Source organism: Anser cygnoides, chromosome 2, assembly GCF_040182565.1.
Source record: "Anser cygnoides isolate HZ-2024a breed goose chromosome 2, Taihu_goose_T2T_genome, whole genome shotgun sequence".
Taxonomy (NCBI): Eukaryota; Metazoa; Chordata; class Aves; order Anseriformes; family Anatidae; genus Anser; species Anser cygnoides.
Genome location: NC_089874.1, coordinates 17,636,463 through 17,697,410, shown reverse-complemented (window position 1 = coordinate 17,697,410; position 60,948 = coordinate 17,636,463). Strand labels below are relative to the sequence as shown.

The window sequence follows — 60,948 nt, the reverse complement described above, 5'->3', positions numbered from 1 at the left end:
ATGAACATACTGTGCCTCATCACCTCCAGTTATGATGGGGATGATTTAAACCCGTATTATCTTATTCAAGCAACTGTGAATGCAAAAGATACATAAGATCAAAGGATAAAATACGTGCTAGAAGATCTGCAAAAGTGCTTCCAAAGCTCAGCATGCTTCTAGGACCTGGGGTGGAAAACTCAAATGACAAATGGAAACCAAAGGCTTTAAAGTCCTTAGCAAACACTAAATATCAATTTGTAATTGAAACACTTGTGGGAAAAACCACTTTGACACAATGGATGGTGCATGATGGAACAAAAGATCTTAAAGGTAGAATACAAGGCCTTGGGGACTCCAATAGTATACCCAAAGACTAAATGACAGATCTGAAAACTGTAACTTCATTCAGGCTACCGGATGCAGCACAAACAGAAAGTTGAGCAGACGAAACCAGAGAATCAAGGGGAAGTATTACAGTGATGCAGGAAACCCAGTGGAAAAGTAATATTTTCAAACCCAAGGGAACAAAAAACTATGTGTAACTATATATATTGTATAACAGAGGAGGATTAGGTGAAAGACAAGGAATAATCCTCTCATGCCAGGAAAATTCAGTCATCTAATTCAAACTCCTGATCCAGAAGAAAATATTTTGGTTTGTTTGCAAGAGTTTTGGCTTACATGTTGTCATGAGGAGATGACAGAAGATTATACTTAATGTTGCTATCCAGGACATTAAGTCTGAGCACTGTTTGGAGACAGATGTCACCAAGAAAAACTCAATCTGTTGTAGGGAAAATTCTTGCCTGCAGAAATAGGGCTGGTTTTATCTTTCAACCATTTCAGAAGTTTTGTGATTTTGCAGAAACGAATACCGTTGGACCCTGTTCTAATGCAGGTCTCCAGGCATTAGTTCAGTGGAAATACAGAAATAATTGGAAATCAGTACCTCAGCTTGGTATTAAAGTGGCTTGCTCATTTACTGGCACTGTTTCATATCAATTGAGAGGTAAGGAAAAAGATTATGAACGCTAGCCGTAGATTCCTGTTGCAATTTTTGCAAGGGTATAAGGGTAGTTTTAGCATTGTTACATTTTGACTGTGTCCATCTATATTTTGGCTTCAGAGATTGTATTTTGCCTTTGCTTTCTCTTCTAAATTGTTGTTTGAGGTTGATGTGTTACATGATTTCTGGCTGGCTTCTACCTCAGAGCTGCACTTCAGCAGTTAAAGAGCCTCCTCTGAAGTTTATAGATAACTTTCAGAAGAAAGGGATTATACAAATACATTATAAAATCATTATAATTGTTTATGATGGACTTGCTAGGAAGAAATACTGACTACCTGCATCTCTTAAAAAGAAGTTGCAACATATCGTCAGTGTGCCTCAGCAGGAAGTTTTGTAATAATAATACATTCCAAACACTAGAGAAATGTGATGAAAGTGCAAAAGAGTTACTCAACCATGCTACTGCAAATGCTTCCAAAACCCTGATGCAGTGCAGTTTTTATAAGGGACGATCTAATGATGCACAGTGTTTGTTATTATGCTGCCATGGCCACCTAGTGAGGAAAGTGCTTAAAAGAAAGTGAATATAGACGGCACAGTTACACCAGCCTTGGCATCGGTCCTCTGTTGGACAGGGAAACAAGGGTCCTTTGCCGAGTATGTTGGTGGATAAAATAAGCTATGCTCCTGAAGGAGCGGAGGACGTCACATTCCTTGAGCTGTATTTATTTTGTAATCTCATGCATTCAGTGATGCCCAAACTTTGGAGACACTTCAGTCAGGTACTCCATCTGCTGGAGGTTCCACCACAGGCAAACAGCCCATCCTGTGCCAAATGCCCATTTCCACTGCCTCCCTTTGTCACAGTCATGCTACAATAAAGTAGCTGCTACATGGCTTCTCTCATAGGTTTGCTATGTTCCTGTCTTATCAGCTGGCTTTTGTGTTTGGTCAACCCTTGATCCACATGGTTATTACCACTATTAGTACTGTGGCTTTTTTTGATTGGAAAATGATTACTTAACATGCAAACAACAAAGACGTAGGACTGGGAGCATGTAATTGACTGCCTGACCAAAGAGATCACAGGAACACTGACATGACGAGCCTCTGAGTCATGGCGAGTCTCTTGGAGAGGCTGAGGGGAAAGGAAACTCACGTATGTAACGAAAACTTCAGACACCTCCAAGCAGGTTACATAAAATATTATGTCCGGACACGGTGCTAGGAATGAAGGTTTGGATGTCATAAATAACTTCTCCATTAAACAGGTAGCTCGTCACAAGAGGAAGAACAATTCTTCATTTTGTCCTGAATGTCAGGAATGGTCTAGTTCAAAAGGAAATTACAAAACAGCCTTACTGCAACAATCACGTTCAATAACAGTGTAGAAATGATGAACAGTAAAAAACAAACAAACAACAACAAAAAAAAACAGAACAAAATCAGTAAAAAATAATAAGGAGAGGACTTAAAAAAAGAACTTAAAAGAAGACAAAAAGGTAAACTAAAAGGGTAAAATGCAGGTAAAATGCAGACTATTTGAAGACACGCTACTTGAGGATCAGTAGTATAACTGTAAACCACCTGTCAGTAGCAGTTATAGAAAGACACAAAAGACCAATATGGATGAACAGAAAGTTATAGGACATTTAGAATTAAGAAGGCATTCCCTGGGGCGAAGAGGGCTATAAGCTTCCTGGCTTGTATTGGGAAAAGCACTGCCAGCAGGTGGAGGGAGGTGATCCTTCCCCTCCGCTCAGCACTGGTGAGGCCACACCTGGAGAGCTGTGACCAGTTCTGGGCTCTCCAGTACCAGAATGATACCGACTTAGTGGAGTGACTTTGGTGATGGGCCATGAAGATGGATAGGGGACTGCAGCATCTTTCATATGAGGTGAGCCCAGGAGAGCTAGGACTGTTCAGCTTGGAGAAGAGAGGCTCAGGGGGAGCTTATCAACGTCTGTAAATGCCACATGGAAGGGAATGAAGAAGATAAAATCAGATTCTTCTCATTGGTGCACATTGACAGGACAGGAGAAAACAGGAACAAATTAAAACACATGAAATTCAATTTGAACACAAGAAAACACTTTTTTTTTTTTTTTTTTTTTTTACTGTGAATGTGGTCAAACGCTGGAACAGGTTGCCTAGAGTGGTTGTGGAATCTCCACCTGCGGAGATATTCTAAACCTGACTGGATGTGGTCCTGAGCAACCTGCTGTAGCTGATCCTGCTCAAATGTGGTGTTGGACCAGTCAATCTCCAAAGGTCTACTTCAACTTCAGTAATTCTGTAATACTACAGAAACGTGGAGCTTCACTGAAATGAGGAAAATACAAATGAATACAAACTACAGCAAGCATATATAAAAGCAGAATCATACAAAACTTTAAAAAATGTAAGGAACAACTAACAAAACACACAAAACCTGATAATAAATTCCTTATCAAACATGTCAGAAGAAATCTACCAAGTCTACCAAATAAAATTGTGATCAGTCAAGTTATAAAAAGGACCTCAGGGAAGAGGTAGTATTACATTCAGACTAAACAAACAAACAAACAGAGGTTTTTTTTTTCTGTGATTTTGTTTTAAAATACTAAAAGTACATCCATAGTGAAGAGCTCTGCTGTGGTTGTTACCACTCCAGAATGAAAATGGAAGTAAGTAGAAAAAATTATAATACATAATTCTATGAAAATATCAGTACAGGCCTAAGTGGTGGCCAATAAAACAACAGACCACTAGAAAATACTAGAAAATACCCACAGAGTAAAACAGAAAATATGCCATTCCTTGGGGACACTCCTATTTTGTGTACTTTGCATAGTTCTAGTCTTCTCATCTGAAAAAGGATCCAGGAGGACAGTCACTGTACAGCAAGTGAAAACAGGATAGTTAAAATTATAATGACATCCATGAGGAATGAGATTAAATGAATGATTAAATAATGAATGATTAAATGAATGATTAAATAGTTCGGGATTCCTCTGGCTGAAAAAAAAACAAAACCATGAGAGGACATGATGGCAATCTACAGGATCAGGTGTGGCATAGAGTAAATTAATAGACAGTTGCTCACTGTCTCTTCTAATATGAGAAGGGAAATCAAATGAAAGTAGCAGGTAGTACACATAAAACTAAAAGAAGGATGTATACGTAGCTAAGCTGTGCAACTCTTTGCTGCAGGAGGCTCTAGATGGTGTATGTTATTATGGGTTCAAAATACCTGGAGGAGAAATTATCTTTGATGAAGAAAAATGCAGCTACTGTAGAAGAGAATTGCAGCTACTGTGTATGATGACACCATCACCACGGGCTCCAAAAGCCCTGGGTCACAAACTGCTGAAGGCTGCAGTAACATCCTGGGGAAGTACCATTACTTGCTCTTGCATACGCCACTACTGCCTGTCACCGGAGACAGACAGACTTTGATCGGCCCTGACAAAACTGTTTGCCATGGTAGGCCTTGGTCTGACCCGATTTGAATTCCAATTTCTGCATGCATTTCTTCTAGTGATTGTTAGAGATTTAATAAAGATTGCTGTTTGGCTTACTTGGCAGTCACTGCCTTGATATTGTGTCTCTGTCCTTTGCCCACCAGATCCTCTGGTTTGTCACGATTGCTTCATGCAGTGTTGCGCAAAAGGTGAGATACTGACGAGTGGGGTTACTTAATCCAGCTGGTGCCATTCTAACAGCTAATCCTGCAGGCACATGCAACCACAGGCTAGATGAGGTATGTTAAACGTTCAGAAGGGATTATCGATAAGATGATCCCAAAGCAGAGATGGGGTTATCCCTTCCCTTCCCCCCTTAATGTTATCCATTACTAAAAGCAATTGGAGAAGGCTAGATGAATACATTATTTCTTAAATGGAAAGTAACTCCATTCCCGATTTTCCTCCCTTAAAATGATCATTTAAAGTCGTGTGGTGCTTAGCTGCTGGCCAGGTTAAACCACAAAAAAGTACATCCTCTTGAAAAACAAGAACATTCATTTCAGAACAACTATTTTCTGAAAAGGAATGCCAGTTGCCTTCGTTGTGGGAAATACAGATTTTTACAGAAAGGTACTTACTGCACACAGATGCGTGCCTACTTTGCCTCCTCTAGTAAGTTTATGGTATTCATAAAAAGCATCTCTAGCTCTCCCGCCAACATATGAAGTCCAAAGCAAATCCTAAAGTGACTTTTGAAAAATTCATGAAGCAATGTGGAAATAGTAAGCTTTGGAAAAGTACTACTACTTTTTATTTCATTAAGACCCAGAGGAAATACTTCATGTGAACCTGGTCTGCCAAATATTCTCTTTTTGTGTGTCTCTTCTGATCTTTGTGGTAAATACATTATACATTGTGCTGCTCTGGATACAAATACATTTGCCATGAACAAAGAACAATTCAGAACACAAACTGCTCAATATGTTCATGAAGTGCACATGAAGTTCAGCTGCAGGAAAACTCTAATATCCAAACTTTGTTGTTCTTTCTGTGTTCTTTGTAAAACATTGTCTCACTCTTTTCATTGTTGATGTACAGTAGATGGTAGATGTACTTCAAATATGAAAGCTGTTTTCTTCTTATTTAAAATGTAGTTAATGTTTTATAAGGAATCTGACAATCATAATCAGGAATCCACTTCCATATCATTATTATTTATGTTTTTCAACAATTGCTTTAGAGATATCTTAAACAGAATATTTAGGTCATCCAGTCTTAAGAGCTGCCCTTGGTTTAAAAGTTCATGACATGATGCTGGAAGATAAACTGTAATTTTTAAGACTACTGCTTGCATTAGTTGGGATTAAATGATTAAGCAATTTATCTGAATAAATTCAAAGGAACTACAAGATAGCTAGCCTTTTTCACCATTTTCCAGCAGGGAAATAAGAGGTGTTGTGTCTTGAATATTACATTAAGTATTGAGTAAAATAACAGCATTTCAAAGCACGCAACTAAGTTTTTCTATTATCTTCAGCAAGCAGATTATTCCAGCACAGAATCTGTAATCTACTCATGATCATTATGCAAGATTCACTTAATGATCTTCAAAATACATGTTGGTTTTCTCTGAAAAATGCTGTTATTATCACTCTCGTATACAGCCTTAGCATTTTGAGTGGCTGAAACGCTATTTTTGTTGTTGTTCTTCCCCAAACTGCTGCCTCCTGTCTGTTGCGACCCCAATGCTGTGTGTAATCCACTTTTTAAAGCTGTGTTGACTATAAGCAGTGTATTTTAATTGCCCAGAGCTAATGTGCTTATAGTCTTAAACCCACCTTACTGCCCACAGAAACTGAGCAGGCACTGAAGGAATCAACAGATGGGAGAGCCCAGCTCCAGCTGCTGTTGGAGGGGGAGGCAAGGAGAGACGTGCAGCTGCTTCACAAAAATAGGCTGTATTCTTTAGAAAAGGAGAGGCCAGCCACAGCGAGGTCATGTACATTTCAGTGTAGTCTTGAAAAGCCCTGACTGGAGTTCTGGGACTTCTGCTGCACTTTCACTCCTTGCTGTTACTTGCTGAATGTGAAATCATACAGATGTGCTTGCTTTGTTTAAGGATGTCAGACGGAAAAGGAACTTCCCTGAATCTGACGCATGTAATGATAGTCACTCTTACAAACTTTGCACGTTACCGTGTGAAGAAGAGCAAAAGAATGAGCATGTGTATGTGCATTGTTTCTGCTAGGAGTGACTGATGAGCTTAGCGCTCAGGCTTGTTTCACCATGAATCATAACTCCTGACCCATTGCCAGGATAATACAAATTGTGGGTCAGGCACACGATCTGGAAATGGGATAGCAGGATCTGTCTTTACAACGGGAGACTAGGTTGCTGTCAACATCTTTCTGAAGTGGCTGAGCTTGTTGGCTTCAGCTGGACATTGTGCAGAGTTGGCACAACTGATAATATCCTTGCAGCTATCAATGAATTAAGGACTTAGCACCCAGAGATGTGCATCCTCCTGAAACTCTTGTGTACCTAAACAGCATAAACAGAACCTATAATTTTCAAGGCCTGATTTTACTGGTAACGGCATTAGTGATGCAAGAGACAGGAGGAAAGCCATGCAGTTATGTAGCCACTCTCTCATCATGAAATTCACAGCTCAAGCTAAACTAGGCAGCGCTTACGTGGAAAACACAAACCATTGTCTCCCCCGTCAAATCAGTCCTTGCTATTTCTGTTGTCTTCTGTAGCAAATAAAATTACTCCCATATTTAAGCCATAGAAGCTAAAGCAGATGGTTCAAGTCAAGTGACCAAAGGCTCCCAGGCACAGAATTCAGACGCAGGATGAGACCGAGTTGTTTATTCCAGGTTGTCTCTCATGTTACTGACTCATTTCTGACACACTCATCTTTGTTGCTAAGGTTACACCGCAGCTAGCTCAGCAGGGAGGAGCTGGATGGAGGTCTTTCTAGCCCTTACTTGCCCACGGTGGCAGCCTAAGGGCCCCGTGCTCTGCAGCTGCTCCGTGGTCCTCTAAGGACACACAAAGTTCAGTGACCCTTTCACTGTAGATCCCAGCCCTAATGGAGGGACTGAAAGTGACTGCTCACCTTTTGAGAAAGGCTGTCACAGTTACTCACTCTTATGGCCTCTTCTCATGGTCAAGGATATGGCTGAAAACAAAAGGCCTACAACCTTTCTCTTCCTTAAATTGAGAATTAATTAAGCTGAAACCAAGGCGCTTTGGCTTCTTTAGTGAGTTGCACTTTTATACAGGGGAACTTGATACTAAGAATATCATCACAAGAACTATTTTTGTTAGGGTGTTTCCCCTTCTTTCCCTTCACACCCCCGAAGTAATTAAAACCTCGGGAACACTGGTATCATATACTTGCTGTAGCTGAGATGGAGATGACATTTTTCTACTTTTCTGAGTCCTGGATCTGGGCAGGAACTAGGGAGTCTCCATAAAAGACTGTAAAAGTATGAGGAAAAACTCTGAAGTGCAAATTTCATCTCTCTCTCACTATACATCTCCACATGCGGGAGGAGCTGACTTGGAACCAGTTTTGTTAGTTTTCTACCATCAGCCTGTTTCCCTTAGCAGTGTATGATGAATGAGGAAAGTTATGTATAATTATTTATAAGTATTATATGCAGACAAGTTAATCTGCTTGGTGCTATTCTGATAGAAATTCAAAGGGATCACTGGAAGAAATCAAGAGTAAGCAGAGTAAGAAATGAAAATGCAGTCAAAAGATCTCCAGTGTTCTCCTAGGAAGAGTAATAATCAGGTAAGCCTAACGATGCTGTTATAGTTTGGCCCTCCCACATCTGAGGTCAGGATCAAAAGGGATAGTAAATGATAAACAGAAGAAAACTTTCAGTGTTATTAAAGAAAAGGATTGGGTTAGTCATCATAACCGAAGACTCCTAATAAGTCCTGAAAAGCAGGCAAGAAAACAGGCAGACACCCATGAATTACAGCAGGCTACGTCTCTTCCAAATCAGAGAGCTTCCCTGAAAAGACCCTACAGATGTCTGATGGAAAATAAATTAACATTTTGCCCTGATAGTTGTTCAGTGAATAACACTTCATTTGAAGGAGCTATATCTGAAATGCACTAATCATCCAGTACCGTTGGCTCCTGGAATAGGGCTGGTACATGCACAACATGGCCTGGCTTTCCAGAGGTGAAGTAGATGACACAGACAGCAAACAGAATCATCTGCTGCAGACAGAGTTGATCTCAGAGTTGGAGGACTACATTGCTTGGTCTGGAGGAGGACAACTCAAAGAAACACCTTTCTCAAAGGGCATGTTCAGGAAGGTCTAAAGCACCACATCCATAAACATGAGCTATGGAACTGTTCATTTAGGGCAAGTTTGGCTGCTTTCTTTTGTCTGCTCATCTTTAAGGTCAAGGATCTGAATGCCATACTGGCCAACCCTTCATTCCAAGTGAGATACAGAATTATAATCTGATTCTATGGCTACAATGGAAAAAAAATCCATCTAAAAAACAAATGCTCTTTGACTTCAAAGGATTCAATATCTTTACTAGAATACTTTGCTCTTTGGGTCCGCCTTCCAAATTCAAATTCTCATCCTGCTACATGCTAAGATCCCACAGCTCCTATACACTGCAATACAAACTGCAGAGTATAGACACACTCTCTTCTTGTGTCACTCCAAAGCATAATCCACACCAAGAAAACTAAATCACACCCTCAAGAAATCTCAGGTTATTACTAATAAACAGTCACAGTTCACACACAGCCAGATATTTGCACACGCTTAATTATAGAATATGCCTCGATAATTTAATAGGATAATTATTATTATTGTACTCATCCTGGGAGTTTATTTTCTGAGGCAAAGGAGGCAGGACAGCAGATCCTGAAGGCGGAAGGAATAAGGCACCAGAGCTGTTTACTTTTCAAAAGCAAAAGCATGGTTACTGTCTGGACCCTGAAACTCAGTTGAATACAATTGCCCAGCAAAATCACTATTCTGCTAAAGAACTATGCCCTCCATAGCCAGCACGCTGACAAAAACAACCACAGTGTCTCACAAGTACACCTGCCTTGTGCAAAATGCTGACGTGGCTTGATGTCTGTCATTTGGAGTGACTGCAGAAGAGCCTCAGGCCTTTCACTTAGGCTGCAGAGTCAGTGTTTGGAGACAAGAAGAGGCTGTCTTGCTGGCCCAAGAGCGACAGCAAAGACGAAGGACAATTTCAGCCCCACATCAGACATGCGTTTGATTAATATTAAAGGCAATTCACTTGCTTACACACGGTCAGAGGCAGGTTTTGAGCTGTAATAGCAGGGTAGCCAAATTAGTTATAAAGAGGTTTTCTCATTGCAATCAGGTTTAGAAGAACATTTAGGTGTTTTTAATAGAGGACTCTGCCGGGTATGTTTTTCTGCAAATTATCTACAGTCTTTTTATCTTTCTCAAACCTTCCTCAGCAGCAGCAACCTGAGAGGCACCACCCAGCTTTCGTCCCCCAACGATTTTGAGAAACGCAAACATACGCTGCGTGTTTGTCTGAGAAAGTGCCTTTCAGGTTCCACACCTTTCCACTCTCAATTTCATCATTTTCATAATGAAGCGTGTCCACTGAAAGGATTCACCTTTACCTGGAAACAAAGTACTACCCCTAAGCATGCTGGATGCGTGAGGTGGGAAATAAAAGGTTCAGCTGAGATCACTGGCCAGAGTGTTATTGATATGCTTAGAGGTGGCAGAAAGGATGCAGTGTCATGCCACTTGGCCTGCACTGCTGGACATAAGAGGCTGGTGATAGTGGAGCCCCTTTGCTGACTGTTTAGTGCTGCAAGTAGCTGGCTGCCAGCCCCCTCAGCCCTGACACCCCCTCAGATTCCCCACTCCCCCCCCCAAGCAGCCCCCTCAGCCCTGACCCCCTCCCACACACCGCGCATGCGCGCCCCTCCCGCCCTTCGCCCCGCCCGCTGTAAACAAGCGGTTGCCCCCTCCCTCCCCTCTGCGCATGCTCCACGAGCGGGGCGGGGGCGCCGTTCTCCCTCCTCCCACGCCTTCACCACCCCACCGCTCCCGGCGCGCATGCGCGGTGCTGTTGTGGCGGCTGTGGCGGCGGCGGGGGGGGGGTGAGGCGCATGCGCAGGCGGTGCCGCCGCGGCCGGGTCAGGGAGCGGCGGGCGGGCGGCGGGGCCGGGCAGGGCCGCGCCGTGCGGGGCGGGCGGGATGGACGAGGACGTGCTGACCACGCTGAAGATCCTCATCATCGGCGAGAGCGGCGTCGGCAAGTCCAGGTGAGGGGCTGCCAACGTTTCCCGGCGGGGCAGAGGCCCGGGGGCGACGCGCTGGACGCCCGGCCTCTGGGCGCGGCCTGCCCTCAGCAGGGCCCGGCCCGCCCCGGCCTCCCTCGGCCCTGGCCCAGCGGGGGGGGCTGAGGCGCTGGGAGCCCTGTCAGGGGCACCCGGGACTCCCTCTGCGGCTTAGTGCGTGAAATGGGCGTGTTTCAGGGGCTGGGGGTCGTGTGTGGCACCCTTTTGGTGGCTTTTGTCCAAGCTGCCTCTTTTTGTCTTAGTATTTTTTCCTTATTCTTCGACAGTTCCATGGTTTTAGCAAAGGAAATGAGACAAAAATGCAGACGCAATCTGGGAATGTCCCGCGCTACTCATGCTTCATTTCTCGTTTTTATGGCAGTAATCTTAGTCTCCTTTCGTGGCCCTAAATAACATATAAATCGTTAATTAGAAGAAAAACAACAAACCCCGCTAATTAAAAACCTGTCAGTCACTGCTTTGAGCTAGCTACTGAATCAATAATCTGGTGACAGGCATAATTTCTTTTAATTGACGTGATTCTTTTATGTGTGGGCATGTGACACAGCATGCCCAAATTTTTATATGCCTGTGTGTATGCTTATTTTTCTGCAATTCAGAAATGTCGTTACGAGAGACTGCTTATAGGTAAAGAGAATAAAATTGCTGTGAAACAATAACATCTTGGATTGTCATTGCTTACCTGCTCCTCGAGTAGGAATCGTCAGCTGTTAAACTCATTAGCCTGACGTGGGATTGGTTGGAGTCCTGACATCCCGTCCAAATGCTGTATCTGACACCTGGTCCCTATGATTTGCACTGTATTTGTGGGAGATACCTGCGTGTGAAATAATGGTGGGGAAAGGAGAGGTCGGCTGAGTTTAGCTCTCAGGTCGTGTAAACTGATGTTCTTATTCTAGTGGCAGTATGAAGGTTCTCTGTTTCACTTAAATATGGCAAAATTAGTGCTGGTTGTACTAAAAATAGCTGCTCTCAAATAGCATCTAGCAAAAAGTAAACAGGGCCTTGCTTTGTTTCTCTGGCCTGGAAATGGACAGAAGCTGTCAGTCATAGCCAACAGCTGTCTGCCACATGGCAATATGCACTTGCCACAGATGAATAAGGTTACTAATTTAAACAAACAAAACCGAACCAACAGTATACTAAGAAACTCTGTGTCTTGCTGGAGTATTTATATTTGGTACAAGCACTGTGGCTTTATGGGTACTTCTAGGAAGGACCCTCCTACTGTAATGTGATGTGCTGGCAAATCCTGGTTGTGGCTCTTCTATTGGTAGCAAACATCCATGGATAGGGGGAAATGCTGCATGTGAAAGCCATTAGATATACAGAAAGGATACAAAACTGTAAAATGGTGTGGAGCTCTTTCCATTGTTACACTTCTGTGTGTTTATTTGTGATGGGTGTAGTCCTTATTGTTCTGCTGCATGCCCAGTACAAGGAGTTATTTCTGGGATAAAACGCTGGCTTGGAATTTTCTTCTTAAGCTTGCAGAAGTACTGTGTGAGGCAATACAAAATGAAAACAATCTTACATTTGTACCGAATTCTGGGAGAATAAAAATAGAATAAGATAGAAGCAAAACACTTTGAGAAGCAGGCCATGGCTCTGTTCAGACAACTGACCTGACAACCTGAAGGGTAATTTTTTCAGAGAGGCACACTGTAACGGGCTCTCCTTTCAGAGTACGGCTACTAGATTTTTTTCCCCTTTCTTTGTTTTTTATAGGATGGAAGGGATGGAAAATGAGGCGTGCTTTTCTTTAGCTGTGCGATCTTGCTGATACTTTCAGACTTGTAATTTACAGGCTTCTGGTTCCTGTGGCTATACTGCAGTAACCAACACTAACTCTTCTTTTTCCTTCATCCCTATCAGCCTTCTGCTGCGATTCACAGATGATACATTTGACCCGGAACTTGCAGCAACAATTGGTAAGTATGTGCTGATGCTACCTGAAAAAAATGTGTACCAGCTGCAGTACAAAACAGTAGTTAGTTCAGACTTGCCAAACCGGTAGCAAAGTTCAGTCATGTCTGTTCTTCTGTGAGGAAGGAGTGATGTGGACGCAGCTTTAACGTGTAGCACTAATTGGCGCAGAGTGTTGTCTGTGCTGGGCTGCAGTTGTCCCCTTTATGGTGAAATATCGTCTTGGCTAAGGAAACAGATGTAAATGTTACTGTTCATGAAGGTGGAAGCCCTAAGTTATGGGTAGAGGACAGGCCTAGTACAGCAATCTGCAGTTCGGAGTTTGCCAGCAATTCTTGTTAAAATGGAAATGTAGCAGCAACTGTTATGTCTCCTACTGATTTATCACTTTTATTTACGCTTGAATAGTACTACTGCTGTCCAGAACTTGTTCTATGTAACAAGATACTTGGGTAGCATAAGTGCTAAGAGTACTTAGGACTCTCTTTATTAGAGGATGTCAGCTTTTGCAACTTCCAACAATACTAGAGTGCACTAGACAACGTGTGGCTTCTGCTTTTCTTCTAGAGGGAAGAAATTACAATGTTTTTTTTTTTTCTCTTCTAGTTAGTAAGCAGTTCCTTGGCAGCTAATACTCTTGAAAATGAAAAAATAAAGTATAGAGAGAGCCAAGAATCTAGAGCTGCTGGGGAAAAAAGGAGTGACGTGTCATGCTGTGTTGGTGTGATGCCTTCCAGCAGCGAAATCAATTGTGCTAGAGGAGAGTAATGCAGAGTGTGGGATACACTGTGAGATAGCTGCATCATGTTCTTAGAAGTTTCATTTTGCATCCTTTGATGACAGTCTGTCCCAAATGAGCAACTGCTGTATTGGAAAATAAAGGTGACTTTTCTATACAATTTATTGCAGCAAAAAAAAGACTTTTTTACTTCCTCTGTAGGAAGAGTTCTGTCTGAGGGCTTGGATGAAAAAAAAAATCCCTAAGTTCAGCTGCTGGTGCTCAAAGTCAGTTCTGCCTAATTGGTTCAGAAGTAAACAAATTGATCTGTTTTTCACTAATGTAGATAAGGTACAGGAGTGCTGTTTCATGTGGGGCATTGAGAAACGCAGTGATAAGGAATTGACAAGATGTGTATTAACGCTGTTTGTTCAGCCTTTTCTTGCTTTGCTTCTCCTTTGCACCTGGGGATCCCCGCTATAAGCATGTTAAGGCTGGAGAATGACCGTGTGCAAAGGCAGTGAACAGGCATATGCTACGAAGCACTGCTAAGGCTTTCCTGGTAAGGTTGTGTAGTTTCCTGAGCAGATGTCAAAGGTGTGTTTTTCCAACTGATGTTACTGACGCAGTACTGCCTGCTGGCTCACTTAAAATCAGAGTGACATCGTACACTGCTGACCTCTCAAGAAACCTAAGGATCATGGCTTTCTGAAGGCTTTTTAACTTCAGGAAAGACTGAAATCCACTCACGGATGGAGTTGTTTTTATAGCATCTCTAATCTAACTTTATATATCTGCCTAACAGGGCAATGGCAAAATTTCAGAGTTGGCATTGAACTTGTAAATGCTAGTTTTCTTGTGCCATCAAGCCTGAATACAGTGCTTCATCAGCAAAAGAACTATTTTAATTTGTTCCAGAAAGGACAAAACACTCATTTAAGCGGCTGCTGTTTCCCTTTGACCAGTGTAGGCCATGAGGAAGTAATTGCCAGTTTGTGCATTGAAGATGCAAATTAATTTGGCTGTTTTAAAAAATAAAGTCTTCAGGTAGCCCTGTGTCACTGCGCTCATCTTCAATTGGATGATGTACAAGATTGGTATTCTCTCTAGTCGGTATTGACCTAAATCTACTGAAGTTAGGCTTTGTGGTTTGTGACAGGTAATAGCAGTTTTAATAACAATTTTGCTAGAAAGTATGACAAAGTTTCATGAGGTCACGATGCAAGTTTGAGCTAAAAGGAAAAAACGGAGGAATGTATGGAGTATTTCAGTAGCTGTAACATCTGCTGTTTGTATGTAAGACTTTTTACCAGTGTCAAAACTTGACGTCAGTGAACTTATTTAAGAAACTAAGTATCTATTTCCTGAAGTAATTCCTTCTCTTTGGGATTTATCATACTGCACAGCAGCATGCTTGTTGGCGAACTGTTGGCTGTTCAGTAGCTGTAACTCAAGGTTACTCTACATCCTCAGGGTAGGGTGCTGCTTCTGGTGTAGGAAAGTAGAATGAACTCATGCTCATATAAAACTTAAACTCTACAGAATACTCAAACGAGCGGAGCTTCTGCAACCCCAACTGTGAATGTAGCATGGTGTGTGGAGCACTCGTGGGATAGCACATTCCTTTTGTCCTTTTTTCATATTAAGTGGGAAAGAAACAGATTTTTTTTTTTTTTTTTTTTTTTTTTTAGTGCTAGGCTATGGCATTTCCATTTTTCTGGTGACTTATTACTGAGAGGCAACATCTCAGCTCTCAGTTCAGGACAGGATTTGTTGTTCATATGGATAAAGTATTTGTGAGTGAGTTCTTACTGCTACATAAGGACAGATTCCAGCTGCAAAATTCTGGGATTTGCAAGATGGTGAGATGCCAAAATGTTTTGTGAATCTGGGCTTGGATCTCTCTTTGTGCTGATTAAACACTATTTCACTTTGAGTTCGGGGACAGAAGGGTTTTTAATTTTAAGGTCTGTATGTTGAGATTGCAGAGTACAGTGCTTTTCCAAAATGAGTGTGTTGACTACAAATAATGTCATCTCCATACTCACTGCTGAACTAGAGTTCTTATTTAGAGAAAAAAGTGAGGAGAATGTGTTATGTCTGTCTTTTTTTAGAAAATAAATATGAAAACACAAGACTGGGTTAAGGCTTGACTGCAGCATGACTGGTCCCTTGCCTGCTGAGATGCAATATTTGTGTGTCTTGCACAAACCTACAGCTCCTGGGTGCAATTTAAATTAAACCCTAAACTGATGATTTGTATAGTGTTTTATTCCAGATTTTCTAAAAATCCTGTTTCCCTCGGGAGGATGAGCTGACTTTGACAAATATTTTGACTTCAGTAGCTTCTGCTGGATTAACCATGTCTTATTCATCCTACCAGATCGCTGTCATCCTTGCATTCTTCTGAGGCTAACTAGTTCGCAGGGCTTCATCTAATGGATCACTATACGCTGATATTTTCTGTTGTCCTTACTGCTCATGCTTGTCTTTACTCATTCCTTGTGTGAACGATTCTAGATAAATGCTAAATGCAAGCCTTGTTTCATAAGTGAAGCAATGTATTGCATACAAGCGTCTCTTAACTTTTTGGCCTTCCATGCACTTGGAGCCCTGCGACTCCCAGATGTCCAAGTTGTCAGTTACCTTTTACACCAATAATAAGCTCCAGCTGATCTTGCCCTGGGTGTAAATACAGCACTCCTAAAAGGAAGGGCAGCGTGAAAGTGACAGAGCTACTTGCAGACCGTAAGTCCGTAGCGTGCTGGCGTGTAGCACCGAGTCCATTTGGGAGGGCAGTAGGTGCCAGCACGCAGGAGTGCAGTGGAGCACGGTGTCTTCTTTCTGGCTGCCTTCCAGGGCATGGTGGAAAGCACCGCCAGCTTTCTGTTGTCAGGGCTAGAAACGTCCCTTGTCTTGCAAGCTTAGAGCTGACACTTGTCACACAAACATGTCTGCGTTTCACTGAAGTCTTTAGAGAACACACATACCCGGCTCGTTCAGTTTAACCTGATTTTCTTGAGCTCTGCAGTTTTCTGTGTCCTCCTATAGACAATGGATTATCAAAAACCTACATAGTTAAAAAGATTTCTTCTCCTTTCGTGGCTTTTGTGTATGTTGAATTCCTCTGTTTGCTAGAATTTTTGCGATGTCTTTATCATCTGAAAGGGTATATTTTACTGTGCTCTTTGTTAATTTTCATACTTCTTTCAAGAGTCTGTAATACGTGGGATTTATTCGCTAAGTTTCTTAATTTACTCATATTGCTCATGCAAAATTTAAAGCATTCTCTCTTAACCTTGCTGCTAGCTTAAAGTTAACTTAAAGGTGCGCAGGCATTAAATGAAAATTGCAGAACTGCGCAGGCACAAGATGCTAGGGCTATTTATCTAATGGGAGCAGGGTACCCTGGCTTCAAAAGGCAGTTAATGTTTGCTCTAAGGAAGAGAAAATTCCTTCTCAAAACTACTATGAAATGCTTTTGATTTATGGTATGGATCTGATAGACTTGTAATACCTACAGTTACAGATTCCGATGTCAGATTTATGGGTAAGTGGGCAGTTGGATGTCCTAGCTGAGCAATGGTGATATTTATAGTTCAGGGAAAGAAATATGCCATTGCTGTGGAAGAAGAGATGGTGTTAGTCTGGAGGTTACTGCTAAATGCCACAAAATTGGCACGACAGGATGTTCTTTAGGATCATGTTGAGGAAACTTGCTAGCATAGCAATGTTCTGAGAACTATGTAAAGTTCTAAGAACTGGGGTTTAAAAGAAAAAAGTTAATAGTGGCAGGTTTTTTGAACGTAACTCTAAAATAAAGCACCATCCTTGTGCGTGGAGTAATGCGTTATGTTACTGCTTAGTCAGAGATTAAGAGTCTTAGCCTCTGAAAAATGGAGAGTTCTGTTCAGTTACTGCAAATGTTAAAGTGCATTGCCAAAATTGTACTTGAAATAAGAGTAGGGGCGCTTCCCAGTGCAGAATGCAGTCACAGTTGACTAGCTTTTATCTGTCCTTGAAACTTCAAGGAAAACTAGTAAGCTGAAGCTGCGCAATGGTGTAATACAAATTGTGTATTTTTTAATGAAGCTCTTTTAAACATCAGCAATAGTGTAAATCTGCTTACAATGTACTGTTTCTTAAGCATCCCATGTCCACTCTGTGGTTTTATAAATTGAGTGCTTTTGGCAGCCACTTAGACTTGTTTGTAATCTGCATGGCCTTGGGAATGGAAGTGCAGCACACTTACCTTGAAACACGACTTAAATGTTCTGTTAGAATAGCTAAAACAGAAATTCTTACAGCAAATACAATGACGGCCGTTTTAATTCAAAATGCAAAGACTTTAATGTGAACAACTTTCAAGTTTAACAGAAAAGCTGTTAAATTTCCACACAACTATTCTACCTAATTTCAGGGCTACTGTCTGTTGGAGAGTAAAATGGAACGTGACCGTACCTAGCCTCTTGAACTTGCTTGTATTACCTGTCCTTTAACTTTGTGCAGTCAATATTTTGTCCTCTGTGGCTTGAGTTTTCTACCGCCTGTCCTTGGGCAAGTGATAGGCTGTTAGCTCCTACACATTTAAAAATAAATGAAAAATATCCTCAGATGGTGAGGTATGTTATCAACAGAAAAACCGTTGTTGTCTGTTCATTTCGTGGGCGCCGTGTGTGATAGCAGTGAGTCCCTGGTGTTGCTGGAATCCTGATAAGAGGCATACTGCACGTTCAAGTCGTCTGGAGCTTATTTGGCATGCCTGTTAGAGGAATTGCTGTCATCTAACATTACTTCTCCCAGGACGGTAGTCACCTATTAGATGGATGTCTAATTCTCTGTCTGTGCCAGTTTACCTCTGGCTGACCACCTTGATGGGACTTGATTGGATGGTTTGAGATAGTGAGGGATTTGCCCTGTTCCCCTGCTTGAATAGTTTGCTCCTATATTAAGTATTTTGTTCAAGACCAATAACATGCTCAAGAACACATGTATGAGTAATGAATAGAAAGTTAGCCCATTTGATTCAGAACTTGAATATTTGTTCTGAAATATGTATTTTAATATTGGAAATGATTTTTTTTGCCTTGCCTCCGTAAAATATTTGAGTCAATGGCCTAAACTGTCCTTGGGCTTTTACAAAAGCCTTTCGTCTGTACAACCTCATGAGCTTTAAGTTTAATCAGTTACTTCAATACCTTGCTCTCACTCTTATTACTTCTGCCAAACCACAACTTTTTTTTTTTTCCCCTCTTCCAAAAATATGGAGTATATTTGAAGAACTAAAAGGGTTTTTTTTTTTTCTTCCATAGGTGTAGACTTCAAGGTGAAAACTATTTCAGTTGATGGAAACAAAGCTAAACTAGCGATATGGGTAAGTCTTGCCTGTGTTCCTAATGCGTTGCTTTGTTTCAGGAATAGTGATGGCTTGTATAATGTCTAAGATGTATAGAATCCTTTTTAATATGGAGGTAACTTGGAGGAGTGGGAGGTTAATCCTGGAACACTCAGGAGGTGGAATGACCTGTGGACTGTTGACTAATGGGGCAGTTCTGTTGTCTATCAGCTTCTTGTGCGATACTGATTCTGGGTCTGCTGGGATAGGAGTGGAGAGGAGAAGGAGTAGGATGGTACTGAACCACTCAGACTTCAAAAGTGTAAATGTGGTCATTCCTAGATTTTTTTTTTGAAGTAATACATTCTTTTAACTTCTAAAGGGTATGCTTACCTGCTTAATGTTACGTCTTTATAGAACACTTGAAAATGCAGGTATTGCCCTTCCTGATCTGAGACTTACCTGCATGCATAGTTCTTCTCTGTACTTGACAGCTTTTAAAAGGATGCAATTCTTAACCTAAATGTTTTAGGTGAAATTTATAGTATACTAATTGAGAATTACTGTGTTATATGCTCAAATTATGCTCAGAAATGTTACCTCTCAAAGTAGTGTAGCCTAAAAATGTTAGCTGTCACACAGACTTACAGGCTTGAGTCATTGTTATTTGTAGCAGATGCAGCTGAAAAAGGGAGAGGCAGAGTTTGTTGTCTTAGCCTTAGTGTTCACATTTGCTTTAGTTAAAAGTAAAGCTTCCAAATTCATGGCAAGTGAAGGAAGAAAAAGTACTTTCAAATTTTTCCCTACATACTCAATTCTGCAAAGCAGCACCATGCTTGTGTGAGTTGAACCTTTTGAGTATTCAAGCTCAAACGTCTTGTAGCAGGAAACAACAAAACCTTGATTCTCAGCTTCCTTGGAAAGTAGCGGAACATGAAATATCCATTACAATTATGTTGCTTTGAAAGGGCATCATATCTCAGTTAAGAAGCGGGACTTGCTCTCTTAATGTGACAAATAGTAATCTTCACTAGAACATAGGCTTGACAAGGAAAAAAACCTGCAACGACTTGCCAGTTGGCAACTATGAAGAAATAAGTCTGAGGTAAACTGGAAATGCGTGGAAAGCTGTATCATGACACAGAAACAGCTTGAGATGTGTGGGATTCAGTGAGTGACTTGTAGAAACTTGGAAAGCCAAGGAGAGTTATTCAGGTTCTTTGGCTGGGAACCATTTTGAACCCTCGCTGTTTCATGTGTTGAGAAGGTTGTGGGGTGGTTTGTTCTCTTGATGCATTTCATTTTTTTATGAAGGTGACTTCAGTTGACAAAAAGTTTAAGCTTCTAACTTGGGATAACGTGGATGAAGTTAATTTAAATCTTTGATGCATAAAGTCTGCAGGATATATAATGCTGAGATAGTGTGTAATATAACTTAATCTCTGACAAGAAATTAGCATTCGAATACTTGCTTTTTTGCAAAGCTGTTGACACTTCAAATTTGAGGTTGTAAATTCGACTTTGTTTAATAACAAACAGAAAAGACTTATTTCTGCTTCAGCTCTGTCATAGCACGTTAAATGCATTTACTGTGGCTGTGTGGATGGAGGTGTTAGAAGTGAGGGAACTGCTTTTGTGGCCACAGGTTTTGACGCTTGTTATAAAATCTTAGAGTGCTGCTTTCTGGCTGGCTGCTGCCCTGCTAGCTGCACAACAAATGCTTCAGCAGAAATAACTATGTTATTGTTGTATAGCCCAGTTATTCACTACACTTAACAGTTTAAATGTGTTTCCCAGAACAGACTACACAGAATCTCAAAGTTAATGTGCAGTAAAATGACGGGCAGCCACAAATACAGTTATTCATCTAGTTGTGTGTGCTAAACGACTCCGAATCTTATTTTGTGTGTTCACTAGAAGTAGGATACCTGAGAGCTAAAGTAGGTTCTGCTCAGATTCTGAATAATGGAACTTTCTGAATGGCTTTTCAGGATACTGCGGGTCAGGAGCGGTTCAGAACACTAACACCCAGTTACTACAGAGGTGCACAAGGTGTTATCCTAGGTAGGTATACCTTTGCCTGCTATTTTGAGTAAGTTGGTGTTTTTCTTGTGCATTGGGGCTACACAAATTCATGTTACCTTTATATAATGGCAAATCAGTATTAAAAGTTGTTATATGTGTGTCAAACAGCTCATATACTAAATGGTCTGGAGTTTGATGTCTAACCACTTTCTTGAGTAGTCTTTCTCACCAATTTGAGAACCACTGATTTTTGCAGGAGTTTAAAAGCTGCTGCTTTTCAAAGGGATAGCTTGGAGCTCTCCTTGTACTGCCAGGAATTTGCTCACTGATTGCTAATTCTGTATTATGCCCATGCTTAGTAAGCCAAGAGTCAAAAAAAAGACTCTTTTTTTTCTAATGAAATTACTGTAGACATGGTGGAATTTGGCTGGGACTCTTTCTTTTTGCTGTTTGAGTCTCCGTACTGCTGTGATCTTACGCTGTCAGAATCAGAGCATACAATGCATCAGTCTGCACAAAACCCGTAATTGCAACTATGTAGTGAAGTATCTCTTGTTTTTGTTGTGGGTATGAAGCCTGTTAGGCACTGTCCTATGAAGCTCTGCTGCTCCCCTGTTAGAATTAAAGAGCTAATTAAAGAGATTAAGGGCAGGGAATGGTGGGTTTTTTTTGTTGTTTTGTTTTATCTGATTTTAGAGATTCTTGACTGAACCTTTTTCAATTATTGTGTCCAGTCCAGCCGTTTAATTTAAAATGACCTGGGCCATGATTTCTTGGTAGGTTTGGTTTTGTACATACTGTTTCTCAAGTTTGAGTTCCATTATCTTCCTGATATAGGAAGACACTGTGAAGGCACGTCTAGTCAAGTTACTTGGTCACTGTCACTGAACTTGCCACTTAGTGTTGAAAGCTTTAAAAGTAAGCAAGTGCTATTTAGGAGCTAGAGAGCTTGGCTGTTGAGATTAGCCCTCTAACTTTTTTAAAAAATAATCTCCTACTATTTCTTTACCAAACAGCTCCCTAGAAGTAAGTCTGTTCTTGCAAGCCAAAACATAGGTTTGATTGAAACCAACTGTTTGTGTCCATCTGCACATGGGAAATGAGAGTGAAGGAAAAAACATTTTCATAGCTTGAAATGGCCGTTATTAGATAGTCACTGCCTAGAGAAATTTAGATCTAACAAGGTCTGCTTTCTGTCTGCCCTTTCTGCTCCTGGTGCCTCTTGTAACTTATATCCCATACACAAGCTAAGTAGCTTGAAACACTAAAATGCTGAGGATTCAGTATTTTATTAGTATTTGTGAGGATTTGAGGTCACTTCACTTTGTTGGCTAAACGAGGAGTGACTGAAGGAACTGGGGTTGTTTTAGTCTGGAGAAGAGGAGACTGAGGAAAGACCTCATTGCTCTCTAGAACTGCCTGAAAAGAGGTTGCAGCAAGGAGGGTGTTTGTCCCTCTTTTCAGGTGACAAGTGACAGTACACAAGGAAATGGGTCTCAAGTTGTGGCAGGGGAGGCTTAGGTTGGATATTGAGAACAATTTCTTCATGGAGAGGGTCATCAAGCATTGGAATGGGCTGCCCAGGGAAGTGGTGGAGTCCACAGCCTTGGTGGTGTTAAGAGATGTCTGGACATGGCACTGAGGGACACGGTTTAGTGATGGAACTTGGTAGACCATGTTGGTGGTTGAACTTGATGCCCTTAAGGTCTTTCCCAACCTAGATGACTATGATTCTAACAGTAGCATAGCGGCAGCATTGTATAAATAACGTTCTTAGTAATCGAAAGTGAGATGTAGTCAGTACAGAAGGTCATGACATCTTCTTGGCATATCTTAGGTATACTGGTGTTAACAAGTATCCTCTATCAGGGGTTTGCAGGTGTAGGATTCTTTGGAGAATGATAGACTCTGTCATCTAAACTAAGATGTCTAAACATAAATGAATCTGAGAACAGTAGATATTAATGCAGAGCAACTCTAAGATTGTTATCATCAATGATTGGAGCTGGTGAATGAAGTGTAAACTGGAATTCTTGGGGCTTCTTTGGTTTTCTAATTCAAAAAACATAATTTTTGCACCTTTTCAAATGTAAGCTGTATTTCTTTATATTGTAGAAAAATATTGTGACATAATATTGCTGATATCTTTCAGTTTACGATGTCACGAGAAGAGATACTTTTGCCAAGCTGGATAACTGGTTAAATGAACTGGAAACGTACTGCACAAGGAATGACATAGTGAAAATGCTCGTTGGAAACAAGATTGATAAGGTAAACTGAATTCAATTGCAGTAAGCATTCTGTTGATATATTTTGTTAACAATACATATTAATACTGTGTCTTATAGGAAAACCGTGAAGTTGACAGAAATGAAGGTCTCAAATTTGCAAGAAAACATTCCATGTTGTTCATAGGTACGTTATAGGCATTTGTGGAGATTTTACTTAATTTTTTTTATTACATAATGAAAGTACTATTTTTGTAGGATTCATAGTTTTTATACATGCAGTTCAGTTAGTGGCATTTCTCAGCTGCAGTAGGTACAAAGATGATAAATATACCTGTCTTCTTTAAAACTGTCTGTAAATATGCCCAGAAGTCTAGTCTAGCTGTGGGTGAATATACTGGAGTGGTCAGTAAGGATTATGGGTGGAATGCAGTATCTACTGTAGTCTGACAAAACCTGGTTTTGCTTTGTTTGTTTATTTATTTTTTGGTCCGGGCCTAGTTGTTGAGTTAATAACAGAAGCAAAATGAAAGAGGGAGAACTAGTACTAATGGCCAGCTTTCAGTATGCAGTGTTCAGTACTTTATTTCAGTATTTCAGCTCTTCAGCAAAGAGCTGGTACGTGACAAATCTGTGTTAGAACTTGGATGTAAAAATAGGTGGGAATATAATTAACTTGTAAATGGTGGGTAGGATGGAATAGTGACATAGTCATGAGTGAAGGAAAGATGCTGGTCTCATCTTTCTGCGAATGAGATGGGTTTTGTAGGCAAAGCCTTGTAATGATAAATTAAAGTGGGTGGTGAAGTGATTCTTTATGCACAAGTTTATTACCTGTTTCATTTAAGGATCAGCAAGGATTACTTTATAGGATGACTCCAGTACCAAAGCAGTTCACTGACGTGTCCTGTACTTCAGCTTGTGTTCCTCATCTTTGACTAAGGACATTTCTTTGCCTAGAATCCTGCAGTGTTTCTTTCTGGCTTCATTGTCAGATGTGAAAATGGAAAAAGCTCAAAGTTGAGGCGTAAGCTGTTAAGTGTATGGAAGATAAAAAGAAACATGAAACTGAAAATAGATATATGTGTGCGTGTGAGCTAAGTGTCTGCATAGCTGTATAGAAGAACAAGGCAAGCCTTAGTGGAATTGAACAGTTACAGATGGTATCTGTTTGCTCACATAATGTACCCTGTAAGCAATGTTTCTTGGGTTTAATGAAAGAAAGACTCCTGGATGAGATTACCAAGAATTATGCTAACTGCAGAAGAAATGAGATCACTTATTGCTTATTATCAGAATAGTTCTATGGAGGCTGACCTAGAATCCTACAATAGGGAGTCCTTTGCTTCTTATGGTGTAGTAGTACTGCAGTTCTTAGAGCAACCAGGTTTTTCAGACTTTTTTCCCTTTATTGAACTGCTTTTCACAGAAAAAAATAACCCGTCTCCATATACTCTAGTGACATTCAGTTTGAAAGCTCTTTTAATAAAGCAGCAGCTCAAAAGACTTTGTGGCAACAAAAATCTGCATACTTGCTAATTCTGGCACTGCTACATGTTATAGTATGTGTTGTAGAAGTTGTAAGTCTAGGTGGTAGGCTAAGACTTGACTTGAAAAAATACTAAACAAGTTATTGGAAGCTATGCTAACGTTTGACTTCTTGCAAATTCCCCTTTTCCAGAGGCAAGCGCAAAAACATGTGATGGTGTACAGTGTGCCTTTGAAGAACTTGTTGAAAAAATCATTCAGACTCCAGGACTGTGGGAGAGTGAGAGCCAAAACAGAGGTGTAAAATTAACAAACAAGGAAGAAGGATATGCAGGAGGCGCGTGCGGTGGATATTGTTCTATGTTATAAACTTTGGGAAGCTTATTCTTTGCATATTTAAACAGATAGTGACATCTTTCTGTAAATAAACTCATTAAATGCTATTTTTAGGGACCTTGCAGTTTGCACATATTTGTTTTGTATCATGGCAGTGAACACTAGTAGGAAAATTGTTCTGCAGCTTTCCCAGTTTGAAAATGTTATGGTAAGCATGCCCAATTTGCGATCTTCAGGTTTTTATAAGTAGCATAAATAACGTGCAAGAACAAATGCACTAAAAGTTTTGACTGCATACATCCATCATGTAACTATTCTAAACAAGTCCATCTAACACATCACTACATTGTCTGCTTTTTCTCTTGTTTTTAAATACTGTTTAAATTACAGAACTATATAGTGTGCACAGATCTTAAAAACAATGTCAGCTATGTTACATTTCATCTCTTCTAGTAGATGCTTTTTATGATATTAAAAAAGCACGATTATACAGCTTTTAGACAAATGCTGAATTTTTCTTTCAGCAAAGCTGTCTAAAATACAAATTGGCACAGGCCACAGTTGATATCAGCACCTTCTGGAAGAGATGCTTTGAAAGCTTCTTTTGCAAAGCTGGGAGATGCCCATTTTTCTTTTTAATCATCACTTCAGTTGATGGCTTAACTGGAGTTTTAATCCTGTGATATTTATATACTCAATTTGTGGTACTCTTGCACTCTAGGTTTTTATTATGCAGTCTACTCTACACCTGCTGTAGAAAGTCTTCATTTTGGCAAGGGATCTAAATGACATCTTTGTTCTTTCATTGTGAATCAGTTTGCCACACTTCAGTACAGATGCCTAATTTTCTTAAATGTTTGTAATATAACTATCAAACTGTAGCTCACTATGGCTGTGAAGATCACTATTACATGTCTGCTTTGTGTGGCTATCTGTTCAGAAATATAACTTCCTGTCACAGACACTAAGTGGGAAGCTCTAGGGCTTCTGTATGGAAAATACTATTGCAATGAGTATTCACTTGAATTTACTGTATCAAAGCCAATGGTTTGTTTCAGAAGACTTGTATAGGCTAATAAATTTTTTTCCACAGTATTCAACTTTTCTAACCTCTTTCTATTGTAAAGTTGTATATTTTCCAGCACGTGCAATTTAAACAAGGTCACTTCTTACACAGGAATCGTTTCTGAGTTTTGAAGGACGAGATGAGGATGCTGTGTTGATTTTAAATTTTTTTTAATAATCACTATAGTGCAATCAGTAACCGAACTATTGGGCAATTTCTTGTAAATACAGTGAATGACTACCTTTTATTACTGCAAGGTTTTGTGTACATGTTAGCATACATGATCTGTATTTTGCAGCAGGTCTTGGCTGCTTCTCTTAAAATACACTTTTCACATGGAAATTTGGTTTTCTATTGTTTGACACTTGCTAGAAAACAATACCAAATTTGAAGACTTAACCGTGCTAGTTGTTTTTACCAAATATTGTATCTATAGTATTGTTAATGTAGTAGGATAATTTAAATATGTAAATGTAATTGATATTAAATACACATACATATTGTATTAAAATGTTAGCTTTGTATTACTGTTTCATGATGCAGAATATGTGGACTGAGCAAATCTTATTTGTTAGTATTGAGGCCACTGGTTACCAGTTTTGTGTATGTTAGCAGTAGAGGAAACTTGTGGAAACATAATATAAACTTACTCAGTTTTAATTTCAGTAATATTGGGCAAGTATCGTAATACAGGAAGAGGCCTGCAATTTATTTACATACCTGTTTTTCCCTCTAGTCTGGATACATCCCTATATAAGGAAGAGACTTAATTTTTAGTTTATCTCAGAAAGGTCCTTTTATCACAGGACCAGGATTCATCTTTTATTCTGACTTGGCCAGATCTGACAGCTTGCCTTCCCAAAGGGAGGAACTGCAGGGTACTGTGAATAGTAGGGATTGTTCTGTGAAGAATAAACTCATTTGCTCCTTCTTTCCCTGCAAATTCTTTTGGGGGGTTGGGTGGGGGGGGGGGGTGGGGTGGGGAGAGAGGAGTATTCTGAAACAGCCTGCTTAGTAATCTACTTAGTAAGACTCAGAACACTTAGCGGTCTTGTATTTAAAAGAAAAAAAAAAAGGCATTTTCTAATTGAAACAAGCTCTTGACTTGCAACAAGCTTTTCTATCTTTCCCCTTTTAAGCCTGTTTAGCTATGTCTGTGGGGAATGGCTTTTCCTAGAGTTTCACTTCCCTCCTTCCTCAAGAAGCTGTGTACTGGAGGGTGGTAGGTTCCTGTGCTTCCCGTACCTTAGAGCAAATTTAGCATCAATTACTTTGGCTCTGCTACATTCTTTGTTTCGAACCCTTTCTTTTGTTTTTGGTTGCCATCTTTCAAATGAGACTGTTACCATACTTCCGATGTTTTCTATGTGCAGGTCAGAATTGTATCAGTATTTTTTCCAAGTGCAGTTTCACTGTTTTGGCTGTCATGCAACTATGTCTAAAACTACTGCAGGCTGCATCACAATTTCTGCTTAATACCGGTTTAAGGCCTATTTGCTGTTAGAAGTATACCTAACAGATCGTTCAGTCTACCTCAGTAAGTAGCTGAGGGATAAAGGGGGATAGCTATTGTTTTTCATTAGGTAATGAGAATGTGTCCATTTCCATGGCAGATGGTTTTTATATGAAAGTACTGAACTGGAGTGAGATAACTGAGAAGTCTTACGTGATCATGAAACAGAATTAAACCTTAGGTTGTTTCCAGTTCATTTACTCTGTTTTCAATATTAAAAACGTTGACTAGCAGTTAGGTGCTTGTGGCTGGCAGAGGTTGTTCATAGCCTTTACACCAGCCTGGAATAATATGGCAGAGCAGTTGGATCATCTTGAATTTACACTTGTGAATATTACCCAGTGTTGTTATGGTTTTGTCTTGGATTATCTCTTCCATGGTTTTTAAGAAGGGAGATGGGACAGGCTTTTGGTGGAGGCTTCAAGATGCTCTTTTTATCACTCTAATATTTCTGCTAGCAGGGCTTTTATCCAAAGGACAGCATCACTTTTCCTGTTCTCCGACTGCAATAATGAGATCAGCAGCTGGCTCAAAGTAAGCCTTAACAAAATGAAAATGTCGATTCAGTAAGTCCCTGAACAATACCATCAACTGTCTCGTCAACCTTGGCAGAACTTCAGGAAGCAGTGGTGTTCTTGCCACCATTACATACTGCAGTGGCAACTGGTCTATATGCTTCATTTTGTTTTCCTTGTCTGCCAGCTACCTGAAGGATACATAGTGAATTGCAATAATTCTTCTTATCCTGTCCTATGGTTTTGAGTAATGTAATAATTTCATGTTTTGAGGCTGAACTGGATGTGTTTTTTTTATTAAACACTTGCAAAACTTGGCCAGCCTATGCTGTGAACAGCACGAGTTACTGCTATTTAGCTACTGGAGGGCCGATATAAATGCTCAAGGCACTGCATCCAGCCCGCCTGTGCTGTCTTGTTCAAAACTCCTGTAGTAACTTTTGGTGTCTTGCTGTCCTTTATGAAGGTGTCAAGTAGCTGCAGTAGTATGAGCAGGGCTTCTATGTGTTGCCAGGTAAATGATTGCATGGTTTGTAGATGTAGTTGAGCCTTCAAGGGCAAAACATAAGGTGTTTTTCCTGGTCTTTTTCCAGCAGTGTTAGATTTCGGGGGACGGGAGAAGCACTCCATTAAAACTGTCTCATTTTGTAAGGTTTCTACATACCTTGCTCATGAGTACCTGTGGCACCTTAATTAAAAATTGAAGGGTTATACAGGCAAAGAACTGTGAAGCTGTGTTTCCAAACTGCTGTGTGCTTGCTTTGTGTGGCTGCTTTTAATGCAAGAGTAAGAAATTTTGTCCCTGTGCTTGTGCCAGAGTAACATCTGGTCCTTTCTGTTTAAATTGAAATGCTCACGGTGGTTAACTACCAAAGATTTCTTCTCATAATACTAGTTTCTCTAGCATCTATGCACATCTTACATGAAGTGATAGCAAAATTCCTGTTGGAGTTCCAGGACTCTGGGGCTCTGCTTCTGTTATCTTACAAGCTTCAAAAAAACCACAGAAGCCTTAAAAACAACAACAACAACAAAAAAGCGTTTGATTAGAATCTTTTCTAGTGTTTTCTGTGGGATGATCGGCTCGGGATTTATTTGGCTCTGTAAGTGTCTTCTGGGTTGGATCCTTTCAACAAGAGTGTTGATGACAGCATGAAACTTGAACGTAACTTAAGCTCGAGCCACTTATTGCTTTTTAGGAATAGGAGCACAATTTTAAACTGGGGTTCAGGGATGAAAGGTAGCAATAGTCCAAACTGTGAAGGCAGTAAAAATATTTTAATGATGTTATCCATAGCTAAATATATTTGAACCTCAACTTTAAATGTAATGAATTACTGCAATTCATGGTAGATAATGACAACAACGATACAAAGCCTGCAGCTAGGTCGCATCCACAAGAACAGAAGCAAGATTGACTGTACTGGAGACAAGAGTTGGGCTTTATAAACTGATGATGCCTCAGCTTGGTATGAAATCAAAGGTGAAGTTCCTTATTCATGAGGTAATCAGGGTGTTGGAAGATGGAGACAACAGAGACAACATCTGCCTAAATGTGACTTGACTAAGATTTCTCAGTCTTGAACACAGCGTGGTCAAGTTTGGAAGGGTCCTCTGGACTTCATCTTGTCCAACTCCCTACTCAAGCAGGGCCACCTAGAGTTGGTTGCCCAGCACTGCATCGGGACAGCTTTCGAGTATCTTTAAGAGGAGGACTCTGCAAACTCTCTGGGCAAGCTCTGCCAATGCTCGGTCACACAGTAAAAAAAAGTGTTGCCAGATGTTCATAGGGAACCTCCTGTGTTCCCATTTGTGCCAATTGTGTCTTTTCCTGTTGCTGGGCATCTCTGGAAAGAGCTTGGCTGCATCCTATTTGCTCCCTACCTCCAGGTATTTGTATAATTTTTTGAGATCCCCATCTCTTAAGGCTTAACAGTCCCAGCTCCCACGGCCTTTTGTCACAGAAGAAATGCTTCAGTTCCTTAATCCTCTCTGTGGCGCGCCACTGTACTCTCTACAGTATGTCCATGTCTCTCTCGTACTGGGGAGCCCAGACCAAGCCAGAGTACTCCAGGTGTGGCCTCCCCAGTGCTGAGTAGAGAAGGATCACCTTCCTCCACCTGCTGGCAACACTCCTAAAGCAGGTAGAGTCACCATTGGCCGCCTTTGTGGCAAGGGCATGTCGCTGGCTCATGTCCACCAGAACCTCCCCCAGCTCCTTTTTTTTCAAAGCTCCTTTCCAGTTGTGTGGCACCTGCACTATATCTCCTGGTGCTTGGGGTTGTTCCTCCCAAGGTGCAGCGCTTCCACTTTTCTCTTGTTGAGCTTCGTGAGGTTCCCAGTGGCCCTTAAAATGGGGGCATCGTCCCCGGGTGGGCTCGAACCACCAACCTTTCGGTTAACAGCCGAATGCGCTAGCCTATTGCGCCACAGGGACTCACGTTCTGCTATTTTTCAAAGAGCTAAATTCCTGATTGTGTTTGATAACTGCTGAAGGTGGTGGCTGTGCGTGTCAGTGACGTGCACAGAATGAGAGACATCCATGATGGCGACCCCAGGCTTCTCACTGCACTGGGGAACTGGAGGTTGGAGATGAGATGGTTGTTGGCCAGGGCTAAAGGTGAAGTGCAAATTTTGTGGTCAAACTTAAATCTTCATTTTTCAAAGCTTCATAGTTGTACTACCTCGAAGAAACTACCGATAAAATACAGTTTCTAGTTTCTCTTTTGTTGTTTATTTGATAAAGAAAACACAGTAAAATGTTGGCTTGAAAATGGTAGAATTGCTTTAAAAGTTTAGCAATCTCTGCAAGATTGCACTTCGGAGTGCTGCTGACAACACTGCTGGCAAAATCCTCCTGCAGCTCAGCTGCATGAGCACAAGATGATGTGTGGGTAATCATTTTAGAATGAGCCTGTGTAGCTTTTTTGGAAGGGTAGGAAATACTAGGTAGGAGAAAAATGCACCTTTAGTAGTAAGAGCACATAGCCTTCTCCTGATATGGAGTCTGACAGATAGCAACTTCCTATCTCTTCCCACAGTGTTTTAATCTGTCCTTAGAGGCAGTCTGTGCTGTGTGCCTCAAAACAGTGGAGCTGGGGTCTTGCTCTGCTGGCTGCTCACCCTGAGAATCCAACGGGAATGGCACTCGGTTCCTGCGTGCCGTGGTGTCCTGGTACAAGGCAAGGGTACGGAGCAGTTTTCATCCTGAGCTGGAGCCGGAGGGTGGCTGAGGTCAGTGAGCCTGGGAGCTAAAATGTCCTCCTGGGTGGTGGAGTGTAAATGTAAGGAGTGAAAAAAAGTTGTAGAGCAAACCTCGCTCAGTACAGGACCTTCTGTTTTGTAGTCAAGTATTAATAATGGTCTTTCAAACGGTTTCCATGATAATCTGTTGGAGCACTAACAGCATTCAAACTTTGGCAGTAGTGTTTGAACTAAAAAATTATTGGTTTTCAAGACTCTGCAGGCATTACTCATGCTCATTTTCTGTGACCTAGCGTTTGAGTCAAAGCTTGGAGGAGAGAGAAGACATTAAATTAGCAGGTCGAGTTGGAAGAGACGCGTGCTTAGGCACGGAGGTCCTTTTTCAGGTCTGTGGGCTGGCTGTGATGAAGCTGTTGTCACAGCACGTTGCTCTGCTTCTAGGTGGGAACCAGCAGATGTGATGGGGCTCTTTTCTGTCGGCTCTGAATGCCTGGGCCTCACTACAAATGGAGCAAGCTGGGTGCAAGGATGGTAAATGAATAAGGATGCAAAAATCATCGACAGCACAGGTGTGGGAGTGGGTTCAGATGCTGAGTGCAGGTGGCTGGAGCAGTGCAGGACTCAGAGCTGCTGGCATAGCTGGCAAAGGGAAGGAGGGAAACTTTTGTTATTTCACAAGCAAATGTGTAATGAAATATGATGGGCTGAGCCAAAAGGTGAGTTTAACCATAGAATATGCAGCTTGCTACTCTTCTTCCTTTGAAGAGGAAGAAAAAGTCATCTTTCGGTCTTCTAATCCCCATTTGCCTGGAGAGGAGGGACAAACTACATGAAGCCAGAGCAATCAGAAAGAAGTGCAATGGGGTTTCTCCTGTAACTTTTAGGCAGAGAGTAGCAATACCTGAAGGCTTTCAGTGATATGCTTCCGTTCTCTCATCCTTTAAAATATGAGTAGCAGTCTTGTGAAGCTGGAAAAGACTTTAAGATACCATAGTAGTCTTTCTACCCCAAGAAAGGATCAAGTAAACTCAAACCATTCATGCATTTAAAATATTATTAAGCAAAACCCAAAAGTGATGATTTTATTGCTGCCACAGACGACCTCTACCACTGGTTTTGGAACCTCAACAGGGGATGCTTTTGCTTTTGTTTGACCTTTATTTCCTTTGCTGTAAGGAGAGCACACTCCTTTCCCTGGGGCTCCTGCTGAAAGTGGTGTTTGCCAGGTGATGCTTACATGCTGACTGGAACCAAGCTGAAGATTGTTTCATTTATGAGAAGCAGCAGTTAAATTTCTCACTGGACAGGAAAGCTGCTCTTTGCAAAGTGATGCCTTTTCAACGTTTTTCCACTTTTTGTGTAATCCAGTACAGAACCAGTAATGTAATCTCTCTCTGAGACTGCACCTTTCTTTCATGCCTCAGTCTCTGTGGATACGAATAGTATCAAAAAGCTTAAACCTAGTAATAGACTTAATTCTCGGTGCGACTCTAAGGAAAGCAGCTTAACTGCTTTGTACCTCGGTGGCCCTATTTTCTATACAGGGAAACATCTTTAGGGCTTCTTTGTTGTTGTTTATCAGAAGCTGAGTTTTTAGCTCAATCACCCTATGGTAGTCTGAATATTTCAGAATGTCTATGGTGGAGTTTTGCATCCTAGCTGAGTCCTAAAAGGCTCTGCCATTGCTGCTGGGGACTCCTGGGGGGAGGCAGGTCCTTGGGGATCATCACTGCCAGCAGTGCCCTGCCGAAGGAATTGAGTCGGTAGACTTGGAAATGCATCAAAACACATTAAGGGAAAACAAATGATGAAGACTCCCTAATTTCTCTGGCAGATGTTGTCTGAGCATTTTTTCAGCCTAAGTAAACCATACAATTGAAAATAGTTTCACTTCAGCTATTTAACTTCATGTTTTCTCATTTGTTCTATGCTCACACTTCTGTCCTGACCCAGGCCCGTGTGCCAGTGCTCGATGACCCTGCGTGCCTCCCCACAGCCTTTAGCCCCACCAGCACCGCGCTTTAAATCTTTTTAGAGTGGCTGCTATCAGTGTGGTAACAACCATGTGTAAGTGATGGCCATTAGTATGGTTTCCCTATGCTCAGTGGAAAGTTCTAGGTCTATAGTAAATTTAGGAATAAAAGAATGCTTTAGGGATGTCCAATCTTCTAGGCATGGCTGAAATTGTGAAGGGGAGAAATGACATGGTGCTGAGACAGCAGTGTAATTTAATGGCTGCTTGTCCTAGGAATACTGTCATATTTTGCAATTACTTGCAAACACCCGATTGCAGCATTGGAAGAAGGATTACTTTGATGTCTCTGTAGGAGAACTGTTTAAAGCAAACTGTTGCTATCTATTACGCAAGTGGTTATGTACCTTCTAATGTTCTGCTGCCCCAATCATGCTCTAGAAATGTGCACCATGTTGAAAGAGTGCTGCCTCCTCCTGCCACACTCCAAAATCCACCCTGCACCTTCAAAACCATCAATGATAGGAGAAGGGCTGGCAGAGAAGCACTCTGCTGCTTGACCTACATCTGTGGTGTGGACAAAGTCCACCTTGTAAGTAGCCTGCCTTTTTTTCCCCAGGATCCCCAGAAATTTGTATGGCATAACTGATGTGGGAGCAAATTAGGAAGAAAAAAAAAAAAAAGTCCTGTGAGTGTTAAAGACAGAATTCACTCCATTCTGCCTTCTCCAGCCCCAATCTGATTGCAAAAAGAGTTGACATAAAAGTCCATTTTCAGGATTGTGCCATTGCTCAAGTGCATATGTGCATCATATGAAAAATATCTAATCACGTGTAAAATACCTTTAAGCTGTGAACTTGTGTGTGTTCTCATGTGCTGTAACCTCTGCCTCCCTTGCAGACTTTCCTGTAGGCTTTGCAGGGGTTAGAGGAGTTTGCCACCAAGCAGAACTCTTTCCTCCAGAGCCTTTATCGTTAAAATGACCTATTGAAAAATTCCCCTTTGCCTGTGCACAACTGATTTTTATGAAGTCTTGTCAAATCTCCTAATCCAGTTTTGGTCTTTTGGTGCAATTCACTTTTATCCTAAAGCCCAGCTCTCCAAATTTGCCAAGGAAAACACTGGGCACTGTAGAAAGAACATTTTAAATGGAGCTGCTTTGAGGAACCTGTTAGGAAAGTTAAAAAAAATAAAAAGACAAAAGTCAATGTGTTTTTCATATCTTAAATATATATATATTAAAACTTTTTTTTTTTCAATGAACTGATTAGAGGCTAAGTGGGCCCCTGAAACCATAGTCTCTTTCCTCGCTGAAATTTTATATTTCTCAGTTAATATGGGGCAATTAAAGTGCTGGGATTTTTATTTAAAGACCAACATGAACATTGTAATAAGATAGCCGCAGGCATAACTAAGAAATGCTGCAAAATGAGACTGTGCAAACTGATATAAGAGAAGGACAATAGCCTGTCTTGGGCATCCGCAGCTATCCCTAACTGCAGTATGAGCTCTCCACAATTGTTAGCCCTCTGCAGTGCTTTGGGACTTGCTAAGTCACTGCAAGACTGCTAGAAGCATTTAAGTGGCAGAATTGCTTCAGAGGATTTGGGTACAAATTTGTGTGAAATCCCCCAGGGAGACAAAGAATCCTGCAGCTTTAACTAACATGCCTGAGGTCTCACAGGGCAAAGCCAACCAGTTCTGTTCTTCTAGTATGGTGTTGGTAGATTCTCAGAAGTTCAGTGATGAGATATATAAACTTCACTTAGGGGCACTTGGAGTATGGGGAAATAGGGATTATGGCTTGACCCAGGAGCCATTAGTTTTTGTAGCCAAGGGTGGTTGTGTACTGTTGTTATAGCACTATGGTTTTGGGTAAGAGAGAGGATGTTATGCTTCCTCTAGATTAAAGCAGATCCCAGTTACAATTTTGCTCTTGGAAAGAAAGGTGTATAGACAATGTGCTGGATGTACAGCTCGATGTATGCTCGTTCAGTGGGCTCATCTTACCAAATGATCCTAACGTTGCTATAGGGTTTCCTTGCCCCTCTCCTCAGTCTGTCTGTCTATCTATCTATCTATCTATCTATCTATCTATCTATCTATCTATCTATCTATATATTCTTGGTGGCTGTAATGAGCAGTGACTTAAAATTTTTACAAACTCTTGATAAAAATGAAGTGTCTGCAGTGTTGTGGCTGCACTGCTGTCTGAGGTTCCTGGTTGACATTTACCTTGTAAGTAATGTCAGTTTGATCTACAGAATGTAGTGTTTACTGACATCATGTAATTCTGGATTTTTCTTTAGCCTATCTGATGATGATGTGTCAAACTCTTTGAAAACCTGCATCATTTCCCTTACTGAGTTTTTTGCCCCAAAGAAGGAAATCAGATTTTCCTCTTTCCAATAAACAGTGTTTAAAAATATTCAATTCTGTCAGCTACCTTCTGGCCAACCTCAGTTAAGGACAGGCTTCTGACTACTCATGTGTAGCCATTTGTCCCTTATTCGACCTATTTTGTACAGTTACATGACATTCTGAAGGATATGAAATCGTTAGCAGGCCTTTCAGTCCCAGTTCTGCTCTCTGGTTCGTGCCTCTTAGCTGCACATTGATTAAAATATGCTTTCATTCTTTCTCAATGGAATACTGTAGCATCTTTCTACTGCACTGACTTGAACTTACGTGTGTATAGCTGGCCTCCAGATCTTCCTACTTGCCTTTCTGGATACTGATACAGCACTGTAACTTCTCGACTTCATGGAATTTTGAAAAAAAAAAGTGTGTGTGAATGCAGGACTCCCACAGCTTCACAATTCTTGTCATGGCGTAAAACTCAATAGCCATCTTGAACATTTAAATCAAAAGCAATGTCTTAGCCTTGCTGACCACTGTCCTCTCACAGGTGTCTGAAATCTTGCTTTTCTATCATGCAGTAACGCAAAAGCTTGTAGGTTTTCCCTTTCATAAGCCAGACAAAATACCTCAGCAAAGCTCCCTGAAGTCCTGCACATGTAGCTGTAGCTTATAGATGGAGAAATTAAATTCTTGTATACTTGTCGGCTTCAGGCTTATGCAAGCATATTTTCATTTATCTTAGTAAGCATGTTAAAAATTACACCTTTAGTTAATCTGGTTTAAGCAGATCATGTAGAGAAGGCCAGGGATGGAGCACAAAGAACGACTTCCTTAAGACTGAACAAAAATGATGACTTTATCCTGTAGTGGCTGAATGGCTCCAGCTGGCTTTTGTTGTGCAGTACAAGAAACCTCTGTGTGAAGCGGTGTCAGAACTAAGAGGCTGGCTGGTGTGTTCCCTTTCTCAGTGCACTGCTCCGTGTGACTTCCTGGATGCTCTGAAAATTACAGTAAAATCATAGCTGAGAAAGTGACTTCCACAAAGAATAACTTGCTACAATAGGCAGATCGTTACAAAGCAAGGGAATTCTGGAGGGGGAAAAAAAAGTCATTATTAATTACAGAGTAAACTGAATGCCATGAAAAAAGCAGCAAGGAAGAGAGAGCAGGACTGTTTTTAGACCAAATGCTTTTCGAAGTCTCTTCCATAAGATGGCAGCAGCTTATTTTGTGAACTTGGCTGGGAGGCTGATGTGAAAGGGGAGCTGCAGGAAGCCCTAGCAACAGGCATTCATTCTTCTTCATCTCTATTTGTTTGGTACATGTCCACTATGGCTGTCTTCAGAGATTAGTCAGGAACCTTGCTTCATGTGATAAAATATTTTCTGATATTTGATGCAGAGGTGATTTTATATACCTATATTTATATACTTTTTAATACAGGCAGAGATGCTAAAAGACAAACTGCAAGAGACTTGTTAGTATCAAATTACTCTTCAGCATGCACAGCAATGAAGTGTGCAGAGTGCAAGGGAAAGTTACTCTTTTGCCCTATTTTGGATTGTTTTTGAAGTGTTCCACTTCACGTGGTTATTTTGTTAATAACTGCGCAAAGCAGCTTGAGCTTTGTGAGCAGGAGAGGTAGAAGAACAGCTGGGATTTTCTCCCTCAAAACCTGGAGATCTGTTTAATGCCATAGTCAAGCCAAACACGTTTTCTTTTGAAGAAGGGGATTGTGGAGAGGTGGATTATTATTAATTTGCATAACAGAAGGCAGTTGAAGGAAAAATATTTAAGAGGAATGATTTTCTGAAATATTTTTACATAAAGAATTTTATATTTCAGGTATTTTCATTTTCCTGTCTAAATGTTTTCCATGTTTTCAGTGACACCCCCAATCGCATGTGCAATACATTTTTATGCAGGTTGGCTCTCTCCTGTTCTTCTGATGTATTTTTACCTCTGCACTTGGGTATCAAACACTCCTCACATTAGTACCAAATATTTAATAGTCATACACTGCTCCAATACCCTCTAACAGAAGGTTCTATTTAAGTGCAAAGTATGACTTTTTTTTTCTCAGTGTTTTTTCTTGTTCTGAATTGCTGGATAACATGGGAGGAGCTAAAAGCAACCTATTTTTGGCTTTCCCTGGTGCTTACATTTACTGGCTAATGTTAGTCATCTGTTTGTGTTTCCTGTGTCCCATTAGAATCCAATCCATCAAGGGCACAGGCATTGCAGTAACAAAGTTGTAAGCTTGAAAAGTGGGAGGAATAAAACTCTGTGGTATTTGCCTTTCACTCATTTGTAAATAGAACTGCCTGACTGCTGTGATTCTGATTTCTGCGTTGGTGGAATAAGACGTTAGAGCAGAGTCTGGAGGGGTCCATCACAAGCCAGGTCCCACATTGATCCTTCCCCCTCTCTTTCAATTCACCTCTAGCTTGCTGAGCACCCCAGGACTGGATCTCGTCTGGAAGTAAATGGGCCAAACACAGCAAGTGGGAGTGGTTTCCCCAGGCATCCTGGGAAAGAGATGCACCCAAATTACGGAGGATGGGAGTATGATGATCTAATCCTGGAGGAGAATCTAGGGGTTTAGAGGCTGAGAGTATCTCTTTCTTAAATCTCAGACCTGCTTTTCTACTGAAAATAGCAGCCGAGATGGGTTGCTTTATTCCTTTTTCCTTTCCCTGTGCCTCAACTTCAACCATGCCTCAACTTCAACTAGGAAAAGACGGACTTTCAGCTCTCAAATTTTGGCCAGTGGTAAAGTTTAAAGTGCCTGAAGAAGTTATGCTTGGCAAGAAATGTAATACTTTAAGGGGTCATTTCATTGTTACTGGTCTGCAGTGTGTGCTGCCTGATTTATACCAAGGAGACTCCTGGAATGTGTCCTGGTGACTTCTTTCTTTCTTTCCAATTAACTTTAAGGAAATAAAAAGAGAGATGAAAGCAAGTTATTTGAATAACATTTAAGATGTTTTATTTATTCTAGAAAGGTTCAAATTCTTTCCAAAAGTCCACTTCCATTCTCAGAACGCAGCCTTTTTCACCTCTAATTGTTTGTATTGTGATAGCATCCAGAGGCTCTGGTCAGGGTGGCTCCAGAGGGCTTGGGGAAACAAATTGGGTGAAATGAAATGGAAAAGTAAATGAGAGCAGTTCAGAGTGTACAGAGAACACTGGGCGTACGAGGCTGGCTTGCGGCACTGAGCACAGGAGCAGATCAACGTGGAGCTGGAGGCTGAAAGAGGAGGACTGATTTCAAAGCTAAGTCTCTGGTTTATCCAGGTTAGATGGAGTGGAGGAGGCTGAGAAGCGTGGCCCAACATCTAGCTATGTGTTAGCCTAAGGATGCGGCTTTTCATGGCTGCCTGAAGCACTTTGTCTTTCCTTTGTGCAAAGTTGTGTTACAGAACAAGTTAATGATAATGATTTTGGTTAGCAACTAATTCCTTAGGGCAAATGGCTTTAAGTCAGTTGTGTATCAGATGTTGCCACATAGTACTTTGATATGGTGTTTAGCCACAAATAACTCATGACAATATTTTTGTATTATAATACACCATAATTTACTCCTAGCAAGCATGTAATTCCTAAGAGACAGAGTGGCATTTGGCCTATATGTTCTTTGGTCTGCTTTATACTGAATCCAACACAATGGGTGCAGCTGAATGATTTAATGTCATCCTGAAAGAATTTACACAGGCTGCTGAAAAAGAAAACAGGCCATGGAAATAATTTGTAACTAAATGTGTTCATAAATATGGGGCCACAATGTACACAGAGTTCGTATAATGCTGTCCCCTGCTGAACTTTTCAATGGTCTTGAATACTTACCCCCCTGTGCAATAAGGAAGAAAGCATCCTGTAGGGTGAATTCCGTTACATAGTAAATTCTGTGAAATGCTCTCCTCATGTCAGGCAGGTGGAAGCTCAGCATTCCAGGACAGCTCAGGAGAAAGAAGAAATTCACGCTAAGCATGAAGGTATTCTGTTTATTGATATGCTGGTTTGAAGCACAAGCGAGACATCCAAGAAATCTGCTAAAATCTCCCTCCTAGGTGGAGGTTTCAAGACTCCTGCCTATCAAAACAAGCAGTTTTCTTATTCACTGAGTGTTCTCAGGGGGAAAATGCAGTCACGGAGCTATCGATAGCTTTTCTGCCCGCTGGCCTGCAGTGGTGCGTGTTGGGACTTGGTACAAATATGAGTATTCCTGTGACAAGATCCTGACGTGACACTAGTGCTAGGGACTGACTTCATTGCAGCAAAATCAATACAAAGCCAGGGTTTTCATTGATAAGCCCAGTTATATGCTGGACCACATAAAAGGGTGATGCTTGCTTTATTAGGGTAGAGAAATAGCTTGCTTGGTCACCCGGACTTGCATCACTTCTAGCAAACTGACTCAGTTTTGATTTTGAAGGGATTATACTTTAAAGTTGTCAGTTTTCAACTCCAAAAGTTTATTAACTTTTTATTTACTGAAGAAGCCATGTGGTTCCTTGCATTAGGATGCTCATTAATTCTGCTGTATTTTAGCTGTCAGAAACCTACTGAAAAAGGTTCAGAAAATTTCCTTGCCAGCTATTTCAGTGTACTTTAGACAATTTATTTTATTCTGCTTCTAGCTTATTTTATTTAAACTTATACTTGAATGATTTCCTGAACATGGGCCTAAATAAATCATTTTTATTTCAAAAACAATGCAAGCAACTTCAACCAATACTCAGAAAGATATTGCTAAGCAAGTGTAATGCTTCCTGTATGGCTTCTCTCTTGAAATTGTCCCTACACTAATGCTAAATAAGATTTTTTTGGGGGGTAAAATTGTCCCTAGAGCTGTAATAGGATCTGCCAGTTAGCAATCTTGTAGCCCCTGAATCCCACTCAGTGCCAGGGAGATTGGTGTGAGCTTAAGGATGTGTATGGGGTGGATTTTGCTGCAAGGTGGAGGCTGCAGTCAAAAGTCAGGGACAAAATGGACTTAATGAAAGGTGAGATCTCTTGCAACACATCCTGCCCGGGGTCTGGTACTCACATCTGTGAGGGCTCAAGCAGCTCACTGTCTGCTGCTGTTCTAGTGTTTTAAGGTGGCTAAAGGCTGGGCCAAAGAGACAAAACACAAACAGGAGTTTTCTTCCCCTGGTTGCATCCATACAGGCGGATGCTGTTTAAAATGCCCGTCCTTTGAGAAAGTGGTACCAATAAAATACGTCCCAGTAAGAAGCCAATTTATGTACCAGAAATGACTACATGTGTTACATAATTAGAATACCTGCCCCGACTCCTGAAATCCATCACCGTTGGGCCTGCTTTTAATCTCGTGTCGTCTCTCCAGCTTATGAGATGAAATGTAGCTGGGGAGCGTTATGAGAACCAGATGGAGGGCCTGGCTGGAGGGCTGGCGGGCTTGGAGACTACCTTGGCCTGCTCAGATCACAGCATGCTGTGTACCCTTGAATGATACCTTAATCCATGATAAAGACAGACAGCTCACTTTTCCAAAATCAAAACCATATCCATCAATGGTAACCCCTTTCCAACGCGGCACAGGCTACTACTGCTTGGAAATAGGTAGTCTGGAACAGCTTGATATAGGCAGAGCTGGATGGCTACAGATGGATAAGATAAAACCATTCAGCTACCTAATAAATAAATTTGAAAGATATTCTAAGATGATACAAATTCAAGTAGTAACTTGATCTATTATCCCAGAGGGATGTTTGCTCCACCTTTCAGTCGCTGGATCCTGATTTATGGTACACATTTCTAGGCTTTATTTTTTAAGAAAGAAAACGTTTAAAATATAGCTGGTTGACCTATAGCTCTCTGCCCAGCTAGCTTCATGCTGCTTAAATTAATACAACTTGTCCAAAAATGTAGTTGAATGGATAGGTTTTTAAGTCAGCAAGGATTCAGTTTAGGTAACTAAATGTTATTCCTACATGGTAAAATACCAGTAGAAGTAAAGTCAATAAACTCTAAAGGCAAATACACTAAAGAATTCTTATGCATCATGATTTTCCTCTTGCCATCGAGGGAAAAGATTGTATTTTATACAGGAACTGAGATGTTTCCCTTTCTGTAGTCCTGTGTGGATTTAACTAAAGCAGCAACTAAGAGAAACAAGACGTTTCATAAAGAAAGCCTTGTTGATAATTATAGAGTGGTTGTAAGCCTACGTTCATAGCCTTTATTTTTCTTGTTCAGAACTTTATTATGAATCTTTAAGTTTCAAATGACTTTTGATACTTTGCATGTGTGAGACAGGTTTTAGGTAAATAAACACGACTTATTATTTTGGGATAATACTTCAAATATATATTTTAAAGGGTGTGTTCTTTGTTTGACCACATACAACTCTTATAAATCTATAAGCTAACTGTTCTAAACCAGATTATCAGATTGTAAATACGAGAGGACAGAGCAAAAGAGAGAAATAAATGCTGTTTCTAGTGATCAGTTCTAGCTCTAGCAAATCAGCCTTACGTTAAACAGGTGCAAATTATTTATTGGTTATTCAAAGTTTTCATCATGGTCAGAGTTAGAAAAATTAATCGTAACAGCATAAAAATTTTGTGTTCATTTGTCTAATTACAGGTTATATTTATGTTTGCATAAAAGTAAGAGACTTTGACAGCTCGCTTTTGAACAATCTGCTGTGTTTTTATTTTATCTTCCATGTGTTTGATTAAGAGTAGAAATCAGTTGATGAAAATGTGAAACTTAGCTTACCAAGTTCTGTCCTTACAAAGATAAAATATCTTTTTGGCTAGGATTTTGCCTGCTGCTTTTTTAATATCTCCTGAACTCCAATGGTGTCCTTGTTATAATGTAGCCCTGCAGATGTGAACAATTTGCTAGTAGTAGTAACTTTCAAATGTAAGGCATTCATTGATCTGGAAGAAAAACTTTAATCTGTGCAACGGCTTTTCTTTACAGGTAGTGTTCTCTTTGGTAAACAATTTACATTAAACAATATATTCTGCTGAACAGCAAGCATACGACTCATGCAAGCCTGTACTCTGTGTTATATATCATAGAGTTTGAAGCACTTTGTGTGCTGGGGAATTATTTTCACGAAGCATTGCTTCAGAAGGCTGCGTACCTCAGAACAGCATGTTTTGAAACTTCTGAAGGTTTAACAAAAGACCCTCAATCCACCAGAAGGGTGTGAGCTGACCATAACAGCTTGCAGCGCTGCTACTTATAGCATTTGATGGATATCCAGGTATAAGCTTCACAGATTTTTCTCTGCTGCAATCTTTTACCTTTTTTTTTTTTCCTCTCCAGAACTAGTAGCAAAATTAATCAGCCCAGCCCTAGAGTTCATATTTAAAAATTTTAAATTTCAGAGAACCAGGCCTTAAGCAGTATTCCTTCTGTTTTGCACTAGTAGTATCTCCATTTGCATATGATACCGTGTATTTTTCTGATTTACTGCTTTAGTCAAGGAAGGAGAAAAACATTCAAAGCATGTTGTAAGTTATAACAAATAACGTTACTAATTTTTGACATGAAAAAGCCAAGAACCCATAGTCTGTCTGGTTCAGATTTGCTCTGTCCCAAGGTGATATGCTGCTCCTTATTCATGCTTTATTTGGGATTCCAGACATTTAAACTATGTCATTCTGCTAGTGTATACAATGCATTTATTTTATTAGGCATAGTTGCTTTGTTATTTAATGCCACCCAGCATTTTCAAGGTGGCTTAGACTATAAGCAAAAGGGCAGTGTCAACTACTAACATCTACAACTTAAAACAGACCCGATACAGTAAAGGGAAAAACATTAATCATCAGATGCTTGAGTACCAGCAGTGAAAGTTGCCCTTGCATGGTAAGACAAATCCAACAGGCAGTCATCTCTTTGTTTCAGTCTCACTTCTTGGTAAGCCTCGAGCAGCAGGTAGCCTTCTGATAGCTTTGCACAGAGGAAAGTGGTAGCAGAGCACCTCTGGAAGGGTGGCTCATGCCCAAACCAAGTGATGTTGCCCTACCATAGAAGATCTGCCAGCAGGAGGCAGACCCCTGGAAGCAACTTATATTGTGCTGCCCAAGGAAGGGGAGCTATGAGTGGCATCAGGAGTGGAGGCTCACAGGGCCACAGCTAAAACTGGTCTCACTTTATATTTGCAGCTGCACTGTCTGTGCATTGAAGGGACATTTTGTATGGCTTAAGGCGATGCTGAAGGGAAGGCAGAGATGGTGAGGATGTGGGTGTGTTAGCAGTCTCCTCTGAGTCTGTGTTAATGTTTTCTGCCTGTCACTTGCTTCATATACAATATATTTCAACGTGAAGAGCCTAGCTAGAGTAAATTGTTCCACAAAGAAGAAAGCAAAGCTTTTCACCATCTAATCAATATTTCCTTAAGACGTGCCAATGTTTACTGAGCACAAGTATGGTCTTTCTGCTATAAATCATGTCATTTCTGACCCTAAACCTTCCCTGCCCAGATGGCCTCTCTTCTGATGAGTGACGTTTAGGACTGGAATATTTGCATTTAGGACAGGGACACTGTGTGTGCTACAAAGCACATACTTGGGTGCTGTGCAGATAGTAATTGCTGAGTTACTCATGATGATAATTCTTGGGAAATTCAGAATGCCTCAGTACATATGACAGATTCCTGGATTTTGACCAAGAGGGTATTATTTATAATAAACATCAGTATTTTTGCCATCCACTGCAGCTAACTACTATCTTGGAGGAAGATTAGTTTGTGCACTTGTGTTGCACACAGACATATACAAAGTCTAGCTTTCTCTTGAAAAAGCTTGATGTTTTGGTAACTAACTAAATGAATAAACATACAATCTTTCAGGAGCTGGCAGAACAGCATCTAGTTCTGGTTACCCTCTTTGTTTCCCTCCACCCTCTGGCTCTCACCATAATTGAAGACAACTGCTCTGGCCACTCAGCTCAGCATCTGCAAGATGAAGTTATACATCTCAGAATTAAGGTCTCCAGACATGGCACCCAGTTGCCAGCACATTTCTTACTCTCTGGTATGCTTTGGGCCTCAGCTTTGGCCTCAGAGCTGTCTACTTGTCTCTGAGACTGCTGCTGATGCTCTTCTAGCCATGGTGAATAGCTCTGGATTCCTGTGATGCTCTCTATAATATGCAGAGGAAAAAGAACGGGGAATGTTGTGAGAGACAATTATATGGAGGTAACAGTAAGCTCATTTTACTTGCAAACTCATCCAGAGCAATCCGATTATTCTCAGAGCTTACGCCCCACATTTTTCTGTGACATAGATGTGAACTGAAGAGCACTCTCTGCCATTGTGCCCTGGTTCAGAGTACCTGTTATTTCTGTAGCAACAGCAATTGATATTTTATTTTATTTTATTTTATTTTATTTTATTTTATTTTATTTTATTTTATTTTATTTTATTTTATTTTATTTTATTTTATTTTATTTTAGTGGAACAGTATTACCAGAAAATTGTTAACATTTGCATGGAGAAGGTTAACTCTTTTAAGTGGCTTCATGCCATTAAGTAGGAATGTAACCACTCCAGTATAGCAGTTTGTCCATGGAGAGGAAAAATAGCCCTTCAAAACCCTGGCACCAGTTCCACATTAGAGCTAAATTACTGTAGCAGATTGAAATGACAAGACTCACATTTTTAAATGAGCATGTAAATTAGGCATGTGCCCAGATTGGCATGGGACAGGAATCCTAATTTGCACATACGCCTTGGGATTTGCGCACACACACAAAAGCAATTAAAAAATAATCTGGCAGAGCATATATAATACAAGGCTGAAGGGCTGAGTTTAATATTCTTACACCAGGGGTGTGTGAGAAGACCTAAGCAGCCTTTAAATATTCAGTGTTTTATTTAATAGACAGCACCAGGACAGCTGAGGACAGCTGATCACAAATAACCAAGGAAGCCTGTTGCAGCATCTCCACTCTGATTACTTCATATACTCAAAACTTCGGTAATTGGCCAAGTTGAAAACTTTTTTTTTTTTTAAGGTGAAATCCATATATTTCTCAATGAAAAGGAGGGGTTTTATTAGTTCAGTAACATCAGTCTGTCTGACATCATTATATTTTATTGTTATAGCATCTGACTTCCAAATATGATTGCACAGTGAAATAATCATATGTGTGATTTAGTAGAAAGCTGTGAATGGAGGACTAGAGCTTCATCAATCTGTGTACGAGCACAGATGAAGTGACTGACCCCGATCCAGAGGCCTTCCAGTTGTGCTCTGTTGCTGCTCAAGCCCAAATTACGTATCATATTTTTGCCTTTTTTTCTTCTGTTTTGTGGAAAGCTGCACTGTGCTGTCAGTTATGCTCTCTGTGCGTGTGCAGATACTCACTTCCAACCCAATCACTGGCAGTGTTACAGTGCACCAAATAATCACTTTTTTAAAAGTTGGTTTTAAAGATGATTTTAAAAAAAAAAAAACACACACATAAAAAGAGTCATGGGGTGGCTTTTCCAATAACATCTTGAACTTGTAATTCTGCAATGCTGTCTCTGAGCCATTAATGAGATCCATATTGCAGGGATGGCCTTGAAGTAATGGAGGAAGGAAAAAGCAGCTGTATTTGCTATCCAGTGGCTCTGTGTTTTTCATTATGGTCACTCTTATTTTTGTTATGGGGTATATTTTCTGGAGCAAACAAGCTCCCTCGGGCTGTTTTGTGGCAGAACAGGTCGAGTGCCAGGTCCTGGCTCTCCAAAGGATGCAGGCCGTGGTGCTGCAACCTGCCGAGCGAAGCACCCAAGTGCCTCTGAAGGCAGCAGCACTTTCTGTGGGTGAAAGGCCTGGCACAAGCATTTCACTAAATGACTGTGAGCATATAACCAAAAAAACAACCCAACCAGCAAGATACTGCCAGAGCTAGCCTAACGATCCAAGTGTTTTACATAGCTGACAACTAGGACAGGTTTATCCTCTCTGAGTGACACATTGGAATAATATTAGCTAACTGTCTGTAGCCTGGTTGGGGCGTCTCCTTCCAGACACATAATTGTTACCGTCACCTCTCATGCTGTATGGTATGCAAAACTGATGCCTGTGAGTTTTGCCCAAGTGCTTTTTAAGAGCACTGGAGGCAGACAGCTTTGAATTCTGAACAAACAGTGATGGCTCAGTTAATAACGGGCTGAAAAGTGCAAAATTAAAGCATGTGTTAGAGCACGTGCATTAGCTGGATAGTTTTTCAACAAGCTGTCAGTCAGTATGGGTAAGAAAAGTAGAGCTACCATGGTAGACACAAAGATTGCACTTAAATAACTAAAGCTCATCTTTGATCCATTTTGCAGGGCTGGACTCACTGTGCTCTCTCCTTGCTTCATGCAACCAGGGACTGTTTGTAGCCACTGTGGTGGAGCAGGGGCTGGAGCTCAGATGGAAGAGGAGAGCCCCAAAGGAGGGTTTAATCCTAGTCAGCTCTCTGTAGTGCGCAGACAAATCCTTGCCCTAATGAAAGACTACAAAACTGGAGCAGAATTTATTAGACACTGGCTACGTTTTAAAAAAGATCAAAACAATATAGGCACATCGCTGCTTGATTTTTGGCTCTCTGGTAGCTAATTTCTCCCAACCCAAATCTGCACATTTGTAATGCAAAATGTTTTACTTCACATTAAAGTGAGAGTGTTTATTTATGCAGTTTCATTTCCAATAAAAGCTATGCTTTACAGTGCATTATACAGAATGACAGCGGTGCACTGAATTACAAGGTCACGCTATAGATCATACTCACTTTGCCAAACACCCAGTGAGGAATTTTGAAGTAAGCCGTAGTAAGGGGCTGAGCAGCAAGCAGAGCCAGAAACAATACAGGTTAGAAAAATGTTTGTTTTATTTAGTGAAAGAAGAAAGAGTTTGACTTATTAGGGAGGCTTTTCCTACCGTATTCGTTCTGGGTCCAGGTCCTGGAAAGAACGTTTGGGATGGAACTTCCTGTAGCTGACCCTAATCTGTCCTCAGAGCCTCATGCATCTTCCTCTAAACCGAGGAATATTGGGTGTGTTTGAAGATCTAACTAGCCGTTTATGCTCTGCACCGTTACGTTACCAGACTTGCCTTTTTCCATAATGTGTGCGAGGCTACACGTCTGGTGGAAGGCGAGCAAGTGTCATCATCTGCACGTAGATGAGGTGCGTGCTACCGTGCATCTGAACGCTGTGGGTCTAGATAGTAAGAGTGCCTCCTTCCAGATGTTTTCCAAGGTCGTTTGTCTTCCAGAGGAAACATTTGCCCCAGGTCAGAGAGGGTGACTGAGGTAACACTGCAAAATACAGCCACTGAGTGTGTTTATGCATTTGCTGTGCATGGAAAACAATTCAGAGACAACTTTTTAGGATGTGTAGAAAGCCAAAAGGCGCTGAAGCCAGCATGGTGAATAACTTCTGAGTGCAGTTCTCAGCCCCTGTTTCAAATGTGGGGCAGGAGAAACAGCACTAATGACAAAAGCGTAGAGCCACAAGAGCAATTATTGTCACACTGGCACAAAACCCAAGATCAAAGTAAGATTTCAGCATCAAATGGGCTGTTCTTGAGATGCGAGTGGTGAGCTGAGCCTAAAGATCTGAGGTGTCTACAGTAAACTGGACTCTCAACAGACTCAAAGCTGCTGCTTTTTTATTTCAACACTTGTGGTATTCCTCAGCCTACACAGCTGGATATTATTATGGGAATATAGCTAATTTGATGGGTCTTACTGCCTAGGGGTTGCACTTTGGAAAGCATAGAGCTGGTGGTGCCAGCTTAGAAATCTCCCTTTTGACTTGGGTTCTACCAGGTTATTCTCTACAGAATAGAAAAATTGACAACAGAATAAGGAGCATCTTTGGTGCAGTCTGATGGTTTTTTTGATGCAGAGAAAGCACAGGAAAATCAAAAATGAACAGCAGAAGACATCTCCAAGCCTCTCACTAACCAGTGACTTTGGCAGAACTGCCTGATCCTTCATACCTAGTATTTAGGGCCTTTTTAGCAGCGGTTCAATGGAGGTTCAATGTGCTGTTGCCTCTCTGTCTAAAAAGCAATTGCATCCCCCTGACTGGTTCTGACTGGTAAATGTTTTTACAACGTAAGATTGATTTGTGCAGTGCCCTGGGTCTATTGTCCCAGCGTTTCCAGCACAAATCTCTGCTCTGAATTCTGTTGCTGGATCAGCTGTGGGACTGAGTACCTGCACTTAATGCAAGTGTTCCTGATGCATTTTTCTGAATGTTGTCATCATCTTCAGATGAATTGAGGTCAATCAAGGGTGAAAACTGGAAAACTGGGGTAGGGACCACTAGAACAGAGTATTAAAGGCTTGGTAATGGAAGTCCAGGACAGTAGAGAAGTGATAGGAGTGGATTTCTCTGTGTGAGTCCAAAAAGGAGCTGAACGGCTTCTGCGGTTGACCCAGAGTAAGGCTGACTCTTCCTCACTGAACTTCAGTGAATCAAAACAAAAGCAATATCAGTGGCCTGACACAAGTTCTCCATCACCCTTTCTTGTTATTGTAGCTCTTTGCATAGGCTGCACACCATGTCTGTGCAGTTCTGAACACAGTGGGGTCTCCAGCATGTCACACCAGGTCAATCCCTCTTTCTCTAACCAATACATATCTCCACTCCTCCTGCAGCTGCAGTGGTTGCCTTCTGTCCAAAGTCCTTCAGTCTTATCATAGAGGAGGGTGGTGTTTTCCACACAGCTTCAGGGGACTTTGCAGTGCCACAGCTTTTGTGTTGAGCATCACTGCCAACATTCTGGTCCAGACTCTAATGGCAGCTCATCATTGAATCTGTCGTGCTGGTTGCTTTCCTTGTTCCAGACCGCTGGATGACTTAGGACAGCAATATCAGGTCTGATAAGTCACACCTTTACTGGTTTAGCCCAGTCAAGCCCTGGAAGAGCGTCACTGTGCCCAGCGAGATGTTTACATGTAATAGCATTTACAGCTCAACACTCTGAAAACATAATCCATGCTGTCTGGCAACACGAAAAAATCTACTAAGAAAGGGTAACTACTGTGCAGAACTGGAGTCTTGGATCCGTTCTGCTGTATTTTTCTCCAGGGCCAGATAATCAGGCTGTGACATTGCTCACAGGCAGTGCCCAGCTGTACTGAGCACCAGTGCTGAGCTGCCTATTAATACGTGAGACGTACAGATTAATAGCAGTGTTATGAGCAGCTGGATCCTAATCTGATCTCAAAAGCAGTTGAAAAGTTATTGTGAGCACCTCAGCATGCACCAAGCAGTGGCTGAAGTTACTGCTTCACTGGGGGCTGTGCTCTTGCACAACGTGTAAAGCACTGGCACTGGGGGACATCAGCCTGTGTACTGGTTGGAGATGGGTGGCTTTCGCTAGAAGCTCCTGTCATCGCATTTTGAGGAAGACTTTCTCTGGACAGATTCCTGTTTGTGTCCCAGTGGTTACTTCTGGAAATTAATTAACTCCTCAGTAAGTGAGGAAAAGGTAGATCTGACTGCAGCAGGATAGACTGCATTTATCGAGTTCTTTAATTAAAGCTCTTACTGGTTTCATGCTTTTTTGGTGTCAGAGTAGATTTTTACATTGAATGACAGGAGAAGGGGGAAAAAGAGGAAATGTTTATTTAATTCATTCTATAGAATGTAATGACAAGAGATTGTTTCCATACGTACTGTTTTTCTTGACCTTTTAACATTTGGAAATGTCAGGAAATACCATTACTGTAGGTCTATCCAGCTTTAATGCTACAATAACTTTATAGCTATTCACAAGGGAAATTATTATACATTGCCTGAAACAGTGAAGGTGTATGCAAGCATACACACAGATCTCTTTTTCTCCCTCCCTGCCAAATAGATCTCTGTGGCTGCATGCAGTCTCAGTTAAAAAGGCAACTTTTGCGTCCCTGTAATTCTGAGTTTGCTTTCAGACCTGCTGGATTTACTGAGACAGCAAAGAAAAATGTTTCTGTGAAGTTTAAAGAAACTTCAAATATTGTAAAATGTACTTCAACTTCCTTTGATATGGCAATGTCCAAAATCACATATATATAAATATATATACAACATATATAATATATATAAATATATAAATATTAAGCTTGGTGTTTTTGTTGTTGTTCTCTTTTGTTTCTGAGGGGGCCTGTTGAGATTCAGAGAGGTTCAGAAGAAGGCACTTGGACCCATGCACATCACCTACCCTTTAAAACTGAGGAATAGGTTCCAATCCTGACTTTGACGCTTGAATTGCAAAAGTCCTGGAGGGTTTTGCCATGTAAGTAATGCACTTCCCAGCCCCAGCACACATCCGTGTCTTGTCATGGAGCAGCACTCCGCGAGGCAGAGCTGGGGAGGACCTCGTTACCTTGGACAGCACCAGGCCAGCCTGGGACCTATGCGTGTGGTGACACCTCCGGCCCCACTGCCCATGGCTGAAAGCAAAGCAAAACAAAAACAGGGCAACACACACATTGCTTCAGGGATTCTGGCCTAGAAGAAGTCAGACCTTTAGTAATTTCAGAGGGATGGGGTTTTTGTCCTCGGTTTAGGAAGAAAAGAACCCAACAGGTGGTGTGAATGAATCTTTCTCCTGAGAATTTCAGCTGGGAATTTCAAATACAAAAGAAGAGAAACTGAAACCAGAGAACACACTTGAGCATATTTTTTAAAGTACTGTAAAGGATTAAAATTAATACTGAGAATAGACATAATGATTGCATGCTTTACAGAAGCCAACCACTTAAATGTTAGGAAAATATCCTTAAGGTTATCATTAATTTTACACTGTCTGCCCAGAAATATCCTGGACCTTCCATTTGCTGATGAAAGAAGCTCTTCTGGGTTCAGGAGAGTCACAGTCAGCTGTGGATATGGTCAATTTTACTTATCATGTATGCAATTAAAATGAGCAGTCCCCCAAATCTCCAACTAGAAATGCCCTCCAAAATTGTAATCCAAACTAATGATATGGTACTTTTGTTATCACTTCACAGGCTTAACTGCATTTTTATACAAAATAATTTTGAAGTACAACGCATGAGTTGTAATTGTCAGGTGAAATTTATTACTTTGAAGAAGTTTGGAAACAAGAACTGTGAAAACTGGCTACCCTAGAACATCAACAAATCTCTTCTATTGGCTGAGATCAAGCTCACAGCTGAAGTTTGTATGGGTTCTTCCAAAGAATATAAGAAGAAGATTTATACTTTGACAAAATTTAGATTTATTTGGTCTTTTAATTACATATATTATATGCATGTGTTTCTGTGAGTATAATCTCATTCACGCAGGGTAATCTGACTATACTGTCAAAGTCTTCCTTTCTTATTAATTTTTATATCAGTATTACTAAATGTTAGCTTCCAGATGTACTGAGCAAGGGTCTGTATTTAAGTGTTTCAATCCTAATTTGCTAAATATTCTTGAAAACCATGGATAGTATTCAAAACATTGAACAGTAATGGATTATCCTGATAATGACTTAAACTGCTTTATTTCTCATTCATTACATCAGTTAGGAAAAATCTAAATTAATTTTAGAAAGTGTCATCATTAAAAAATTTCAAAGGGGGTCTTCGGGTTTACACATACATAGACATGCACTTATACCTGTATATATGTTCCTATGTGTCTTTACAGACACACACAAACACACGTGATTCAGCTTTATGCTTGATCCCAGCCTAGAAGAAATTCCCAGTACTCGTGGATAGCCAGTTTTCACAGAATTATTTTCCAAAATTTTGCAAAGTTGTAAACTATACCTGACAATTTAGACTGGTATAGTCATGCTGTCTTTAGGTTTATGGAATTCGTGTACTTTATTGGTTCGGCTCCCCAATGATTTATGGACTTTAATTATAAACTCAGACACTGTTATATGTGTGAATACTAATAGACATGCTTCACTTATAGGTACAAGTTGCTCCTAAATTATTACATGTGATTTCTGGCAGTATGCATTGTCTTTCTGACACCCTTCCCATCTACATATTAAAAAGAATTTTCCATTTCTTTTTTTAATCTGCTAGATTTCTGATGAACATAATTAAACACAAAAATGGTCTTTGATGCACCTGACATTTAGTATGTCAACCTAGTGGTGAGCTACTTCAAGACAAGATTTTGCACAGGTTTTTCTGGACGGTTTTGTATCCATGAAGGATAGAAGATTTATTGGCCCAGGTTTTTACTGCTAGTGCCTGAAACAGAAACACAGCTTCAGTGCTGCAGCCTGTTCAGAGCCCCCAGCTGCAAGGACTGGAGCGATTCCTAGGGTGGGACACAGGCAGGACAAACAGACTGCTGCAAGAAGACCTATGAACTAATTGCCAGACAGATGTCTGGTATTCCTTGTAAGAGAAATTAAAAGCTGGAATAACCCTCTGGAGCTATCCAAAGTTGGGTCTTTTATAACATGAGCCAGCCAACCGGACCACTGGGCTACAGACAAGGGGAAGGGAGGCACAGAAGACAACATTGCCTTCTCCTCACTTCTGGGAGCAGGTTCATGAACCTTATCTTCCACATCTGCCTGTGCTACCCTGCAAACTGCCAGGAATTGCAGTGGATGTTTAATCACAAAAGTGACACCATGCTTGCTTTGTTCAAATCAAGGGGTTTGTTTTGCCTTTTCAGTGTGCTAAATTGAATGCCTGCTTAGACAAAAGTGTGCTCAGATCTACCAGCCCATTTGCACAACCTTGTTAATTGGTTTCTGTAAAATTGTGCCTGATTAAGAGCCTTGCAGTTACATTGATTTAATTGCATACAACTATTCCATATTAAACAGCAGGTATATGGGTCAAATTATCCAAGTGAAGTAGCAATAGCCTTGAAAAGGTCACAAAAGCTAATACCTTTGAGCAGCTGTGGCCTTGCTTTTGCGAAAACATCAACGAAGTCTCAGCCAGCTACAGTGGTGAGTACTGGAAGTCAATAATACAAACTGAGATATCACTCATGAAATGCGAGGCTTACTGCCTCCTTGCCTACATTCCCTGTGCTAGTGGAAAAGGCAAACACCGCCTCTTCGGCAGAAGATTTTGTCAAGAGCTGAACGGTCTTCAGGCAGGAGTGGTAGGTGCTAAAAGGGAAAAATGTGCATGATTTGATGCATATAGATTAGCAAAGAGCACAGTGTTGAAAATTCCTGGCTGTGGGTCAGTTCAGCGTAACATTTGGACAACGTTTCCCTGAACTGAAGTATCTTAGTCTGGAAATCCAAACTGGTGATAACAATTAGTTGTTCCCTTTGCTTCTGCCCTTAATTAGGAATCTATGGGGAGAGGCAGGGGGGAAGCAAATGAAAAACAATCAATCATCTTCAAGCCTGTCAGAGGGTGAAGGTCAACTTGGATTTAAGATGTGGCTTATACTTGATTCTTATTTGATCTGCGCCACCACACACCCCTCATACTTTAATACATCCTGGCAGTCAGAAGCTCCAGGGCTGCATTCTTCCATTCCTTGCCAGACAGCGGCCGGGTGGCTTGCTGCAGAAGGCTGTAAGGAACTGAGAAAGACAAGAGGTCATCAGTGACCACTAAAGGATCAAAGATGGGGAAGTTGGGTGGTTTCATACAACGAATCTCCTGTGGTAAATGATTTTATATTGCTCAAAGTCCAACTCTGGTGCAGTCCATTTTTACTGCTTTTCTAAATACCCTGACTTGTTCAGAAATGCAGTAAAAAGCTCTCGTCCCAGCCCATTCAACTTAAAAAATGGAAAACAAAATCCTCTTAATCCCTGCTTGGATCAGCCTGCACAACGAAGTAGCCAAACTGGTAGTCACAGTATTGCTATGGTGCTCAGGCTGCTGCGATTCCTACACCTTCTCTCTCTCAGATCACCAGTGGGATCAGTCATTCTCTATTAGGCTGGAAAAGCCCAGAAAATAAGAACAATAAAAATGTTAAATGTGCTGTGGAATTTCATTCTACTTCTATAATGAGCTTAGCAAACCCTAAAGCAGAGAATACATAATTTCAAACAGATTTTTAAATAGCTTTTGTGTCAGCAATCTTGGAAGAGGAGCAGGGCCAGCTGATGATATTTTTCAGGAGTAGAAGCGGCGGCTCTCTGTGGCTGATCCCGCAAGGTGCTGGCTGCCCTGGCTTCTCCTGCAACCACCTGGAGCCGGTGATCTGCAGATCTGCACCTTGTGGGATGGGGACCTGTCAGGGGGTGGAAATGGAGCACAAGGGTGCTCCTGCTGTCACCTACTGAGGAGTGGTGGCAACTGAAGGACCCCTGGTAATCAGGCACGGGGACAGCCAGCTGGACCTTGTGAGGAACTGACCTCTTTTTACTGGAGAAAGATGCTGCTGTAATTATAGTTTCAATATATCCTCCAACGTGTTAAGCTTCATTCAGTGCCCTCCTTAACAGATCTCTGCTTTGAAGCAGAAGAGGAGAAAAAAAAAAGCTTCTCTATCATGGGACTTTTTTGGGCACCTTAAACAATAGTTATAAGGTAGAGCAGGAGGATTGCAACCCAACACCATCACATCTCTCCAAAGTCTTTCTCTCTGTTCTTAATCTCATTTCGCTGTTAACTGCTCAACAGAGCAATAAGAAAAGGATTTGAAGCATCCCATCAAGCCAGCACAGATTTTTAGCACAGGCCAGTCCAATTAGACTATTATGGGTGGCCAAAATAAGATCACCATGCTCTTGATAAGTCAAATAAATAAAGTCCGAGATGGTCATGTTGTAGTGAGCTATTTGAAGCTGAAAGCAAGAAATTTTCAAGTCTCAGTTTCTGTCTAGAAAAACAGACAACACTGAAAGGCTCTGCTGGTCTTGATTTAAAAAAAGTAGAGCTGGAAACGAAACAGATGAAACCATTAGTTTATTTCACTTGAAAGCTTCTGCTTTGAGGAGAGCTATGCCATATTGTTCTGTACAAGGACACCAGATTAATCGCCTTTTCTCTCCTTCACCTTTTATAGTGATGCTGCACAAATGGTATCAAGCTGACGGAGAAAATTATAAATATACTGTGGCTGCAATTTAGCAGCATTAATCACACAAATTTAGTAGTTTTAGATGGTAGTAGGTCATCCATTAGCTGAGAAGTTGACAGTTGTAGCATAGAAGCCCGAGTTCAGGCCTCATCTTCCCCTTTCAGGTCATCTATTTCTTTCTCGGCAAAAACATCTGGTCATTTCAAAACTGTAATTTTCATACACTTTAGCTAACAGTGGAATGTTGAAAAGCTGTTCTGAAAAACATAGTTCTTTCCTGTGCCAAACCAGTTGGCCTAGAGTTAGCAAATGTTGTTATAAATCTTCCCTTTGCTTTTTCAACAGCTCTAAAACTACAAAATTAAATGTTTCATAAAGGCTAGCCAGTGGATACAGGTTAGTACGTTGCAGAAGGTAAGCATGCAAAGACACCCCTTGAAGGCTGCCCCAGTCACCCCACAGAGCTCAAGCCTACAGAACCCCAAGGCTGCCTTGTGTGCAGTGATTTTGGAATTGTTCATATACAATAAAAAATGACAATATCTGCTTCAAGGAAAACAAAACAAAATCAGAAAGCCCAGACCTTAGAAGGAGGATCCTTTCGCTTTCCTTGCTTCTTCCCAAGCACAGCTCAACATAAGGTGCTGAGTGTAGTCAGAAAGAATGCAACAGAACTGAAGTCCTGCCTTCAGTCATGTGTGTGCGTGCTCTGCATCGCTATGAGCCAGTGGAGGTCTTTCTCACTGCTTGTTCTCCAAATCTTGCCCCAGCCTTGTGTATAGAGTCATAAATAGTAGGCTGAGAGATTTCTCCCACATGCCTTGCTTATTTGCCAAAACGAAAAAAAGGAAAAACAGTGACACAGTGTTTACCAACCCAAAATAATTAGCAGTATGAAGTGAAAAATTTGGAAGTGATAAAATAATTTCTTTCCAAGATAAATTTCATACTGTGAAAACTGAGGACATCAGAAGTGTGCCAGCTGGTGCACTGGTTCGTCCCACCAAACTACAACCCAAAAGCCTGGGGATGGTGAACCCAACTTCTTGTTCCACTGGTCCCACCACATTGGTCCTATGACACGTGGCAAGGGCATGCTGCATACAGACCTGCTTTGGTCAGAAACCCTGTTCTGAGTGAGGCATAGGGATGTAAACTCCCATCTCCCCTCCCCATACAAGTCCCCTGGTTTCTGCTCTGGAGGCCAACACAGGCAAGGTACCATGCCCTATGCTGTGAACAGTGCATGGATCTGCAGGCCAATCAATGGTGATTTTTAAAAAAAAAACACATCAGGGTGTAGGATGACCCATTCAAGAGGAGACAGTGTTTCTGGTTTGCTGAAAAGTCTAGAACTACTGAAAATTCAGGTCTGAGCCAAAACTTTTTTTTTTTTTAATTACTGTTCTAGTTTTGTGGTCCTGACGAGGACAGCAAAAGGAATGGGAGGATGGAACACTCTCCACCACTGACTCCTCACATGCTAATGCTGCTCATCAGGAGCAGCAAGAAAGCAAGAAGAAAACAATGACTGCACGGGATGCTTTTTCAGAGCCATGATAATATTTCTGGTTGGAGGGAGGCAGTTAGAAGAGCCCAGCAGGGTGTAGTACTGATTTAACACGTGAAGGAGGAAAGCTCAAGTTGCTCGTCTGCGTGGCAAATCCCAAACAAGGACCTGGCTGCCAGGAGCACTGGGGTTCACTCACTCTCATTTTGGTTGTCTGTCACTAGAGCTGTTCTGCTTTGTGTAAGGATTAACCAGAGCAAAGATGAAACCCCAGCCACTGAGCTACAAGCTGTGTCTGTCCATGGGCATGTTCAGAACAGGCACTAGCCAACAAGCAGCTTTTCTCTTGCTCTGTAGAAGGAGGCAAAGACTTAAAAACCCTTCACCTGAGAAAGAGCAGGGACTTGAAAGCATGTCTTTCCCAGTCTGGGTGAACAGCCTCAAAGCTGGCGTTCTGGACTTGCAGACTCACTTTTTTTTCTGATTCTACATAAAAATGTGAAATAGCCATTTTTTCATTCTGAGGAAGACATTTGTAGAACTCCCCAGAGTAATACAGGCTGGGAACCTGAGCAGGAGCCTTTGCGGCCACAAAAAACAGGAGCTGGTCATGCATTATGTTAGGAAAAAGAACCATACAGAAAAGTTACTTTTAGCCAGTTCTGCCCACCCTTAGTGTGGAGCCTGGTAGCCCAGTTTGTTAGCTAATAGCCAGGGATGCTCAGCATATAATGAGATCAGCCTTGAAGTTAGAGTACAGCACAGCCACAGAGATTGCCTGTTTCTTAACCCTGATATTATGATTTGCTGCCTTAGAGCTCTCAAGCAGGCAAATAACACCTGCCCTGGGAGGAGAGACTGAGAATTACAAGCACAGAAAGGTGTGAAGGCAGGCTGCTGGCTGGGTGAGCTTCCAGCCTCACGTTTCAGCAGGGCCCATGCGGAAAAACGCTTCTTATTTCCAAGTCCTTTAGCCAGTCATGGTAAAATCGCAGACTAGCTCGTGAGCCAATGCCTCCTGTCATTTGCTGTCCAGGAATGTGGAAGCACATTTATTTTCTAATGGAAATGAATTGAGCAATGATGCTTGCCTGCCTCCAGAGCAGGATTCTTAATACACTGGTAATGAGATGGGAGAAGGACTTGTTATCCCTCACTTTTTCTCTGTCTAAGTCTTTGAAGCTCTTATGGCTATACAAACCAGTGTAAAATGATACTGCTGGCATGGTGGTGTTATATAGCAAAACTACAGAGGTAGATGGTGACTGTGCAAGCTGTAAATTAGGTGGGAATGAGATTTTGTTTAACAACATTTTCAGATTTTAGAAACAGACTAGAAGAGGGGCAGGTATTTTATAAGACACCTCTGTCTGCCCAGTGGCATACTCCAGTCCTGCCACTCTGCAGTAGCAGGTGTTCAAAGCAGTAGCAAAGTTATTTCAATACCTCAAGGAGATCTGACTTTGTTTTTAGCTTGTGATAAATTTAATTCCCCCATACCTGAACTAGTCGCCCTGCTCTTTCTCACTGTTGAGCCTTCTACCTGGGCTTGTTTAGCTACAGCATATTGACCTTGCAGCTGATGGCTATTTTGTAAGAAAAAAGTGTCCTCCAGCTTTTTTCCCCTCATTTCTACTTCAGCCAGCAATAGCCACCAAGGCTCCCTTCCTCTTCCACACATCAGTCTCTCACAGTTTAAGTTTCTGTGTGCTCTGTAGCCAGAGAAGCCACACCGAATTTTTAGAAGCTGTATTTGGGAGGCATGGTCTTTCCTCCCACCCTCTCCAGCGGCCGTGGCTGGCGTCCCATTGGTGCTGGGCTGCGCGGCAGGCGCAGAGCGCTGCGTTAGTCCCGTTCGTGCTGGGAGTGGGTTTCCTGGCCGCCGCTCGGGGCTGGCGATCCCGCAGGCTGTGGTGGCGGCAGCCAAGGAGCAAAAATTTAGAAAGCTACTTAACAAAGAGATTGCACATGTGCTGCTCGACCTGAGGAATGAACAATTACTTTCCTGACTGGTCTAAAAGGGGGCTGCTTTATTTCAGTATCAGAAAAGAGATTCTGGCTTTCTCCCCAGCCACGGGCAGAGCAATTCTTCATTAGTGACGCTGCATGGAGACTTGTATCAGCCTCAGAGCAAGCTCGGCTACTTCATCTCCTTGAGTGCGTCCTGGTTCATTGTCATTTTCTGCCAGCCTGGTCACCTGGGGAAGGTGGGCCCGTGGGCTGCGAGGCAGGGGCTTTATCCCTATTCTACATCAATGACTCTTCTGTTTGGTCCTCCACACAGTACAAAACAAAACTATCCCCAAGCAAAACAAAAAATCTGTGAAACTCGAGGTGAGGAGGGAATTTTAAAGCTTCCACTTTAAGGTGTGCTGCTGCTTCTCCCCTTTTGGCTTTCTCAGCAGCTAAGGGCAACATCTCATGTAGAGCAGGACACGGGGGTGAAGGGGCTTCACATCCCAGGCAGGCCTTAGCACAACCTCTGGGTCCCCACTCCCTTTTTTATCTGGCACATTCTTCCCCTCTGGACCCCTTGCAGCAGAGACCATCTCTCATAGGGCTAATGCTCTCTAGTGGGGGTTGTTTATGGCCAAAGCTTTCAAAGGTACATGAAACATGTCAGTGCTATGGGGCCCATGGTGACTGGCAAACCATTTGGAGCAATATTCTCTCTGCAAAGGGAAATAGTACAGAAAGAGCAGAGAAAGGGTTGGAAGGAGAAGGGGAAGAGACAGAGGAAGTCTTACATTCAGAAAGCACTGGAGCCCTTGCAACGAGCTCATATTGCTTACACAGCATTCTGCACAAACTGTTTATGAATGCCCAAGGTTTAAATTATGGTGGTGTCAGCAGCCATTAAAGTTTGCTGCACTGGAAGTATTTTATCCTTGTCGAAATCCACCTCCTGCTCTTGAAAGAATTTCGGAAATAAAAATGAAAGCTAAGTTTTCTTTTAGCTTTATCCTCTCACCATCCCCATCTCCATAAGGCAATGATGATGATGATGATAATAATAATAGTAATAATAATTAGGATGTCCTGTCAGACACTGCTTGGAGTGACTGTATGAAAGAAGAAAAATTGATCACTCCCTCAGCAGTTGCACCAGTCTCATACAGAAGAAAGAAAGACTATACAAACATTTAGGAACAAGTAGTATTTGACCAGGGTAACAAATACATAATGCCCCCCGCTTCCCCGCAGCCATAAAGGAATAGTTAGTTATCTGTGCCAAATGGAATCAAGTCAAAACTGGAACTTTGATGTTGTTTTCTTCAGGCAGGATCACCCACCGGAGGATTTAATCGGTATTTGAGCCTTACTGGGGGGGCCTGAAGGGCTCACCCTGCTGCACAGTGATTTTATTGGGCCAGCATAGTGGGATCAGTGTTGCTCAGGTCTTAATTTTATCCCGCGCCAAACTGCCTGGGGCAGGAAACTTCAGGTCTGGTCTCATGCAGTTTCCGAAAGTCAGAACTCGATTTGCCATCTGGGGCTACTCCCAAATATATATAGGAGTGCAGCTGGACTTGGAGCCCCTTTGTACAGGGAACACACAGATGCTTTCAGTACTGGCTCTCAAGTACCTGCTCTCTCCCATTTGCAAAATGTCAGCAACGCTACGTTTCGGTTGACTCGTCTCCCCTCTGTAGAGCTCAAAAGCAAGTGTTCATCTCATCTTGGGTTTCCACATGTAGCAAACAAGACTCTCAGAAAATAAACATTTGTAATTATCCTCAGCCACCACTGGATGTCAGTGATTGCTGGACTTTAGCAGTGTTTTTGGATAGAAAAATTAAAAGGCTGAGTTTTCAGAAGAGCCTGAGTTGCGTACAGGACCAGGACCAGGCAGTACGAGTGCAAGTGGATGGTTTGACAGACAAGCACAGGACCAGATGTGCTCATTTGTTTCAGGCCGTGTGTGCTTGCATTTGCACCCACCCATACTTGTACGCACTATTTTGTAAAAAATGCTTTAAAACAGAGAAGAGACTGGTGAAAAAGAGGTATACTTTTGG

The 60,948-nt window shown here is 41.3% G+C and overlaps 1 protein-coding gene and 1 non-coding gene across 2 annotated transcripts; one reads left to right on the top strand and one right to left on the bottom strand.

The window, feature by feature from the left end:
* Positions 1-10,592: 10,592 nt before the first annotated feature.
* RAB18 (RAB18, member RAS oncogene family) lies at positions 10,593-26,837 on the top strand. Its single transcript, XM_048048494.2, has 7 exons — positions 10,593-10,748; positions 12,660-12,715; positions 18,741-18,802; positions 20,755-20,827; positions 22,941-23,059; positions 23,137-23,203; positions 24,698-26,837. The coding sequence occupies exons 1-7, from the start codon at positions 10,681-10,683 to the stop codon at positions 24,871-24,873; spliced, it is 621 nt and encodes a 206-aa protein (XP_047904451.1). The 5' UTR covers positions 10,593-10,680; the 3' UTR covers positions 24,874-26,837.
* Positions 26,838-30,297: 3,460 nt separating this feature from the next.
* On the bottom strand, positions 30,298-30,371 carry TRNAN-GUU (transfer RNA asparagine (anticodon GUU)). The gene has a single exon. It is a non-coding gene; the product is annotated as a tRNA-Asn (tRNA).
* Positions 30,372-60,948: the final 30,577 nt, after the last annotated feature.

Coding starts and splice junctions, on each gene's coding strand:
- RAB18 (XM_048048494.2), top strand. CDS start 10,681: ATGGACGAGGACGTGCTGACCACGCTGAAGATCCTCATCATCGGCGAG. Junction 12,716..18,740: donor GGAACTTGCAGCAACAATTG/GTAAGTATGTGC, acceptor TTTCTTCCATAG/GTGTAGACTTCAAGGTGAAA. Junction 23,060..23,136: donor TTGGAAACAAGATTGATAAG/GTAAACTGAATT, acceptor TGTGTCTTATAG/GAAAACCGTGAAGTTGACAG.